A 72,089-nucleotide genomic window follows, 5' to 3' on the forward strand; every position below is an offset into this window, starting at 1 on the left:
GGAGCAGGCATTTGCAGTAGCCTAGAGGGATTCATAACCCCCGATTGATAACCCAAGAGGGTTTCATAACCATAATTGTGAAGTGTTGGTGTAGCAGCATGGTCAATCTACTCTGATGCATGGGGTGAAGACTTCAGGAAGTGCTTGACAACCAGATTCAACACGTGTGCCATGCAGGGCTAATGTTTCACACTTCCTTGTCGCAGCGCGGACACAATGTTCTTCCCATTGTTGGACACCATGGTTCCCATTTCCAGATTTCGTGGAGTAAGCCATACTCGGATTTCTTGATGAATGAATTTTAGCAGTTCCACCACTGTGTGACTCCGTTCGCCAAGGCAAACCATGTGAAAAACAGCGTGACACCGTCGTGGTACTATGAAGGGCCACCGAGAATTGTACGTGCAGTGGAGGCCGAGGACACGGTGGAGGGTGAGGAGGTGGAGTCGCACACTGTCACAGGACCAACTGCCTGAGAGCGAGAGCGTGGAGGAGGAAGCGGTGTGACCTGTCCAAGTTGCTGTTGTGGGTGTGCAGGAACCACATTCACCCAGTGGACCGTAAAAGACATGTATTGTCCCTGCCCGTAGTTACAGCTCCACACTTCGGCGCTGCCATGCACTTTTGAACACACCGACAGGCTCAAGAACTGGCCCACCTTCTCTTGTACAAACTTATGCAGGGCTAGTACTGCCTTATTCGCAAAGAAATGATGGCTTGGGACTCTCCACTTTGGCTCGGCACAAACCATCAATTCTCTGAAAGGTACAGAGTCCACCACTTGAAAAGGGAGGGACTGCAGCACCAGCAACTTAGACAGGAGCACATTCAACTTCTTGGATGAGTGGGCGCATACTGTTGTCTATTGGACATGGCTTCACCGATGGATTGTTGGCGGAATGGCTGACTAAAAGCGGGAGAAGCAGGAGCATCTGGAGCGACAGAAGGAGGGTATGACACACAGCTCCCTTCCGCTGAGGTGGTGGAGCCTTGGCTTGATGAAGGAGAGAGCGGCTGCGTAGCAGAGCAAGCGGTGCATGTCTCTGCCCCTTCTTGGCTGGGCAGTAGCTGCTGACTGTCCTCTATTAGATCTTCCTCAGTGAATAGTGGAGCTGAACCCACAGCATAAGATACTTCTCTAGGAGAGGGAACAGCATAGGACAAAGGCAATGGGAGGACAGGGAGTGCTCCCGGGCCATGACAACTGAGGGTTGAGTCTGAGGAACCACCGACTGTTGACTGGGGGTGTCAGATGTCACTTGTGATGAAGTGGATCAGCGTGTTAACCAATCGACGACGGCAGATGGGTTGCTGGTCGAAACACGACCGCTGGCTGATAACGGGAGCTCAGGCCTCTCGCTGCGACTCCTGCTGCCACTCGCCCCTAGTCTGCTGCCACCTCTGCCTGAAGTATTTAGGCCTCTGCCACTCCTCTGTGCACGTCCTGCACTTCTCTGCCTGACATTCTTAGTGCGTATATGAGAGTATTACAATACATTTCACTACTCTTTAAACAGTATTTGTCTAGAACAGCAGCAGGTGATTACTTTTGGCTGTCCATTCACAGTATGTAGGCGCTTGACAGATTAACAGGTTCAAAATGGTACACTACTTGGATGTACGTATGCGCTATGCACTGATGAGGGTAGAAAAATGCGCTACAATGAGCCTAACAACTATGTAATTTTTGTAAAACACCAGCCGGTGAGTACTATTGTTTGGACTTTCACAGTATGTAGGCCCTTGACAGATTAACAGGTACAAAATGGTACACTACTTGGATGTACGTATGCGCTATGCACTGATGAGGGTAGAAAAATGCGCTACAATGAGCCTAACAACTATGTAATTTTTGTAAAACACCAGCCGGTGAGTACTATTGTTTGGACTTTCACAGTATGTAGGCCCTTGATAGATTAACAGGTACAAAATGGTATACTACTTAGATGTACGTATGTGGTATGCACTGATGAGGGCAGAAAAATGTGCAACAATATGCAGAAAACCTCAGCATTTTTGTAAAACACCAGCAGGTGATTTCTTTTGCCAGGACTTTCCCTGTATCTAGACTTGTTACAGATACAAAATAGTCGACTGCTTTGATGTAGGTATGTGATATGCATGTATGAGGGCAGACAAATGCACTACAGTCCGCTGGAAAAATTTATTTGTGAACAGCAGCAGGACACAACAGTGCAGCACCACATAAAAAAACAGGGGTTAAACGATAAATTGCACTCTGTCAAAGAGTGTTAAGAATGGTGTGCACTGGTTTTTATACAGTCTACACAAAATTCTAAGCAGCAGATGATTTCTGGACCAAAAAAAATAGCAAAGAATTGCGCTGAAAAATAAGGTGATAAGGTGGTTCAGGCAGCTTGTTGAAATGTATGAGGCAACGAAAATCTATCTGCCCCTCTCTGATGAAATGCTCAGTGAGGACACCAAAGCACTGCACTTCTGTCTGTCCCCAATGTTGATGTGACTAGCAGTTGCCAGTGGTACGCTGTGGTATAAGCAATTGACACACAGACGCGCAGCCCGCCTTCGCTCTCTGAGTGCATGGATGAAATGAAGAGAGGCAAGATGGCTGTCGATTATATAGGGCTGTGACATCACAGGGGTCAATGAATGCTGATAGGCTGCATCTCGCATGTGATTCAGGGTCGTCCCGCCTACCTCCCTTCCTGCCCTCCCATAATCCCCTGCCCCATGTACTCACATGTGGATTTGCCATTTTAGGTCTTCTTTAGCCAGGAATGCTGTAAAATGGAATTTAATGAAGCGATTCACGCAATAGAATCGTGGCGATATTCACATTCGTTGCAAATCGAATATTTCATGAAATTCATAACGAATTCGGGTTCGTCAGCTTAGATTCGCTCATCTCTACTCATCACCTCTGGCATAAGCAGGTTTAGAATTCACCAGTATAACAGCAGTGCAAATTTGATAGTGGTTATGTTCGGATGTTAGGTTTGATAGTAGTGTGTGAGCATGTGTGTGGGAGTGAGTATGGGGAAAGTCTGCAAATTAGCATCAAAGCAGTGGTGCTAGCTTTATTAGGACCTTTATGACTGCTGCTTTCATTATTTACACTGCTCTTGATTCCAGGAGATCTCATTAACAGCATTATAACTGTGAAAATATTTTAAAAGCCTCTTAAAAAGTTAGAAATAACATCATACGGGGAATTTCTTTGCCAAGCAAAAATGTCAACTTTCATGTAAACTTTAATAATTTCATGACTTACAGTGATTTACCAAAATGGTATTGATCAGTTTTCAGAAAAATCTTAAGTTAAAGCAAGAGATTAGGTGTCACATTTAATGCAAAGTAACTTTCAATAATATTTTATGCAACAGCATTTATATTCATGTCCTTTGAAAATGTGGTCAACCATTTCTTCATTTAGAAAGCGAGACAAAGTCTATTAACCCCATAACGATGTGGGACATAAATGTACGTCCTGGTGAGCTGGTACTTAATGCACCAGGACGTACATTTATGTCCTATGCATAACCGCGAGCTTCAGAGCGATGCTCGTGACATGCACGTCAGGTAATGTCGGACATCTGCGATCGTGAGGATGTCCGCCATTAACCCCTCAGATACCATGATCAATAAAGATCACGGCATCTGCAGCATTGTGGTCACTAAAATGGATGATCGGATCACCTGCAGCACTGCCGCGGCGATCCAATCATCCAGAACGGCAGATGGAGGTCACCTGCCTCCGCTGCCTTCCACGGGTCTTCTGCTCTGGTCTGCGATCGAGCAGACGATAGCCGATAACACTGATCAGTGCTATGTCCTATGCATAGCACTGAACAGTATTAGCAATTGAATGATTGCTATATAGTAAATAGTCCCCTATGGGGACTATTAAAGTGTAAAAGTAAAAAAAGTTTTTTTTTAAAGTAACAAAAATTAGAAAAAACCCTCCCCCAATAAAAACGTAAATTGTCCCATTTTCCCTATTTACCTGCAAAAAGTGTAAAAAAAATATTTTATATACATAGTTGGTATCGCCGCATACATAAATATCCAAACTATTAAAATAAATTGTTAATGATACTGTACGGTGAACGGTGTGAACGTAAAAAAAAACAAAGACCAAATTAGCTACTTTTTTATAACATTTTATTCCCCAAAAAATATAAAAAATGTAATAAAAGTTTTATAGAAGCCAATATGGTAATATGGTATCAATAAAAAGTACAGATCATGGCGCAAAAAATTAGCCCTGTACTAATTTGGTTAAAAAATTTTTAAGCGCAACAGTAATAGATAAGTATGTAATCATGGGTATCATTTTATTCGTATTGACCCAAAGAATAAACACAACTGTTCGCGCAAAAAACAAGCCCTCATACTAGTCTGTGGATGAAAATATAAAAGAGTTATGATTTTTTGAAGGCGATAAAATTGTCCTTAAGTCCTTAAGGCCCAAATGGGCTGAGTCCTTAAGGAGTTAAACATTGATACACAGAGTATATTGTAAAGGTGTCCATACATATTGAATAACTTTTGGCTGTCTACTTGTTTGGCTGAGCTCCTTCATAGACACAGGGTTGGGCATGCATAATTACTTCTTGTTACGACACTCCCCGACAGGTAGAGTGTCACAGTGTGTCTGCTCGAAGCAACGTATTGCAGCTCCGAGCAGGCACATATAAAGGCAGCATATAGGAGATCCTTCAGCGGCGGATCCGCAGCGAAATCCGCTGCGAAAATCTGCACGTGTGAACGTACCTTAAGACTCGAAGCTTCAACTGCAGTGAATTTTGCATATCCACTATATATTCCTTTAGGAGAGCAACACATATGTAATAAATCAAAGTATTTCCTGTAATAAATTTCATAGCAAAGATTCATATGTACATCATAAGGTAGATAGAAAAGCATGAAATTGATAAACATTAAAAGTAAGCACTGATGCATAAGAGCACCCTTCCAATCCTGGTCTGTACACAGTAGTAGAAATATAAGCATCCTTGATTAATGGAAAATGATCCAGAGGTTAACTAAGTGAATTATGTGAGGGAGTAGCTCATAAATCTTCCAGACATTTAAGTGCACTATTTAAGCACATTGAATTGCTGTTTTCTAAAAACTTGTGGATAAAGGAAGTAGTTTCCAGGATCAGTATAGAGAGAAAATATAAATACACTTAAAAATGTATCCTATTAGGGTCGGACTGGCCATCGGGCACACGCATTGTTTAAAAACTTTTTTTCTTTTTGTTTAAGTTTGCAGCTCCAGCCACTCTTACCCCTCCTCCTGCTGCAGCAGATTGGCTACTGGAAGCAAGCGTGCGCCGCGTAGGCACGATGTGTGCTTGCTCCTGGCACCGAGGAAGAAGTGGAGGCCGGCAAGCAGATGGAAGTCGGTGCTCCTCATCTGCCTGTGACCCCAACATCCGCGGCAACATATTCCTGGCGGTGGTGGTGTAGCGGAGGCCCCCGCAGCCCCTGCAGTGCGGGGGTGGGGTGGGGGAGGAGTGTTCTTTCTATGTAGGGGCCCCCAGCAGTGCCCCCCTCCGAACTAAAACCCATAAAATGCCGGAACCCCCCGCCCAAGGCACCTCCCGCACCCCCTGGACTGTGCTGCTGTAGCATGGGTCTTTGCTTTGGCATACCCATGGCACTAGATGGGTCATGCGCTGGATCCCCGGGACCTGATCACCCTGAACTCACGGTGTATGCAGGTGAGGAGGCCAAGGACTGGGCGGGAAGGAGGTTATGTATCATGTGTATGTATCATGTTGGCATGTATGTGTTATGTGAGGAGTGTGTATGGTTTATGTGTGAGTATATGTATTATGTGTGTCTGTATTATTGCGTTTGTGTATGTATGATGTTTGTAGTGTGTGAGTATGTATGTAATGTATGATGTGTATGTAATGTATGATGTGGGGGCGGCGGCTGGTGTATGTATGATGTGTGTGTATATGTATGATTTGCGTATATATGTATGATATGTGTGTAGAATGTGTATGTATGATGTGCGTGTATATGTATGATGTGAGTAAGATGTGTACACATGTATGATGTGTTTATGTATGAAATGTATGAATATGCATGATGTGTGTATGTATGATGTGCATGTATGTATGTATCATGTGTGTAAGCTAGACAGATGTACGTATGTGTTATGTATGTATGTATGTATTTATGTACGATTTGTGTATGTATTTTATGCATTTTACATGCAGACATTCAGCACAATTAACACCATTTGAACATGACCTCAGGGGTCTGCAGTGGACAGAGAGCTCTGGAGGAGGTGAACGGAGAAAGGCAGAGGAGTAGGGAAAAGGGGGTCTGGAGGAGGAGGACAGAGGGGTCAGGAGGAGGAAAGAGGAGTCTGGAGGACAAAGGAGGGTGGAGGAGTAAAGTGGGGTCTGGTGGAGAAGGATGGAGGAGAACAGAGGGGCCCGCAGGAGGGGATTGAGGAGGACAGATGGATCTGGAGAAGAAGAGAAAACAGAGGTATTGAAGAGGACGCAGGAGGAAACATAGGTCAGGAGAAGGATGGAGTACAGAGACGTCAGGAGGAGTAAAGAGGGGTCTGGAGAAGGAGAATAAAGGTGGACAGAGGGGTCTGGAAGAGGAGGAAAAAGGAGTCTGGAGGAGGAGGGTTGAGGTGGAAAGAGGAGTCTGGAGGAAGAGGACAGAGGGGTCTGGAGGAGGGTGGAGGAGGAAAGAAGAGGATGGAGGAGGAGAGGGTCTGGAGGAGGAGGATTGAGGAGGACAGAGAGGTCTGGAGCAGGAAGGCAGAAGAGGATGAAGGAGGAGGACAGAGGGGTCTGGAGGAGAAGGACTGAGGAGGACAGAGTGTGGAGGAGGAGGATGGAGGAGTAAAGAGGGGTCTGGAGCAGGAGGGCAGAGGAGGATGGAGGAGGAGGATAGAGGGGTCTGGAGCAGGAGGATGGAGGAGGAGGACAGATGGGTCTGGAGCAGGAGGAGGACAGAGGGGTCTGGAGGAGGTGGATGTAGGAGGACAGATGATTCTAAAGGAGGAGAGTGGAGGAGGACAAAGGGGTCTGAGGAAGGAGGATGGAGAAGGACAAAGTGGTCTGGAGGAGAAAAGAAAAGAGAGGTCTGGAGGATGGAGGAGGACAGAGGGCTCTGAAGAAGGAGGATGGAGGAGGAAAGAGGGGTCTGCTGGAGAAGGACGGAGGAGGACACAGGAGCCTGGAGGAAGAGACAGAGGGGTCTGGAGGAGGAAGATGGAGGAGTAAAGAGGGGTCTGAAGGAGAAGAGAAAAAAATCGTATTGAGGAGGAGGAGGACAGAGGGGTCAGAAGGAAGATGGAGGAGTAAAGATGGGTCTGGAGAAGGAGGACAGAGTGGTCTGGAGCAGTAGGATGGAGGAGGACAAAGGGGTCTGGAGGAGGAGAATGAAGGAGGACAGAGGGGTCTGGAGGAGGAGGACAGAGGGGTCTGAAGGAGGGGGATAGAGGAGAACAGTGCAGGGGTGGGATTAAGCCGATCTGAGAAGAAGCAGTGTGTGGCAGTATTAATATACAATGTGTGTCAGGGTTCTTTTCAGGGGGCACAGTGTTTGGCAGTGTTATATTAATTATTTTTTTCATGTAGAGGATAAGAATCTGCTGGCAAAGTGAGGAGGCAACAATGTCTGGACGTCATACTCTGCAGAGAAGATGTAGCTGGATGAAGTCCTGGCGTCTGGACCAACAGAGAAGAAGTCACTTAGGTCACTGATATATTCTATTCTCCTGACTGTCCCATCAGATGTAGTGACTGATATTGTGTATTCTTCTGACTGTCCCATCAGAGCTGTAGTCAATTTTAAGTTCTGCAGGGATGATGGATCAATCTGTGGCTCTCCAGTTGTAGCAAAACTACAACTCCCATAATTCCTGAGGCTCTCCAGACATGATGGGAGTTAAAGTTTTACAACAGCTGGAAAGCCACCTAAACTGAGGTGATCAGTCGGGGGTCTCAGCAATCGGACCGCCACCCAAAAAATGGGCTGCTTATTCTAAAATGCCCAGGCCTATTTTTGGTCCCAGTCCCGCCCTGTATACTATAGATTATTATATAGATTATTATTATTAATTACATTTCAGTATTGATGGTACACGATCAGAAGAATACACAATGATATAAGTGACTCACTTACCTGGTCCAGACCGCCATGATTTCCCTCTGCAGAGTCTGGTGCTCAGACATCATTGGCTTTTCATTTTGTCAGCAGATCCTCATCCTCTATATGAAGACAATAATTAATACACTCTGTCACATACTGTTCCATATCAATAAAGGGCCTACCTAAAGTCTCATGGGCCCCAGGACAAAATGTACCATGTTCCCATTCACCCCCCTAATCAGCATGCCCCAGATCCATCCACACCAGCCCCCCATAAGCATATCTCTTATACATCTACACTAGCCCCCCCATAAGCATGTCTTCCATACATACACACAGTGCCCCCATCAGCATGTCCAAATCCTTACACACCATGTCCCACTCTGCTCAGCATGTCCCAATCCCTACACACAGTGTCCTCGATCCCTCTTCTTCAGGTTAATCATTAACACACGATGAGAACGACTCCCTGGGAAATGCGCAATTTCCCTCTGCTCCCAAAGGTAAGACTGGTAAGACTGGTATGGCCTGGCTACAGAACTGTGAGATAGATAGATAGATAGATAGATAGATAGGAGATATTATGCCCTCTACGATCCCACTATGCCAGTGTTTCTCAACCACGATACCTCCAGCTGCTGCAAAAGTACAACTTCCAGCCAGGGCCGGATCATCATTGGTGCTCATGGAGCGTCTGCTCCGGGGCCCCGTGCCCACAGGGATCCCTCGTCACATTCGGGACATCCCAGTGTCCCGAAAAATCTTTTCAGGACACAAGGATGTCCTTGTTACCTCTCTGCGGCCCTGCGTTAACTTTAAAAACGCAGGGGCTGCCGGGAGGTAGTGCTCGCAGGGACGTCACTGAAGTCCCGTGTGTGCGCCCATAGAAGAGCAGAGTGGAGCGGAGTAGTGAGGAGGACGCGCGCATGGTAAGTCACCACTCACCAGCATGTCATCTTCAGTGTTCCGACCACTGCTCCTCTCCAGTCCCGGGACCTACTGCCATGTCCCATAGGCCATAGCAGTAGATCGTGACCCCGGAGGAGTGGTGGTCAGAAAACTGGGGCAGTAAACAGGCATACAGCCTCCAGCCATACACTGTATATGGCTGAAGGCTGTATGTCTGTGGGGGAACTGTACTGCACCCCTAATGTGGGGGAACTGTACTGCCCCCCTAATGTGGGGGAACTCTACTGCACCCCACATGTGGGCGAACTCTACTGCAGCCCTAATGTAGGGGAACTACAACCTAATCTGGGGGAACTACACTGCACCTAATGTGGGGGAACTGCCGGGGGGGCCCATCATAATGAAGTGCTCCGAATTCCATGCAGCCTTAATCTGGCCCTGCTCTCAGCATGTCCAGACAGACAAAGACTGTGGAATGCTGGAAGTTGAAGTTTTGCAACGTCTGGAAGCACCATTGTTTGGAAACACTGCTCCACTTATGGACTCCATCCTCCGCCTGTCCCCCATTATTTTACACAGTGTTCCCCTATCCCGCAATACAAGGGTGCCTTCAGCTGCTGCAAAACTATAACTCCCAGCATGCCAGACAGCTAAATGTTGTCTGGGCATGCTGGAAGTTGTAGTTTTGCAATATGGGGAAACACCCTGGCTGGGAAACACTGCTCCACTTAGTGACCCCCATCTTCAGCATGTCCCCCATTCTTCCAACAGTGCCCCCATCCCCCTATACCAGTGTTTCCCAACCAGGGTGCCTCAAACTGCTGCAAAACTATAACTCCCAGCATGCCAAATATACATTGCCCCCCTAACCCCCCCCCCCCCCCCCCATCCCTAACATTTTTAAATCTTACCTGGGTAATAGCTTGACTCTTCAGAAGGAGACTGCACAGCAGTCAAAAGACAGGGGTGGAGCCACAGGTGAGCCAAGAATCCCCTGTACACCCTGGGGCCCTCACCCTCCTCCTCCAGCACTTCTCTTCCTTGCGGAGCTGCATCGATGAGTCTGTGTGCCCCAGAGATGCAGCTATGGGCAGCAAGGAGGAGGCACCACAAAGTGTAGTGGCAGGGGGCCCTAGGGGCCCCCCAGGATATGGGGCCTGGTCGCTATTGCGACCCTTGTGACCTCTATAGCTACGCCACTGGCAGAAGAACTATGCTGAGTTCTAAAAAAGTTTTTCCTGGGGAACAGAGCATGTGAAGTATGGAATTATAGAAAATGTATAAGGCATTCTAAGGGCCAAACTGCCCATCTTGCAATTCTGCAAATGCCAGATTGGCCGATCCCTTCATCTCTGTCTTCTCCAGCACTTCAGTCACTATGTAGATAAATACTGAACTTGTTTTATGACCTACTTTTAATTTACTGCCCCTGTTAATTTGCATTGTTTGTTCACTGCACTTCCTGATCTGCTTGCTGGGGTCGGAACACAAGATCCTCAGTAAATGAGTAAACATAGAAAGGGAGATTTAGCAAAACCTGTGCAAAGGAAAAGTTGCCCAGTTGTCCATAGCAACCAATCAGATCGCTTGTTTCATTTTGCAGAGGCCTTGTTAAAAATGAAAGAAGCGATCTGATTGGTTGCTATGGGCAACTGGGCAACTTTTCCTCAGGACAGGTTTTGATAAATCTCCCCCAATATGTTTTGGCAGATAAGAACCATTTGGCCCATCTAGTCTGCCCAATAATCTGATATATCAATAGTCCCTGGCACTATCTTATATGAAGGATAGCCTTATGCTTATCCCATGCATGTTTAAACTTCTTCACTGTATCTGCAGTGACCACTTGTGCAGGAAGGCTATTCTATGCATCCACTACTCTCTCAGTAAAGTAATACTTCCTGATATTACTTTTAAACCTTTGCCCCTCTAATATAAAACAATGTCCTCTTGTGGTAGTTTTTTTCTTTTAAATATGCTCTTTACCGTGTTGATTACCTTTATGTATTTAAAAGTCTCTATCATATCCCCTCTGTCTCTTCTTTCTTCCAAGCTATACATGTTAAGGTGTTTAAACCATTCCTGGTAAGTTTTATCCTGCAATCCATGTGTGGTGATGCCAAAGTTGTGGTGTTACCATGGGGTGTGAATGGTGTAGGTGGATGGGGCAGATGGTATAGCCCAGGGGCAAGGTGTTATCAACCCCTAATGTTCATGATGCCAGGGCGTGGTTTTCCTGGTAACCACCCGAACGGTGGTACTGCTATACCAATGTTAGGCAGGGCAATAATAGTCCAAGACGAGGTAAGGGTTAAAGGTATAACTGAGGTTAGACAGTTGTTAAAGTCTTTAGAGCTAGGCTAGAATCCCAGAGAGTTGACCAGTAACACGGACAAGGCCTTGCAGGGACTTGCAGTACTTTTGGGTTAGACTTCAATACAGCCACTCTGACTATAATTTACTTGACTAGTGACTTGGATGCCATTTCAGAGCTTGCAGTACTGCAGCAGGACTCTGCCTCTGACCGCCAGGGGAGTGTCTGCTCCAGTAAGGAGGGAAGAAGGAGTGCAGGGCAGGCTAGACAGGTACTGGTAGTGGGAGACTCATTTATTAGGGGGACAGACAGGGTGATCTGTCACAAAGACCAGGATCGCCGAACAGTGTGTTGTCTTCCTGGCGCTCGAGTTCGGCACATCGCTGATCGGGTTGACAGGTTGCTGGGTGGGGCTGGAGAGGACCCAGCAGTCATGGTACATATTGGCACCAATGACAAAGTAAGAGGTAGGTGGAGTGTCCTTAAAAATGATTTCAGGGACTTATGCCGCAAGCTTAAGGCAAGGACCTCCAAGGTAATATTTTCAGAAGCTGGTGTAGGAAGGAGGGGTTTGGATTCATGGAGAACTGGGCTGACTTCGCTGTCGGTTACCGGCTCTACCATAGGGACGGGCTGCACCTCAATGGGGAGGGTGCAGCTGTGCTCTGGGAGAAGATGGCTAGAAGGGTGGAGGAGTGCTTAAACTAGGGACTGAGGGGGAGGGAACCTATAACATAGTGGGGGAAGACAGTGTAGATAGAGAGGGGGGACTTAGTAATGTACCTGGGGGTGGAACAGAGGGGGGGGGGTTAGAATAGTTAATACGGATAGGCTTCATAGGAAGAAAAAACATACACCATTGAATTGCATGATAACTAATGCCAGAACTCTGTCCAATAAAACTGATGAACTGGAGTGGTTGATGTCTGAGGAAAATTATGACATAGTGGGTATAACAGAGACTTGGTTGGATGATAACTGTGACTGGGCGGTCAACATACAGGGTAATTTAGGGAGGATCGGACAAAACAGAAAGGGGGAGGAGTTTGTATGTGAAATCAAGTATGAAGGCCCCACTGTGGGAGGATATATGGGAGGGAGACGATAATGTGGCGGCATTATGGGTAGAAATATATGGAGATAAAAATAAAAAAAATCTGATAGGGGTTTGTTATAAGCCACCAAACATAATGGAAGAGGCAGAAGATCAATTACTGAGGCAAATAAACAAGGCAGCAAATCAAAATGATGTGGTAATAATGGGGGACTTTAACTATCCTGATATAAACTGGGAGACTGAGACCCGTGAATCTCATAAAGGAAACAGGTTTCTGACTATAGCTAAAGACAATTATCTGTCCCAAATGGTGCAGGGCCCGACCAGAGGGGGCGCCCTACTAGACTTAATATTAACCAACAGACCTGACAGAATAACTAATGTGCAGGTAAAAGGACACCTGGGAAATAGTGATCATAATATAATACCTTATAACTTATTCTTCAATAAGGGAATCTCTCGAGGGGCCACAAAGTTTGGCAAAGGCAAAGTTTGATCAACTCAGAGAAACCCTTAACAATATAAAATGGGATATTGTCCTCATAAACAGGAATACTGACACTAAATGGGAGACTTTTAAAGATATCTTAAATTATCACTGTAATAAATATATACCTTATGGGAATAAAAGGGTCAGAAATAAAAGAAAACCAATATGGATGAATAAAAACATTAAAGGGGAAATAAAGCACAAAAATAAAGCATTTAAAATACTAAAACAGGACAACAGTGAAGAAGCATTAAAAAGCTATAGAGAAAAATTTTAAATATGTAAAAAAACAAATAAAAGCCGCAAAAATAAATACAGAAAGACTCATTGCCAAAGAGAGTAAAACTAACCCCAAAATGCTCTTTAACCCCTTAAGGACCCAGCCATTTACACCTTAGGACCCGGACATTTTTTGCACATCTGACCACTGTCACTTTAAACATTAATAACTCTGGAATGCTTTTAGTTATCATTCTGATTCCAGGATTGTTTTTTCGTGACATTCTACTTTAACACAGTGGTAAAATTTTGTGATAACTTGCATCCTTTCTTGGTGAAAAATTCCAAAATTCGATGAAAAATGAGAAAATTTTGCATTTTTCTAACTTTTAAGCTCTCTGCTTGTAAGGAAAATGGATATTCCAAATATTTTTTTTAATTCTCATATTCAATATGTCCACTTTATGTTTGCATCATAAAATTGACATGTTTTTACTTTTGGAAGACACCAGAGGGCTTCAAAGTTCAGCAGCAATTTTCCAATTTTTCACAAAATTTTCAAACTCACTATTGTCTTCATCTTAGAAATACCCCACAAATGACCCCATTATAAAAACTGCACCCCCAAAAGTATTCAAAATCAGACACCAGTGCCAGCTCTACAGCTACAGAGGGGTCAGTGATCCCTGTACCAGTCCACCCTGGATCGCAGGCAGTTGGCCTGGATCCACAGAGACTGTTTAACAGCACAGGAGCAAGCTCAGACGGTGCGGCTCCCCAGATGGAGAATTTTACACCGGGAGATGGAGCGGTCAGCTCATCTCCCCAGCGCAAGAGGTTGCAACCAGATGAAGAGGCAGTTGACCTCCCTCTCCACCTACTGAGCACAGCCCCAGCTGAAGCGCCGGCTTCAGGGCAGAGTCCTATTATACTCTGCTCAACAACGAATACTGCAGCTACAGAGGGAACCGTGATCCCAACACTGGTACAGCCGGGATCGCAGGCAGTCGGCCTGGATCCCCAGCGGCTGTTTAACTGTACTGGTGAAAGCACAGTTGGTGCAGCTCCCCTGCTGCAGAATTCCATATTGGGAGATGTAGTGGTCGGTTTACCTCCCCAGCGCCAGACATTGCAAACAGGTGAGAAGGTAGTCGACCTTCCGCTCCACCTAGTGATCACTTCTCTGGCTGAAGTGCCAGCATCAGGGCAGAGTTTTGCTACTATCTGCCTAGCACTAAAGACTGCAGGCAGGTCTGCAGTTACAGATGGGACTGTGGTCCCTGCATCGGTCCAGTCAGGATCCCAGTCGGTTGACCCGGATCCCCAGCGGCTGTGGAACAGTACAGGGGCTGGCACAGTTGGTGCGGCTCCTCAGTGGCAGATATTGTAACCGAGTGAGAAAGCAGTCGGCCCCCTGCCCCTTCAACTGGTGACAGATGGAGTTTTCCTTTGGGAAAGGTTGCTTGGGAGGGGCTCGAAAGCTAGCCTCCTTCCCACAGACTATGGGCCAGGCCAGGCCTTCCCCCTCCCCTGGCCGGGGAAGGGGGGAAAAGCAGAAACATTTTCTGAGGGGAGCCCCAGTAAGCTTCATACTGGGTTTGCTGGTATTGGATTACATTGTTGCCGCACACCCCAACCAAGAGGAGGACCAGGACAACTGCGTCTGGTGGTTGAAGCCCGGACAGCCCCAAGTGGATCCGTTGGGATCGCACCGGGTCTGCCGTTTTATTAGGGGGGAGCACTGTGACGGATCCTAGAGTCACCCTACCTACTTGGATGGACTTTGGGACATCGCTATTTGTACCCCTCAGTTGATGTTGTCCAGTGACATAAAGCTCAGAGTTAAAATACTTGTATTTACTGTTGTCATACACTTTCTGCACATGGTCCACTTTCGGTGCACAATACACCCTTTTGCACATGGTCTACCTTTTGCACACTGTCGACCTTTGTGCACACGGTCCACCTCCTTTACACAATACACCTTTTGCACACGGTCCACATTTTGCACACGGTTCACTTGTTGCACACGGTTCACCTTTTGTACAATGCACTAATTCTACACATGCTTCTCCTTTTTCCACACAGTCCGACTTCTGCACACCTCCAACTTTTGCACTCAAGGCACTGTATAGGGAGAGCTATTTTTATTGGATTATCTCCCAGACTCGCTGTCACCTGTATTGTCTTTACTGACCCTTCCCCATGTGATGTCCTTCCTATAAAAGAAGACACTTGTTCCACAATAAAGAGTTCTGATTTTATACCTGACGACTGGTGTTGCCTGGTTCTTTGGGTACAAGGATTCAATAATCTCTAGTTCTGCCTGGGGATATTGCCTGTGATATGCTGGGGCTTGTCATCCGAAAGGAGAAGTCAATTTGGCGGAGTCAGTCCGTCACAGGGGGAATCTCTGGATGTCGTATATCTGGATTTTTCCAAAGCATTTGATAAGGTGCCACATGAAAGGTTGGTGCATAAAATGAGAAGGATCGGGCTGGGGGACAATGTGTGTAAGTGGGTAAGTAACTGGCTCAGTGATAGGAAACAGAGGGTGGTTATTAATGGTACTTATTCTGATTGGGTGGCTGTTACTAGTGGGGTACCACAGGGGTCCGTCTTGGGTCCTGTTCTGTTTAATATATTTATTAATGACCTTGTAGAGGGTTTGAATAGTAAAGTAGCAATCTTTGCAGATGATACTAAACTCTGTAAAGCGGTAAACACAATAGAGGACAGTGCACTGTTAAAACTGGATCTGGATAGGTTAGAGGTTTTGGCTGGGAAGTGGCAAATGAGGTTCAACACTGATAAATCTAAGGTAATGCACATCGGAAGGAAAAATCCGGGCTTGGATTATGTATTAAATGGGAGAACACTTGGGACGACTGACATAGAAAAGGACTTAGGAGTCTTAGTTAACAGTAAATTTAGCTGTAGTGACCAGTGTCGGGCAGCTGCTGCCAAGGCTAATAAAATCATGGGGTGAATCAATAGGGGCATAGATGCCCACGACAAGGAAATAATTCTACCGCTGTACAAATCACTAGTCAGACCACACATAGAATGCTGTGTACAGTACTGGGCCCCAGTGTACAAGAAAGATATAGTGGAGCTTCAGAGGGTTCAAAGACTGGCAACCAGGGTAATACGGGGAATGGGAGGACTACAGTACACAGAAAGATTATCAGAATTAGGGTTATTTAGTTTAGAAAAAAGAAGGCTTAGGGGCGACCTAATAACTATGTATAAATATATCAGGGGGCCATACAGAGATCTCTCCCATGATCTATTTATACCTAGGACTGTATCAATAACAAGGGGGCATCCTCTACTTTTAGAGGAAAGAAGGTTTCTACACCAGCACAGAGCAGTGAGACTGTGGAATTCTCTGCCTGAGGAGGTGGTCATGGTGAACTCTGTAAAACAATATAAAAGGGGTCTGGATGCATTTCTGGAGAGTAATAACATCGCTGGTTATGTATACTAGATTTATAGGGACAGAACGTTGATCCAGGGATTTATTCTGATGCCATATTTGGAGTCGGGAAGGAATTTTTACCTCTAGTATGAGGGTTTTTTGCCTTCCTCTGGATCAACTCAGTAGGGACTCATTGGGGATACAGGTTGAGCTTGATGGACTCTGGTCTTTTTTCAACCTCATGAACTATGTTACTTTGGTAGAGACAGCAGACATAGATCAGTTGATTAACTGACAATGTGGCTGGCGTGCAGGCTTTATGGCCTCCAGGTGAACTGGACACAGGATCTGTGATGTCTGTGCTTTGCTGTTCCTCAGGATCTAAGAGTGAGATTGCAATGGCTCCCCCTCTTATAAAAGGGGGCTGAGCAAGAAGCTCATAGGTCAAGCTGCAGATCAGGTAGTCAACTGGTGCTCTCTGGGTAACATAACACATCATGGGAACATAACTGGTGATATCTCCAAAGGTCCTTAAAGGTCCTTTATACTTTATATACCTATACATAATATTATGCACTATATTTACAATGCTATACATAACATTATGCACTATATTTACAACACTATACATAGCCTTAGACTTACTACTATGGGGGAGACGCTGCAGGAGAGCCTCTAGGACAATGAGGGACTACACCTGACAGGGCCTAAGTAATGTACAGGAGTATATCCTGTACTGGGACGCAACAAACCCCCCTACTTATCCGAAGTCGCCCTCAACGAATGGTCCTGTAAGGCTTGAGTGTCGAATCGGCCTTGGAACCGAATGCAGTCCTGGAGCATTGTAGTTAACGTCCAGGCTGTAGTTTGGTTTGAGAGACTGACAACACTGTAGACTCTTCATATAATTGCCCATAAATGTCCATACATGCTCTAGTAGATTTGCATTAAACAGAGAATAACAATATACCTATGACTAATACTGACAGTTGACTATGCATGACAATACTTTATACATTACTAGACATTTGGCGGACTTTATTGCCGGAGGCTTTCTGCCCAATGCCTTGGCTGCTGGGGTCCCTTGGCATTACACACTTCTCCCCAGAACACTATTTATAGTTAATGCTAGACATTTTATCTAGCTAGTACAATCCAGTAAACTTCGTGGGTGGCAGGGAACTCTATGGCACTGATCGGAACAGACGCAATCCAGGTGTATAAATTCAGGTAAAATGCTTTTATTCGACCAAGATGCAACGCGTTTCACTGCGCAGGCACAGTTCCTCAGGCTTGACAATCACAGATCCGGACAGGGTTATATATCCAAAATTTAACCCTTTACATACAAACAAAAATGAAATTTACAAAGAACATCAAATCTGTTTAAAATCCATGTTCTATATTACAAAAGAGCAACTAACAAAGATTATAGAACATATGAAAAACAAGGAATGAATAAAAAGGTGTCAAATGGTGTAAAAAAAAACGCTAGTGCGTGTGCATACCAAAGCGATTTACATGCAAGACAACATATTAGTGTATATTGCACTATAGTTTCAAAGAAAAAACTGTGGATAACAGATGATAATCATGCAGCAAAAAACAACATGGTGTAAAATAAGAAAAAAAAATATATATATAATATATATATATATATATATATATATATATTTGTGGTCAGATTATTCACCGTGAGCGTATATTAAATTACAATATAACACACCTTAACATAATGACACATAACTAAAGCCTGATGTGTGCCCTGCCGGCAGTATGGGGTTAACCTAAGGTAAGAAGAGGGCAAAAGACCAGATCGTTTAGTATTGTTTTAATGATGCAAGTATGAATCAAACATCAGCAAGTTTACAGAAAGCTTGAGCCATTTCGACATGAGGATCAGGTATATATCGCTGAAAACATGGCGATTTCCAGCGGCCCAGTCTTTTAATTATATGGGCGGGAACCCCATGTCTAGAGGCCGAGGAGGCTGCCCCCATCCTAAAAGAGTGACCGGTAATGGAAGATGCGTTAAATCCCGCACTACGAGCCAAGATCCTGATATGGCTCACGAAATCTTTGGAGGAGAGCGGCTGCATAGGAAAAGGTAGTAGGGGGGAATCGGGAGCTTTATTGCTTAATAGTCCAAGAAGTTGCTGAAGAACTCTCACCGGGCACCAAGGATTTTGGGTAGGGAAATATTTCACCTGAACCTGTTTGTCCTGCTGAGTTTTGGTGCAATCCAACAAAAGTGTGTAACCATTCTCTGAAGGTATAAGGTGTTTGACCAAAAGGGCCGTGGAATTGTAACTGGTTTTGGTAAATTCCCCGGGTCTCAAGAACCCAAAATAACTTAAATACAGGGCTGCTTTCAACACAATGCTGGCGGAAAACCCAAAAGGGTGGTTGCCTAATGTGCGACTAAATTGTTGAAACATAGCTGCAGATAACGGAGCTCTGGACGGTGATTTAGGCTTCTCTGATTTTTGGATACCCTTCAAAGCCGCCTTGACCGGATGTGCACTTGAAATGGAAGGGAGATCAGGATACCTGAGGGACCAATGACGTTGGATGCCAGAGAGATATAACCTTATGGAACTGTGTGATAACTTTAGTGAAAAGTGGCAAAAGGAAACAAATGCTAAAATGTAGGATATGTCCATAGGTTGAGGTGAGGGGTGAGTATGAAGAAATTGCAAAAAAGTGTCCCAAGCCAGTTTGTACGACCTAGCAGTATTTTTAGCAAGGGACAGGTTGATCAACTTCATGGCTCCGTCATAATGCCTGTCTAATCCAGCCTCCAAGTATTGAATGGGGGTATTGGTGTAGCTTGGCGGAATACCTGGAGATTAAAGCGAGACAGCGCGTCAGCGGCTACGTTCTTCCTCCCTTCTATGTGGACACATTCTACGTGGAAATTCCTTAGTAAGGCAGTATGAGTTAGCCTGCGGAGAAATGCCATTATGTGTAAGGACTTGGACCTCCCCCTACAAATGATGTCGCGAATGGCCATGTTGTCCATGTGAAACACTATAGTCTGCCCTTGCCATAAGTGGCCCCACGTCATGGCCGCTGCTACTATTGGAACAATTTCGAACAAAGCTGACGTGGAAGAGAACCCTGGTAAGGCCAGCAACTCCGAGGGCCATGACCCGGCAAACCAATGCGTCTTGTGTATGGCCGCAAAGCCCGCTGATGCTGCGGCATCGGTGATAACAGTAGGAGAATGCTGGTTGGAACTGGGAATAAACATGGATATTCCGTTCCATGATGTCAAATATTGGTCCCACATAGCCAAATCTGCTCTAGCAGCCTGGTCAAGGACCACTGGAGAATTGGCATCGGGAGCTGTTGGAAGAAGGGCATGTAATCTGGACACGAAAGCTCTGCCCTGAGGAATGATCCTCATTGCAAAATTTAACATACCCAGAAGGCTCTGGAGTTGCTGCCTATTAGACACCAGGGAGCATGCTAAATTGTGGATGACTGTTCGAATCCGATCCAGCTTATCTTGTGGGAGACTGACTTCCATGCCGACTGTATCTAAAGTGACCCCTAAGAAAGTGATGGAAGTTGCCGGGCCTTCTACCTTCCTCTCGGCCACCGGGACATTGAGACAGTGAAAAACGTGGAGAAGCGTTTCCAGATTCCTGGGCACATTGACTGGGCTTTCTAGTAAAAGGAAATCATCTAAATAGTGTAGGACATTGGGACTTGACCATTGATTAACTAAAATCCATTCCAAAGCCGATGCAAAGGAGTCAAACAGCCAAGGGCTGCTTTTGGATCCAAAGGTAAGACGAGTGGCAAAATAATATAGGCCATCCCACTTGATCCCGTGCCACTGCCACAACTCAGGACGTATAGGCAATAATTTGAAGGCATCCGAGATGTCAGCTTTGGATAGCCATGTGCCAGGACCTAGGTTCAATATTTTTTGAATTGCCATGTCAACTGATGTATACTTCAATGACACTTCTTCTGACGGTATTAATGAATTGAGGCTTGGAACGGCGGATGAATGAGGTGCGGACAAGTTGTAAATCAATCTGAATTTATTTGAAAATTTTCCACAGGCTACCCCTATCGGACTGACCCTCCACTGGTTGAAGGGAGCCCTGGGAAAGGGGCCGATCACAAACCCTTTGTGAATCTCCTGCCTCAATAATTCTGATACCACCTCACGATTATTTTCAGCTGACTGAAGGTTTCTACATTCAAAAGTATCATGCGGCAGGCATACTAACCCAGTGTGGAAACCCTGGATGAAACCCTGACACAAAAATTCTACAAAACCCTGGTCTGGATGATCCTGCAAAAAAGACCTGAGAACCTCGGCATTCACCCCGTCTAGTCATGCATCGGCCCCGGATTTTTTCGGGCACTGGCTTTTGGGATGTGCCCTGTGGCAAATGCAACAAATATGTAGCAACCTGCACTGGCTAAAACGGCAGGATGAAAAATTGAAATTATTACAGATTTGTGCATTTCCAAGATAATGCACTGGTCTACCCAGCTTGTCGACAGCGGGGCCTGCCTGTGCTTTAGGTGCTGGTCCCCCTTCCACAGATGATGTGCCCGCGACTGCGTTTGGGCACCAGTTTGTGCCATGTGTGGATGACTGACAGATGCCACATAGGGAAGCTCTGAGACTGGCCAAGTGCCTGCAAAAGAGCTCTGTGTCTAACACTGCCCAATTTGTACCCTGCTGGAATTGCGACAAGGTGGCCGCCGCTTTTGCTGAGAAGGACCTGTGATAATCATAAAATTATGTACCACCGTACTTACACCCCAGGTCCACTAGTTTGTGTAAGTACTGGTCCAACTCAATTCTCCTGTTTGGATTGGCGGCACAGAGAACATCCCTGTACAGACCAAATGCTAAAATGAACTTCCTGCCTATTTAATTTCCTGCCTAGCCTAGGGTCTCTGGCCTTGACCGTCACTGAGACCTCCCCACAAGCGAACGTCTTATGGTCCAGCACGTCCTGTGAGGCCACCAGGAGGGATGCCAAATTAACGTCCTTGCCATCCAAGATGTCCTTCCTGATGACCTCAGGGATGAAGTGTGCCGGGATGAGACTTACGGAGGAACAAGACGTACCTGGAGAAGGACCCCCTGGAAAGACTGAGACCATGGATGCCCCAGCCTCGACCACTCTTGGAGTTGAAGTGGTGGCTGGACCCGAGATGGCAATGGGAGTAGGGATAGAGGTGGATCCTGAAGGGCCAGCAACTACGGCCGAGATCCCTGGCACAGCAGCTGCCTCTGCGGACGAGGAAGAAGCTGGAATGGCCTGACTGGCCCGGGCTTCCAAAGCCCCCAGTCTACCCTGCACCTCCTGCATGGATGATGACAACTTATCCAGAGCTGAAAGAATCTTATCTAACGATCCTGACTCTTGGTCTACCCGATCAGCCGGACCCGGGGTTTCCTGAGAGCTTAAGAGTCTGAATAGCTTGGCTTTTCTAGCGGTTGCCGGAAAGGGGATACCTCGGCGGCGTAACTCTGCAACAATCTTGGGAATAGTCCAAGTCCTGAATGATAGGACACTCCCTTTATTGGTAGATCTGGCAGGCGAAGATCTGGCAATCAAAGATCTGGCCGGCGAAGATCTGGCTGGAGTTGCGGCCCCTTCCATACTTCCCGAAGCCACAGACATCACCTTAAATAATGAAATAGTTCCCCGTCAGAGAAGTGTAATTTAAACTATCCTCCCATAGACAAAAAGAGACAACATGAGGCGCGTGGATTGAAAACAATCTGCCTCTAGAAGTGAAATGACAAGACTGGTGAACTAACTAAGCCAGTTTACAAGGCGCGAGGACTGACGTGGCAATCCACCTCTACTGGCTGAATCCCCCCCTCCCCTATTTAGCAATATCGTGAACCCTGCCCCCCCCCCCCAACATGAGGCATCGAGGACTGACCCGGCAGTCCACCTCTGAACGAGGAAAGCCAGAGTGGCTGAAGTAACCCACGCCCCACTTCCCCTCCCTCCAACCGAAGTATATACCAAATTGTACTTACGCCGTGTGATAGATCCGCAACCTGCAGGAAACAATAAATTAAAACTAAAATCAGCTGACTATCTGTAAGCGCAAACATACCCTTGATAATAAAATCCTATATGGTACCTGAACCTGTAGGGATGGTAAGTAGAGTTGACTGAGTTGATAGGGAAGCAGAGGCTGCCTAAACGAAACAAGTATAAATAACGAAAATCGTAACCCTGAGATACCGTAAAAGACCAGGCAGAACCTTAAGAATGTAAACAATTAAAGTACCTGTAATATAACCCTAAACACAATCAGTGTTTTAGAATTGATGCTGAGAGACAAGCATAGATGAGAGCGTGAGTTTCTGAAACAAGCAAACACAAGGAATCACTCTGGATAACATATTCATAAGACTAATCGACCAGAATATCCATATGGTATGACAACTCGGTGAGGTGCTAAATTAGAAGCAATTCCCATGTTACCAGATGTTTAGTATGAAGTATGGGAAACGTAGCAGAAAGTCAAGACTTGTGTACGGAATTAAGAACAACCTGAACAAGAGATCTGACAGCCAAAAACACAATCTGGCTCGGATGCAGTGCTGATAGTGCTGAAATGATAACTTACCGCGCCTGTGATATGTGCATAATGCCACGTGTACCACAGGGAACCCCCGTGTAACTGTTCGTATTTACGGAGACTATGTGTTACATAGGACTGCAGGTCCCATGATTGTATCAACTGAAAACCGTTCCACAGTTAGTTCTGTTAACTGAAATGTTGTATGGCTGTCGTATTTACCAGATGTGTGATCTGTCCTCAGTGATTTAACCCTATGTTGCCTGTGGTGTTGCCCAGGACTGCGATGCTACATGGGCTACATAGCCCCTCCCTCCCTTCCCCCCCCCAGTCAGCCTAAAAAGTGTGGCCTGACTAACCCCCAGGGTAACCGCGGAAAAAGGATTATGACAGTTGTGAATATATGGTGTGTATGTTGCTAGAACCTATCCTGTATACAGTAAACACAAGCGAATGGAAAGTAAGTGCTCCATGTGCCTCCCACAACTCATACAGTTCACAGGTATCATGGATGCTCATCAATGCATACCCTCCGGTGACACCCATCAATGCATACCCTCCGGTGGCACCCATCAATGCATACCCTCCGGTGGCACCCATCAATGCATACCCTCCGGTGGCACCCATCAATGCATACCCTCCGGTGGCACCCATCAATGCATACCCTCCGGTGGCGCCCTACAATGCATACCCTCCGGTGACACCCATCAATGCATACCCTCCGGTGGCGCTTCCCCCCCCCCCCATGTGCCATGATAAGTATGAAAAATGCCCCAACTATCTTAAATTCATAGTGTTACAACATGACCGCTCCACCCGAGAGCCGCTGTGGCGCAGCTTATGCAGCAGAACCTAATTAGTGCCGACTTGCAGCGGAGCCGTACGCCGGGAGGCCACGATCTTCCTCCCGGCCCCATGCCGACACCCACGTGACACCGTCTCCCCGGCAACCTAAGGAGACAGCGTGGTAATACGAGATGCCAGCGGTGTGGCATGACGGAGCTACCGAGCTCCCCCCCTCTGCAGCGGATCCCCAAAGAGGGTTAACATACGGGCCTGGCTCGGCAGCCTGACCGCCCCAGGAACCCCCGCTGAACAAAACCAAACAAAAAATAAATTTTGAAAACCAAGGCACGGTCCGACCGTGCCCTTACCTGACCCGAGGAAACTGGAAGCCGGAAGTGACGTGGGAGGATCCCACACGCGCAGAAACGAGCTGACTCGTACGCTACCCGGCACCTAGGGACCGAGGTAATTATAGTCCCCATAACTCCTCCCACAATTTAGATTAACCGCCAGAAGTCAATCCCTATATATATATATATATATATATATATATATATATATATATATATGAAAAAATCTTAGTAGTAAAATAAAATAAAAATAAAACAGAATACCGTAAATAAACAGGTAAATAAAATGAAAGAAATAAATAGACACATGCTCCACAGTCTGAAAAAACAACTACTGTGAGTTATTAGCTATTGAAATGTGTGAATGGATTATTTATCAAACGTTTTCAATTATTTCATTAAGCCCTGAGGGGGTTAATGTAGCTAATTTATATATTCAAAGGGATTCTCTGTTTATTAATTGTTGGTATCTATTTGATACATTATTTGGGATATTTTCAATAATTTTCAAACTGAGGGAATCTATTGATTTCTGGTGTGCAATGGCAAAATGTCTTGACAGACTGTGGAGCATGAAGCCATGTTTAATGTTCCACCTGTGCTTATTCATACGGGACCGCACTGTCTGAACAGTGCGGCCCATGTATTGCACACCACAAGTGCATGAAAAAAGATATACTGCATATTTTGTTTCATAATCATTGTTACCCTTGATTTTGTATGTTTTTTTTCGTTTGGGAAGAGATAAATTCATGTGTTAAATTTTTTATCAATGAGCAACATAGGCATCGGCTCCTGTCACGTGGACCACAACCAAAATCACGGGGGTTAGAAGTGCACATAAATTTTTCAGATTTTTTTATTCTACCTGGGGCGACTAAATTATGTAGATTCTTTGAGCGACTAAATATGGCACCTAGATCTTTGAGAATAGGGTCACTGCCAATTTTTCTTTATCATTTTCTTAATATTCAAGGCTTCACAATTATAGTTAGTTATAAAATTGGTTTTAAAGTTATGTTCAGTTTTTGGTTTATCTTTTTTAGTTATAACTTTTTATATGCATTGTACAGTATAGTCTTGGGATAGCCTTTTTCTAAAAATCGGCCCCTAAGGACAGCTGCCTGTGCGTCAAAGTCACTATCTAGAGTGCAGTTCATCCGGACGCACAGGTAGTGTCCGTTTGGTTGGTACTCAATAAGGAATCTTGATCGAAAAAATAACGGATAGCCTCCAATCCAAGATTACTACTAATGTTGGAATAAAGGGAGCACACGTCCAATGTCAAAAATGAAAATGTTGGGGTTAAATAAATATTTTGTAGTTTCTGTATGAGCTGTGTGGAATCACGTAAATATGAGGGGAGTTGAAGTACATATGGTTGTAGAAAAAGATCAACAAAATGTGAAAGGTTAGCAGTGAGGGAAGATGCACCAGAAATAATAGGGCGACCCGGGGGATCCTCTCTTCCACAAAAAATTTTTCTCTCTTCCACATTTTTATTATTTACCCAAATTACACAAGAATTTGCATAATTCCCCGGGTCACCTTATTATTTCTGGTGTATCTTCCATCACTGCCAACCTTTCACATTTTGTTGACCTTTTTCTCCAACCTTATGTACTTCAACTCCCCTCATATTTACGTGATTCCACACAGCTCATACAGGAAATACAAAATATTTCTTTAACCCCAACATTTTCTTTTTTCACATTGGACATGTGCTCCCTTTATTACAACATTAGTAGTAATCTTGGATTGGAGGCTATCCGTTACTTTTTCGATCAAGATTCTTTATTGAGTACAAACGAATCTCATTTTTATTGGATTCCATGTCTTTCATTCTAGAGCATAATATTTTTTCTTTTGATGATGCCATCACCAGGCAGACCAGGGGTTGTGCCATGGGGACTCATTTCGCCCAAAGTTACGCTAATTTGTTCATGGGGCAATTCGAGTCCCTAGTCATGGCGCAGCTCCCGGCTTTTAAAAATTATGTTTCTTTTTTTTCTGCGTTTTATAGATGACTTGTTCATTATATGGTCTGGAACGAAAACACAAGTGGAAGATTTTGTCCGCGAATTAAATCAAAATTCATGGGGGATTGAATTCACTATGCACTTTTCGAATGATTGTATTCAATTTTTGGATTTGGAAATTTACATAGCTTTTTAAATTATAATAGTGCCCACTACCCGAGTTGGCTACAGACAGTACCTGCGCATCCGGAAGAACTGCACTCTAGATAGTGACTTTGACGCACAGGCAGCTGTCCTTAGGGGCCGCTTTTTTTTAAAAAGGCTATCCCAAGACTATACTGTACAACGCATATAAAAAAGTAAAAAATTGTAAACAGTCTGATTTGGTTATAAATAGGATAAACCAAAAACTGAACAAATATTTAAAACCAATTTTATAACTAACTATAATTGTGAAGCCTTGAATATTAAGAAAATTATTAAGAAAAATTGGCATATTGTCAAGAGTGACCCTATTCTCAAAGATCTGGTTCTGTAAAATCCAGGTGTCACATTTAGACGCTCAAAGAATCTACATAATCTAGTCGCCCCAGGTAGAATAAAAAAAATCTGAAGAAATTATGTGCACTTCTAAACCCCGTGATTTTGGTTGTGGTCCATGTGACAGGAGCTCATGCCTATGTTGCTCATTGATAAAAAATGAAACACATGAATTTATCTCTTCCCAAACAAAAAAAACATACAACATCAAGGGTAACAATGATTGTGAAACAAAATATGCAGTGTATCTTTTGTCATGCACTTGTGGTTTGCAACACATGGGCCGCACTGTTCAGACAGTGCGGTCCCCTATGAATAAGCACAGGTGGAACATTAAACCTCGCTTCATGCACCACAGTCTGTCAAGACATTTTGCCATTGCACACCAGAAATCAATAGATCCCCTCAGTTTGAAAATTATTGAAAATATTCCGAATAATGTATCAAATAGATACCAACAATTAATAAACAGAAAATCCTTTTGGATATATAAATTAGCTACATTAACCCCCTCAGGGCTTAATGAAATAATTGAAAATGTTTGATAAATAATCCATTCACACATTTCAATAGCTAATAACTCAAAGTATTTGTTTTTTTTCAGACTGTGAGCATGTGTCTATTTATTTATTTTATTTATTCTGTTTTATTTTATTTCTAATATTTTTTCATATATATGTTTGTTTTTCTATAATCTTTGTTAGTTGCTCTTTTGTAATATAGAACATGGATTTTAAACAGATTTGATGTTCTTTATAAGTTTCATGTTTGCTTGCATGTAAAGGGTTAAATTTTGGATATATAACCCTGTCCGGATCTGTGAAAGCCATGTCTGAGGAAGCATCTTGGTCGAATAAAAGCATTTTACCTGAACTTATACACCTGGTTTGTCTCTGTTCCAATCAGCGCCATAGAGTTCCCTGCCACCCACGAAGTTTACTGGATTGTTCAAGTTTACAAGGGAAGGCTGCAGACGGAAAACCAAGCTTTCACTATCATTCACTACGTGCTGTCCATTGTTGTGTATGTAGTTGCACAACCGGAGTGGGTAAGAGACCATCGTTACCCCCGCCCCTGTCTGGCATTAGCATATGTGATCCTCCACAGGGAGCGCCTCTGCTTTGTATTTTAGATTTTATTTAGCTAGACATTTTTGTAGATAACATTCGAGGTTCTATTACCTTTGACTTTTTACGTGCTTCTGTAAGTAACAGGAATACCTTTTGGCCAGGAAAGCATCCTGAGAATGAGGACACAAGAAATATCACATTTGACATTAGGGACATATGACATTTGTGTGGACTTTGTGGTTGTTAGTGTTACAGTCCTACTGGACATGAAACAGGTGTACATGGATTTTATGTGTACTTTATGTGTACTGATGACTATGTGTAGTACACTGTACATGATGCTTAATCTTTGTATCTGGTGTATCTGGCTGGTATCTGACGTTGCATGGACCGTTGAGACCTATGCAGCACCACCTCTTGGGACTCAGGAACACCTACATCTTCAGGAGCTCTTGACTAAATTGGACTTGCAACAGGCTCTCCCTCTTCGGTGATTGAAGTAGGCAGTAACTCTGAACTAGCAGGACTTGAACTTGTAGACATGGACATGGGTGAAGCAGGTGGTCTGGAGACTGGAGTATAGACTGGCGCCAACGGTGACAGGACTTGAGCTGGTGAGGTGACCAGAGTTGGTTGCACTGGCCCATGAGTTGGCATAATACTGAAGATTGCGGGTTGGTTGGGAGAGAACAGGGGACATCCATGGTTGTAGTCTTGCTGTCACCTTTAGTAACATAGTAACATAGTTCATAAGGTTGAAAAAAGACCAGAGTCCATCAAGTTCAACCTATATGCCTAATGAGTCCCTACTGAGTTGATCCAGAGGAAGGCAAAAAACCCTCATACTAGAGGTAAAAACTCGTTCCCGACTCCAAATATGGTAGTCAGAATAAGTCCCTGGATCAACGTTCGGTCCCTATAAATCTAGTATACATAACCAGCAATGTTGTTATTCTTCAAAAATGCATCCAGCCCCTTTTTGAACTATTTTACAGAGTTCACCATGGCCACCTTCTCAGGCAGAGAATTCCACAGTCTCAGTCTTACAGTAAAGAACCCCCCATCTGTGCTGGTGTAGAAACCTTCTTTCCTCTAGACGTAGAGGAGTCCCCCTTGGTAAAGATACAGTCCTGGGTATAAATAGTTCATGGAAGAGATCTCTGTACAGTCCCCTGATATATATATATATATACATAGTTATTAGGTCTCCCCTAAGCCTTCTTTTTTCTAAACTAAATAACATTAATACTGATAATCTTTCTGGGTACTGTAGTCCTCCCATTCCCCGTATTACCCTGGTTGCCTGTCTTTGAACCCTCTCCAGCTCCACTATATCTTTTTTGTACACTGGTGCCCAGTAATGTACACAGTATTGTATGTGTGGTCTGACTAGTTATTTGTACAGCGGTAGAATTATTTTCTTGTCATGGGCATCTATACCCCCATTGATGCACCCCATGATTTTACTTGCCTTGGCAGCAGCTGCCCGACACTGGTCACTACAGCTAAATCTACTGTTAACTAAGACTCCCAAGTCCTTTTCCACGTCAGTCGTCACAAGTGTTCTACCAATGAACTCATAATCCCAGCCCGGATTTTCTTCCCTATGTGCATGACCTTACATTTATCAGTGTTGAACCTCGTCTGCCACTTCCCAGCCCAAGCTTCCAACCTATCCAGATCTATTTGTAACAGTGCACTGTCCTCTATTGTGTTTACCGCTTTACAGAGTTTAGTATCATCTGTAAAGATTGCTACTTTACTATTCAACCCCTCTACAAGGTCATTAATGAATATGTTAAATAGGACAGGACCCAAGACAGACCCCTGTGATACCCCACTAGTAACAGTAACCCAATCAGAATAAGTACCATTAATAACCACCCTCTGTTTCCTATCACTGAGCCAGTTACTTTCCCACTTACACACATTTTCCCCCAGCCCAATCCTTCTCATTTTATGCACCAACCTTTTATGTGGAACCGTATCAAATGCTTTGGAAAAATCTAAATATACGACATCCGGCGATTAACCCTGGTCCAGTCTGGAGCTCACCTCCTCATAAAAGCTGATCAGGTTAGTTTGACAGGACCAATCCCTTATAAAGCCATGCTGATATGGAGTCATACATTTATTGTTATCAAGAAATTCCAAAATAGCACCTCTTAGAAAACTCTCAAACAATTTACATACAACGGAGGTTAGACTAATCTATAATCCCCAGGGTTACCTTTTGGCCCCTTTTAAAATATTGACACCACATTTGCCATGCACCAATCTTGGGGAACCTTCCCTGTCACTATAGAGTCCCTGAATATTAAAAATAGGGGTCTGTCTATTACATTACTTAATTTCTTTAGAATACGGGGGTGAATGCCATCTGGACCTGGTGATTTGTCTATTTAGATTTTTTGTAGGCGGCGTTGTACTTCTTCCTGGGTTAGACAGGTGATCTGTACTGGGGAGTTTACCTTATCTTGCTATATTTTACCTGGCATTTCATTTTCCTCAGTGAATACAGTGGTGAAGAATTTGTTTACCGCATTTTTCGGACCATAAGGCGCACTGGGTTATAAGGCGCATTAAATGAAACAAAACTCTGATAGCACAGTGGAGGAAGAGGAAGCCAGCATGTTTCTGGCTAGAGGAAAAACTCCCCCACCTGAGCCCTGTATCCAGTCTGAAGGATTGCAATAAACCTACCCTGCTTGGTGAGTGCTGGCCTACTTGTCTTTCTTCTCCGTTGGATTTAAAACTCTGATAGCGTTGAGTTTGAAATCCATTTCGTAAGCATGTCTCTTAACAGGAGCCATTTTTGGGGCAGCGGGTATAGAAAATAAATGAATGCACACACCTCCTGACTATGATGGCCATAATGCCCAATCAAAGCAGTGCAGCTTTGTAGCTTACCAAAGCTACGAAGCTGCACTGCATGGATTGAGCATTACGGCCATCGTAGTCAGGAAGTGTGTGCATTCATTCATTTTCTATACCGGCTGCCGTGAGCGCAGTGTACCACATATCAGTTCTAGGTCAGAAAACACAGCAATACATTAGGCGCACCGCATTATAAGGCACACTGTAGATTTGTGAGAAAATTGAAGGATTTTAAGTGCGCCTTATTGTCCAAAAAATATGGTAATATATTTGCTTTTTCCTGATCCCCGTTAATTTTTTCTTCCTCATAATTTTTTAAAGGGCCTACACTTTCATTTTTAATCTTTTTGCTATTTATATAGTTAAAGAACATTTTGGGGTTAGTTTTACTCTCTTTGATAATGAGTCTTTCCGTCTCTATTTTTGCAGCTTTTATCTGTAGTTTTTTTTTACATATTTAGCATTTTTCTCTATAGCTTTTTAATGCTTCTTCACTGCTGTCAAGCTTTAGTAGTGTAAATGCTTTGTGTCATTTATTGCCCCCTTAACGTTGATATTCATCCATATTGGTTTTCTTTTATTTCTGACCCTTTTCTTCCCATAAGGTATATACATCTTACAGTGAGAATTTAAGATATTTTTTAAAGTACCGGTACGTCATGAGTCCGCTCCCGTTCTATAACGCGTCATAGCGGGTCGGGCCCGGCCTCTAACAACATAGACATGGACATAGACGCTTCTTGCAGCATGTGAATGAAGACTTGATTAAAGCACTCTCAGAGCCCATTCCCTTTAGGGGGATAAGCAGTCATCCGGAGTTACTTGCAGGCCTGGAATTGACACAGCTCCTGGAAGAGTTGGGCCTCAAAGGCCGTTCCTCAGTCCATTAGGACAGATTCCAGACACCCCAGGATTTGCACCCAATAAACATCTGGGCCGTGGTTTTGGCTGTGAGGTCAACAACCCACTTTGAGTAGTGATCCACCATGGTGAGAGCATAAGTGTATCCAGACATCGTAGGGGACAACTTGACATGGTCTAGGGCAACCAACTGGTTAGGCCTTTCACTCTGGATGGAATGGAGAGGTGCTCTGGTGTCCTTGCGCCCATTCTCAGTGATGTTGCAGACGGCACACTCCTTGCACCATTTCTCAATGTCGCTTTGCATCCCAATCCAATAAAATTTTCACCTAATAGTTGCTTCGGTCTTGTGGATTCCAAAGTGTCCCAACTGATCATGGTAGGCATTAAGGACCATCGGGGTACCAGGATCTGATGAAGTCGTTCACCTGAAACTGGATCCAAAGAGTTTCGGTACAACAGTCCCTTGTGTACGAACAGTTGCTTCCTCTATCGCCACAGACGCTTCAACTCGTAGTTGCTCTGGGCCCGGCGTAGACGGTTTGGTACCTTTTTAAACAAAAAGTAGTCCAACAGATCCCCCATGACTAGACTTTCATCCTGCAGTGTCTTCCAGGTATATAGGTCTTCCTGGACCTTCTCGGACCTGGATCCACCTTCTTCAAAGGTGGTCACAGTATTCTGACTTACAAATCTCTGGTAGAAGGGGGGCATCTCCACATCTTCCTACTCGTCTTCGACAGTGGTTCTTCGCTGGGGGCCATTCAGGATAGTACATCTGTGTTGACATTCAACTTGTCGCTTCTGTACTTGATGGAGAAATCATAATTGGCCAATCTGGAAGCCCAAAATTGCTCAATGGCACCCAGATTGGCAGTGTTCAGGTGGGCTAACAAATTATTATCTGTGTAGACAGTGAAGGGTGTATCTCAGTAATTCTCAGTCAAAGTCCAAACGAGGGCGAGGAGTTCAAGCTTGAAGGAGCTGTAATTGGCATCGTTCTTCTCTGCTTCATGCAGATTACGACTGGCATAGGCTATCACCCGCTCTTGCATCTCTTGAACTTGGGACAAGACAGCTCCCATACTTTCAAAGCTGGCATCGAAATATAACCGAAATGGGTGACTGTAATCCGGAAACGCCAGAATGGGTGGTTCGGTCAACAGGTGTTTCAGAGCTTGGAATGTTGTCTCTTGCTCCTTGACAGGTACCACAGGTAGCTTCCCACTATAGTTCTCCTTCGCCGTGCCCCTTAAGAGAGCTGTAAGGGGTTCTGTAACCTGGACGAAGTGAGGGATGAAGCAGCGGTAGTAGCCGGAAAAACCTAGGAAGCTCAGGACATCTTTCTCTGTGTGTGGGGTAGGCCAGTTCTTGACAAACTCCACCTTCTCGGGATTAGGCTGGATTCCCAAGTACACTAATCGGTAGTGTACCTGAAGTTTAAGGCACTTGGACGGCTTGATCTTCAATCCATGTTTGATGAGAACTTGGAAGAAGTCCGCCAAATGACCAAGGTACTCCTGGTAGGACTTGGAGTACACAATGACATCATGGCCCAAGCATCGCTCCATCAGCCGCTGGAAAGTAGCAGGGGCATTGCACGGCCCGAACGACATACTCTTGAACCCCATGGGTGTAACGAAGGCTGTCTTCTCTCGGTCTTCCACAGCCAGAGGCACTTGCCAATACCCACTGGTTAAGTCCAAGGTGGAGAAGTAAACGGTTGATCCAAGGGCGGTGAGTGACTCTTCGATTATTGGAAGGGGATAAGTGTCCTTATGTGTGACATTGTTCAGCTTCCTATAGTCGACACAGAAACGGATGGTCCCATACATAGTAACATAGTAACATAGTTCATAAGGTTGAAAAAAGACCAGAGTCCATCAAGTTCAACCTATAACCCTAATATATCCCTATTGAGTTGATCCAGAGGATCTTTTTGACTAAGACAAGGGGTGCCGCCCAGGAACTCTCACTTTCTTGGATGACATTCGCGTCCTTCATGTTGACTTGCATCTTCTTGACAGTTTGGTACATGCCTGGTGCGACCGTGCGGTGTCTTTCTTTGATAGGTGGGCTGTCACCTGTCAGAATCCGATGCTGTATCATGGACATACGTCCACAGTCTGTAGGATGCTTACTGAAAGCTTCTGGTACCTCTTGGCGACATTGATGACTCCCTTAAATTGATCCCTCGGAGTAATTTCATCTCCCACTTGAAGTTGTGCCCACCAGGGCTCACAGTAGAACCAGTAGTCACTTGGGCTGTCCGTTGCTGAGCAACCTTGCATTTTGATAGGATGTCACTTGACTCTCGAAGATACAACTGGGCGACCGGAGTGTATTTCGGTAAGACGGTAGCCACACTAGACAAATTGACTAGTCAGACAGGCACTCTCCCGTTGGTAACTGTGACCAGACTTCTTGCTTCTCGAACTAGAGGATGATCTTCTAACTGCATAGGCTCTATTAGGGCTTGGTAGTCCTGGTTTCTCACTCCAGGACGTGCACGGCACCAGAGGACTGTCTCTGTGTTGGGTTGCAAGGTTATCAACCTGATGTCTTGAATCTGCACTTTGCAAACTTCACCTTGCCTGTTGGCAAACTTCTGCCCTGCTTGGAGAACCTTTCAGTGGTGCTGCACAGCCCGTTGGCCTGAGGGTCACAGGTAGGGGAGAGAGGCATGCAAGGAATCTACAATGTAAGTGAAACAATGTTTCATGATATTCATCCCCAATATGAATTCTGCAGATCCCTTATCAGACACATCAGTTACAATCACTCCCTGTCCCCTGAGTACATGTTTCCCCAACTGGATGGTGGGCTCCCAATATCCATGTCTGGGTATTGGTTTCACATTACCTTCCACTACCCTGAAATGAACATCGTCAGGTTCACACAACAAATTAGCATTCCAATACTTTTAAAAAAACATCTTTGGTTATAGTGGACATTTGTGACCCTGTATCTATTAATTCCTCCAACTGGATACCTTTTACAATGACTTTTACATGGGGCGACATAAAGTGAGAGTCCCGACTTAGATGTTCTGGGTTCGGACCGGATGTCTGCTTTCCTGAGGCCCGGTCCGCGACCTCAGGGGAAATCCGTTTAAATCCCAACATTGTACTTTCCAATGTCCGGATTTGTTGCAGTAGGTACAAAAGGATCTTTGGGTCCCTGGTGGCCTATTAGGCGCATATGTGGTATCCCAGTACCGCATTTCATACGGTACTTATCTATTTATGGGTCCCCATAGCCAGAGTCCCTAGGACGTAGGGATCCCTGTAATCTAGTCTACCCCTAGTCTCCTCTATCTTAACGTATAATTAGTAATTTATGCATATATAATAGAAATAGTATAGTATAAATGTAAATAAATGGTTAATTCCATGGTGTCGCAGGGCCTTCGGGTCATGTGATGCGTTCCAAGCCTCACTCTGGATGCGTTCCAGGCCTCACTTTGGTATCTCTAGCCTCGTTTTGGTTTCATAATGTATATAGATCCTGTGACGTAAGCAATCCCATCACGCCATGTGAGGTGAATGGCAGACGTTCGGACCAGATTCGCCACACCCCCTTGCCCATATAAGGGAGCGGCGGCCATGTTTCTCTCTCTTACCTCGTGGGCTGTCAAGCAAGCAAGACCTGTACAGCAGTAATCGCAGTGAGTTAGGCCCGAGCCTTGTGGCAACGGCTGAACAAATCTAGATTTTCCTAGCTTGTGACGGAAAATATTAGTTATATGAAGACAGGAGGAGAGTATCTTATGCATTATTCTTTCTTTAATAATGCCCATAGCAGAAAATTTAGTAATCAATTCAATGTAAAAGAAAAAACTTCAAAAACTACAACTCCCAGCAGTCCCAGGGCCACAGTAGCCACTCCCAGCCTGTAGCCCCTATATAAGGGACTGCCTACGATACATCTTCCTCTTTCTTCATACGAAGCAGAGCCACACAGGAAAACCGAACTCCATCCGGACATCTCCCCTGCCATTCAAATCTTCGGGCAGCTGGCCCGTAACCTTAGCTTCCGGAGACAAAATCTGGATAACATGGCCAAGCGAAGGCCCAACTTCGTCCCAACAGGGACTGTAGAGAACCCAAACAGTCTGTAACCAACCGGTCATCCGTATTCAGGAAAACGACAACTGCGGTCAGTATCCTGAAAAGAGAACAAAGAATCGTAATAGGGTGGGTAGGGAGGGAAGATACTCGCCTCCTGTCTTCATATAACTAATATTTTTCATCACAAGCTAGGAAAATCTAGATTTATATATCAGACAGGAGGCTCATATCTTATGCAAGTTCAAAGCTAACAAACAGCAATGACAGCAATAATACAATAGAACCAGACAGAACCTCATAAGACCAACATGGAAACATGGTCCTCCGGCCTGAAATAAAAACTGCGAAAGGTGGACTCCGAAGACCAATCAGCCGCCATTAATAAGTCAGAAAGGGAGCACCCTGCTGTGACTATTTTAGTAGCTATAGCGCCCCTGGATGAATGAGCTCCAAACAGAGAGATGTCTATGCCCACCATTTCCATGGCAGAGCGAACCCAGCGCGCTAGAGTAGCGGAAGTAACCGGATGATGGAGGTCTGATGTAAGAGACAAGAAGTTGAAAAAAATCTGGAAAGCGCAAATCGGCAGTTTGTGATTCGTATGCCTGCTGGCAACAAACAATGCAGAGCCGTGGATGCGCGGGAAAAAACGGATAAAAAACTGAGTGGATACCAGTCTTGGTCCTACGGACCACCAAAAACTTGACTCCCTGAGGCGAGAATTGTCGCCTAGAGATGTCCAAAGCTTTCACGTCCGAGACACTTTTGATGGAAACCAAACCTAAAAGGACAGTCAGTTTATATGACAAGAGTTTTAAGGAAAGTTCGCTATTGTCCTCCCATGCAGCAAACACATCGAGCAACTTGGCGACATCCCAGGTCGCCTGATATCTAGGCCGAGGGGGACGCTTGAATTTAATGCCGCACAAAAGCCTACACACTAGCGGATGTTTGCCCACCAGTAAAGAATCCACTGGGCAATGGTAAGCTGAAATAGCCGACCGGTACACGTTGATGGAACTAAAAGATTTGCCAGATTCAAAAGAATCCGCCAAGTAGTTCACCACTACAGACACAGGCGCCTGTACGGGATCAACCTGTCGTTGATCACACCAACGAACCCAGAGTCTCCAGGCTGATCGATATGCCGATCTAGTCCCGGGGGCCCAGGCCAAGGCGAGGAGATCCCTAGCTGATCTTGAAAGGTCGTTATCCGCGTCCTGCCTTCCACTACCAGAGGGTGGAGACCCCTGATCTGGTTGGTGAGAAGCTGCGGAAAATGGGGTATCAGTCTGGGATAATCCACGGCCATCCCCAGAAGGAGCGGAAACCATGGTTGTGTCGGCCACCAGGGTGTGATCAGCACAACCGTCGCTCTCTGGTTCGCCGTATGTAGGAGAACCCTGGAGATCATCTGGAATGGGGGGAAGGCATAGTGCGTTCCCCTCGGCCAAATGCGGTGGAAAGTGTCTACCGCAGATGCCTCCAGATCCGGCTTCCAGCTGAAAAAGCGTGGCAGTTGATGGTTGAGGCGAGAAGCGAAGAGGTCCACGCTTAACGGACCCCAAAGCTGCCTCAACTGCAGGAAAACAGAACAATCCAGCCGCCAGTCGCTGGAATCGATAAGATAGTGTGAATTCCATTCGGCCACCATGTTGGAGACCCCCGGAATGTACTCCGGAATAATGTTGTGGGCTAGGCAGAAGTGCCAGAAATCCTTCGCAAGATCCGCCAGGATCCTGGACCTGGTGCCCCCCAAGCGGTTGATGTACTGAACCGCCGCCACGTTGTCCATGCGTAACAATACACAACAATTTGATGGCTAGCGTCCGACTCTATGATGACGTCCGGGCTGGAGTTGAAAATGGCTTTGCCGTTCCACTCGACGGCATGACGAAGCCACCAGTGCAACTCCTCGATAGCCGCCTGACAGAGGGGCCCCTCGTCTGCGTATCTGAGGCCCTGGCGCAGATGCATGATCTTGAGCCTCTGAAGGGCTCTGTAATGTAATGGGGCCGGGAAGATAGCTTGGATGGAGGCCGCTAGAAGCCCCACCAAACGCGCCAGTACCCTGATTTCTTTGCGGATCAGGACTAGTTTGGATTTGGGGAGACGGAGAACGGCTCGATTGGTATCTACCAAGAAGCCAAGAAACTCCATCTCTTGAGCCGGAACCAGAACCGACTTTTCTTGGTTGACTATAAATCCCAGACCCTGCAACAATGATATCGTCCACGTCATGTGGAGGGAGGCTAGAGCCTTGGAGCGGGCCATGATTAGGAGGTCATCTAGATAAATGATCAGACGTACCACTCTGCTCCTCAAAGACGCCACCACTGGCTTCATCAGTTTTGTGAAACACCACGGGACGGACGATAGGCCGAACGAAAGGCAAGTAAACTGCCACATTCAACCTTTCCAGAGGAAACAGAGAAATTGTTGTGACTCCGGGTGTATAGGGACGGTGAGATAGGCGTCCTTCAAGTCTACCTTCACCAGCCAGTCTCCCAGTTGTAAAAGATCTCGGAGGAAGTGAATTCCCTCCATCTTGAAATCTCGTTAAGTGACATGTTGGTTTAGGTCCTGAAGGTTTATCACGGGACGATAACCGCCCCCTTTCTTTTTCACTAGCAACAGGTTGCTTACGAATCCTAGGGAAGATGGGTCGGTCTCCAGGATCGCCTGTTTGGACAGGAGATTTCGAACCTCGTTGTCTATGAGGACAACGTTTTGGTCTGAAAACCGAAAAGGGGGTGGTATCACGCCCAGAACCGGCAAGGATTGGAGCTCTATGCGAAACCCCGCTATTGTCTGAAGAATCCACACGTCTGCCGTAATCGCAGACCAAGCGTGGGTAAAATATATCAAGCGCCCCCCCCCCCCACAGGTATGTGAGAGTGTGGGATGCAAGGTATACTCACCGGTAGGAGGACGCGAACGGGGGTAGCAACATCCACCACGTCCGCGCCAGGGTCTGCCTCGAGGTGGAAAGAAAGGCGCTGGCTGCGCCACTGGGACAGTGTAGGAAGGAGGAGCCTGAGGGTATTGGTATTGGGCAGAGGGTCTGCCCTGTGGCCTATAAGATGAAGTGCGGCCGTCAGATCGGCCTCTAACTCTGCCGGCCCGGGGAAACATTTTACTGGTCCCCGATTTTTTTTTGCGAAGTCTGGGCTTTATCCAAGCCTGTAAAAAGGCCGACAAACCTGTTAATGTCTTTCATTAAATTGTCCCCAAATAGCATCCCTACTGCCGAAGGACCAGGCTCGGTCTCGGCCAGGTGGGACAGTTGCGGGTCGAGTCGCATAAGGATCGAACGGCGCCTCTCAATGGAGCAGGGGGTATTGGCAGTACCTGCTAGACATATAGCCCTCTGGGCCCACCCGCGGAGCTGACGGAGATCCACGGGTTGATCCGTCGCAGCCGCTTGCTCAGATAGGTTTAGTATTTTGTGAGAGGGCCCATCAAATCTAGAATACGCTCCTGAATGGTCCTAAAAGAGCGTTCAATCCCTTTTTTAAGGCATTTACCCGATTTCATTAAGTATTTTGTTAAAACAGGGTCCACCTCGGGGGTAGCCACCACCTTATTGGGTATAAAGGGTCTAGGACACTCAGCCCTCAGCTTGTTACGGCTGGTCCTATCTAAGGACTTACGCGCCCTAAGCTCCACATATTGGGCTACCTGAGGGAGCGGGGACCAATCGTCTAATCTCGGATGAGAGATCGCATCAGGATGAAAGAAAGGTTCACCCAGGGAGTCTAATATCACATCGCCAGCGTAGCAAGGTTGGCGTCGGTGTTGAACGCCGTATCCCCAGCATCCTCATTAATAGATTCGGACTCATAGCTGTCAGACTCATTGGATTGACCCGACGAATCCTCATCAGGGGAATCTATGAATGAGTCGGGTTTGGCTCGTCTAGCGGACCTATGCCTCTTCTGGTGTAACTCCCTGAGGCCCAGGGGTCGAGTGGAGTCTGATGGATGCTGGGGTTGGCAGACCGGGGTAGGATCTGCCTGGAGCACACTATTATCTTCCCCTGCCGGGGAGTCGGATGCCGCTAAGGTATGCTTCCTCTTATGGGAAGCCTTACCTTTTTTGATTGGCGGTTCACCGCCTTGAAGTGGCGGGACTGACATACTGGACATCGCTTACTGCGATCCGGAAGGCAAAATGGCCGAGGCCAGAGCCGCCTGAACTGATTTATTAATTAGGTCCTGGATTTGATTAGCGGTCATAAATTGAGCGGAATCCAGAGAGGACCCTTCCCCTCTAAGGGGTGCAGATGCAGGTTCCTCGGCCATAATGATTGAAAGGCTAATAATTAGTTCAGAATATTAGTGGGCAAGGGGAACCACCTACAGGGGTTAGTGAACCCAGAACCTAACACACACCATATCAGATACTAAGAGCAGGTATCCCCAAAGGACGGAATAAATTCCGCCTCACAACTATTAACGGATAATAGATTTGTTTCACCTCTGCACTACAGGCTCCGTCCTCCACACCGCTAGCACTGAACTGGCACTGCGGTGGGAGGAGAGCCCGAGAGTCCCTGCGCCTAGCGGACGAAGTCTCGCGAGACTATGTCCCTCTGGGTCCTGATTGGAGGTCGCAGGAGCGCCCCCTGATGATGGGGACAAGCCCCGCCTCTCCCCCGAGCGTAGGCCGCACAAGAGGAAGCGGCCGACATGTCGGAGGCTCCGCCCCCTGCCCCCACGCTCCGGTGCCAGGAGACAGAGGAAAATGGAAAATGGAATAGTATATCAGATAACCAAAATGGAAAGAGGGGGGGGGGGAACCCCCCCCGTGAATTACTCTCCACCTGGAGAAATTCACCACACAGAGACACCTATAGATATGGATAACAGTGTATGAGCACAAAAGAGTATAGAAAGTACTTATCTTGCAATGCTCTGCTATGAGCAGAAAGAAAGAGGAAGATGTATCGTAGGCAGTCCCTTATATAGGGGCTACAGGTTGGGAGTGGCTACTGTGGCCCTGGGACTGCTGGGAGTTGTAGTTTTTGAAGTTTTTTCTTTTACATTGAATTGATTACTGAATTTTCTGCTATGGGCATTATTAAAGAAAAAATAATGCATAAGATATGAGCCTCCTGTCTGATATATAATTATAACTATAGAGTTTATCACCTCCCAAACACTCCGGACCTATCTCCGGACCTAATACCTCCCCTGAATCTGGACGGATCTGCAAATCTCTTCCTAAATTACAAGAATTATTGTCTAGCTCAAGGTCCGCAACTACCGCCAGTCGCTAAGTAACCAAAGGACTGTTTGTATGAGACTGTGACTGTGTCGTGAATATTGCAAGCACTTCAGTAAACGTTGTTCAAGTTCAAGTTCAAATCTCCTTGTGGACCTTCAGTTATTTTATGCACCTATCGTTACTGGGAAGGGCGGCGATAGGCCGGAACACTGATTCAGCATACCAGCCCTCAGCCTGGCGTCACGAACTCTTCTAGGGTTAACATTAACCCCTTATATACCTATACCATACCACCACTACCATACACCCCCCAAGGGCTACCACACATAATTACTGTGGTTACCATGATGGGGGGGGGGGGCGGGGCACAAGTGGCTACAGTTCTCCTAGGTTGGGACAGCTCACGATTGGCCGGAACGGCTCTACTGGCAAGCTTCTTCACAGCATGAGCTAATTGTTCAATGTCCTGTTTAACACTCTGAAACGCTGAGGCTGTGGAGGCTGGTAGGGTATTGGACACTGGGGCGGAAGCCGGTGATGGTGGCACCGGACCGGCTGCCGCACCCAGGCGCTCAGGCATAGGGACACAACTTTCTTCAGACTCATTTCCGGGCTCTATGACATGAATATCCAGTCTCTTAAAAGCAGGGTTGCATTTTTCCAATTTTTTCCCTTTCTTTCTTATATTTATTCTTTCTATGTCCAGTATGTTTGCAACATCTGTTCCCCATTTTCCATCCCCTTTTCTCCCTATAGTACACCACTATAAAAGACTGGGCATTCAGGCTATATGCATGCATCTTTCTTTATACGGCTACTGAAGAAAAGGCCTGTGGCCTTGAAACGCGTCTAGCCCTTTTCAGCCATCAGACCCCTACCCACATCCCCAATGTGAACTATTCTCTCTCCTTATATCAAACCTACCATGAGGACCCTACTAAAATCCATTTTCTGCTGAAATACGTCCACCACTCAATATCTAGAACACATCTGTTCCATACGATACAAGCTAAGCAACCCTCGCTCCAGGGATTCTTCACTGCTCATGTGGCTACATAAGAAGTCTGCCAGCTGCGCTGCCAGTGCAACTTCCCGGTGATCATCTCTCACTTTAAACTAAGCTCTGAAACCGCTCACATGGTTACTGCGCTGTGGGCACACATCATCATCGATCCGGTGAGCGGTGCTGTGCACCACAGTGCTATTCATATGACTATTATTCATATTGACTGTATTTCTTTCTTTATACAGCTACTGAAGAAAGGGCCTGTGGCCTTGAAATGAGTCTAGCCCTTTTCAGCCATCAGACCCCTACCCACATCCACAATGTGAACGATTCTCTATCTTTATATCAAGCCTACCTTGAGGACCCTACTACGATCCATTTTCTGCTGAACCATGTCCACCACTCAATATCTAGAACACATCTGTTCTATACGATACAAGCTAAGCAACCCTCGCTCCAGGGATTCTTCAATGCTCATGTGGCTACATAAGAAGTCTGCCAGCTGCACTGCCGATGTAAGTTCCCAGAGATCATCTCTCACTTTAAACTAAGCTCTGAAACTGCTCACACGGTTACTGCGCTGTGGGCGCACATCATCCTTGATCTGGTGAGTGGCGGTGTGCACCACAGTGCTATTCATATGACTATTATTCCTATTGACTGTGTTATTTATTTCTATTGACTGTGTTATTTGGCCATTTAATGCTTTTGAAAGTGATTTACAGCATATGGACACTTTATTATAATGGCATATGGACACTTTACTCTGATATTACCATTGGGGAAACAGTATTGAGGCAGTCACATTCCATTTTATTTCATTTTATTTTTATTTGTACTATTGATTTTTTTTTTTTTAGTCTGCCACAAGAGGCCCTGCCACAGTTCTCATATTACATATCTATATATAAAATGTATTCTGATTATTCATATTGGACTACTCGTTTTATCTAAATTTTTTCACCCTATATTCTCACATCTCATATACCTTTGAGGCACTGGTTTGAATGATATATTTTTTTTATAATTTCATCTCTTAGTTTATTGTAGACTTATTGGTATTGTAGGTAACACCAGCTACCTTGGGTATATCTTTCATCACAGTCTGCTACACTATTCCTTTTATCTATTTCTATTTAAACATATGTTTAGCATAAAAAATGCTGAGGGTTCTGGTTGCTGTCTGCTGTCATTAACCCTTTAGACACCACAATCAAAGTTGATTGCAGTCTAAAATGGGAAAAACCTAATCCCGACTAGCTCAGTTTGCTGATTGGGAATACTGCAACAAAATCAAGGCATCCTGATCAGCTGAGAGGACGGCGGGAGGTCCCTTACCTGGCTCCCCACCGCCTGATCGATGCCCCAATGCTCCGGTCAGCCATGGCACGCTTTAAATAGCGTATGCAATCTAATAATATGCAATCTAGTAATAGTCCCCTATGGGGACAAAAAAGTGTAAAAAAAAGTTCATAAATGAATTATTCCCTTCCTTAAAGGGGTACTATTTTAAAATCAACTCGTGCAAGAAAGTCAAACAGATTTTTAAATTACTTATATTAAAAAATCTTAATCCTTCCAGTACTAATCAGCTGCACTCTTTTCTTTTTACATTTTTTTTCTGTCTGACCACAGTGCTCTCTGCTGACACTGTCAGGAACTGTCCAGAGTATGAGCAAATTCCCATAGAAAACCCCTCCTGCTCTGGACAGTTCCTGACATGAACAGTGGTGTCAGCAGAGAGCACTGTGGTCAGACATAAAAGAAATTCAAAAAGAAAAGAACTTCCTGTGGAGCATACAGCAGCTGATAAGTACTGGAAAGATTAAGATTTTTAAATAGAAATAATTTACAAATCTGTTAAACTTTCTGACTCCAGTTGATTTAAAAAAATAGTTTTCCACTATTAACCCCTTTTTTTCCGTTTTTGCACTTTTGTTTTTTCCTCCTTACCTTTAAAAAAAATCATAACTCTTTCACCTAAAAATCCATATGATGGCTTAGTTTTTGCACCACCAATTCTACTTTGTAATGACATCATTCATTTTTCCCAAAAATCTACAGCAAAACGGGGAAAAAAATAATTGTGAGACAAAATTTAAAAAAAAAAAAAAAAACCATTTTGTAACTTTTGGGGGCTTCTGTTTCTATGCCGTACAATTTTTGGTAAAAATGACACCTTCTCTTTCTTCTGTAGGTCCATAATATTAAAATGATACCCTACTTTTATAGGTTTGATTTTGTTGTACTTCTGAAAAAAATCATAACTACATGCAGGAAAATGTATACGTTTAAAATTGTCATCTTCTGACCCCTATAACTTTTTTATTTTTCCACGTATGGGGTGGTATGGGCTCATTTTTTGTGCCGTTATCTGAAGTTTTTAGCGGTACCATTTTTGTATTGATCGGACTTTTTTTGTATTGATCATTTTTTCATGATATAAAAAGTGACCAAAAATACGCTGTCTTGGACTTTGGAATAATTTTTTTGCGTACGCCATTGACCGTGCAGTTTAATTAATGATATATTCTTATAATTCTGACATTTCCGCATGCGGCGATACCACATATGTTTATTTTTATTTAGACTGGGTTTTTTTTATGGAAAAAGGGGGGTGATTCAAACTTTTATTAGGGAAGGGGTTAAATGATCTTTATTCCTTTTTTTTTGCAGTGTTATAGCTCCCATAGGGGGCTATAACACTGCACACACTGATCTTTTACATTGTTCAACGGTTTCTCATAGGAAACCATTGATCATTGATTCTGCCGCTTGACTGCTCATGCCTGGATCTCAGGCACTGAGCAGTCATTCGGCGATCGGACACCAGGAGGCAAGGTAAGGGACACTCCTGCTGTGTCTCAACTGTTCGGGATGCCGCGCTCTATTAGCCTCGGGTCCCAGACGTTGTTAGAAGCCGTGGCCCTGCGTTATAAAATGGGAGAGGACTCAGGACGTACCGGTACGTCCTTGGTCCTTAAGAGGTAAATAAAAGTTGGAATCATCACCCTTTAAAGGAGTAGTCTACTGCAGACTATTCACACTCCGTTGTGCCCGGGATGAAAAATTTTTTAAAACAAACTTTAACTCACCTTCCTGTGTTCCCCCGGATGATGGATGAAGACAGGACCTGGGGACCAACCAGCTGTAGCGGCGCTCCAGGGGAATGCAGGAAGGTGAGTGGAAGTTTTTTTTTTTTCAGCCTTGGCACAGCAGAGTAGAAATAGTCTGCAGTAGACTACTCCTTTAACCCCTAGCATATTCCTGACATTAATTAGTTAAAATGGCATCCCCCTCATACCTCATGCCGCTGGCTCATCAATGTGGTAATTGAGTCTGGCCAAGCCAGACTCTATTAGCAGAATGCCAGTGCCACTGATCAGTGCCATGCTATGCAAGCACTGTATACAGATAAAAAATGGAGCAATTTTAAACACACTTCATTTGTTCGGCTTTTTTAAGTAGTACAACAATATAAAGGCATTGTAACATGTGTTGTTGTTTTTTCACTTTCCCCCAACAGATAATATTTGGGGGAAATATTTTTCAATGGTAAATTGAAGCGTTTCATTGCAACGTACAACATACAAAAACCAAGCCCCCTGGCTCTTTGAATGGAAAAATAAAAAAAAGTTATGTTTCTTAAAAGGTCAGGAGGGAAAAAAATGCAAAAATGATTCTCAAGGCCAACATATTCTGTGTCCAAAAGAGGTTCAGAAGAGTTCACCCAGAGATAAGAAATCATTATTAATAAGAGTTGCTCCTTTTATGTCATGCATATTCAGTTACTCAGACTCATCTTTGATATACTTGAAGGACATAAAGGGTTACGAACAATCTTTATAAGATAAACTCTCCTGTTTGTACATGAGAAAAAAAAAAAACACTTTTACTGACCACAATATAATAATATGTAAATTGTAAATATAGTACATTCCACATTTGCCATTTTATTTATTTTTTGCTCTGCAGGCTCCATCTTTAATTTATTAGTTGTCCCAGAACTAGTGATTGGAGAATACCTGCCATGATGCAATGCAGACTCAGAAAAGGGAATCCTGCTCTCCTATATAAACTGCTACTGCATTTGAATACCCGCAGAAGCAGCAGCATGGAGGACATTATAGCAGTACTGAGTAGTGTAAAATGTGAATAAAGTGCTGGGGTGAGATATAACACTTACTAGAGGTTTCAGAAGCTTTTGTGTTTTTCTCTCTACTCTCTCATAGAACGCCTGCTCCACTCTCCATAAATTTTTATGGGCAGCCTGTTGTTATAACCCTTTAAATGATATTTTTGTGGTCCTTTAAAATACATTTTTTAAGAAGTTTGTCAGTGTGAACAATGTGTGTGTGTGTGTGGGGGGGGGGGGGGGGGGTCTCTGTAGGTTGAGAGTATTTTCTTCTGGTATAAGATACATTACACCATGCCAACAACCATATCATCGTGCATGGCTCGGTATTTTGGTCGGTATTTTGATTAGCATCTGTATCCAAAACCAGGAGTGGGCCCAAAACACATAAGAGGATGACACAGTATTTCTCTCTGTCAGTTCCACTCCTGCTTTCATCTAAAAATACTGACCAAAATACAATGTGTGAACCCAGCCTAGAAGGTAAGCTGAAAGTCTCTTGTATAGAAGGGATCCTAAAATGAATATATTGATATTATTATTTACATTTTAGTATTAGTCTGATCTTTTTTAACATCAGTTGTGTTACCAAATTAATATTACCATATTGCTTCCTGCCCAAGAAAATTATACATTGCAAGCGATGTGCACTAGCTGCAGCTAAAATATATAACGGTAAAATAGTTGTCATAGGGCTGGGTGGTATGACCAAATCTGCGTATCACAGTATTTTTGTAACTTTCGGCGATTCCACGGTATATAATGGTATTTCTTCCCCCCCCCAAAAATTTATTATCAGCCCAGTGCTGCATTATCCTGCCTCCCCCCCCCAACAAAAATGAATTATCAGCCCAGCCCTGCGTTATTCTGCCCCCCCAACAAAAATTAATTATCAGCCCAGCGCTGCCCCCATCTGGGTAAATACTCACATGTCACCCGCTGCCCTCCTCGTGCTGTTTGTTGCCGCCACCGGTGCAGACACAAGGTAAACAAAATAAACTCATGCATGTTCCGACGTCAGCCTTACGCTAGGGACGGGAATGTCGGACAGCCGTCAGCCTATCAGCGGCCGCAGCGATGTTCCGCCTCGGCCGCTGATAGGCTGAGCCCACTGTCATGTAAGAAGCTCTGGGCGGCTTCTTATATGACAGTGGGCTCAGCCTATCAGCGGCCGAGGCGGAACATCGCTGCGGCCGGTGATAGGCTGACGGCTCTCCGACGTTCCATTCACTAGGAAGCAGATGAGGCCGGTACCGGACCAACGGGAGGTGAGTTAAAGTTTATTTTGTTTATTTTTTGCAGCCCGGACATAGGGATACCACACAGTATAGAGCCTTGGTCTTCAACCTGCCGACCTCCAGATGTTGCAAAACTACAACTCCCAGCATGCCCGAACAGCCAACTGCTGTCTGGGCATGCTGAGAGTTGTAGTTTTGCAACATCTGGAGGTCGGCAGGTTGAAGACCACTGGTATAGAGTGTCAGCACCGGCGGCCCCAACAAACATGAGGATGAGGAGTGCAGCGCATGCGGGTGACATCAGTATTTACCCCGATGGGGACAGCGCTGGGCTGATAATTAATTGGGTGGGGGCAGAACAGCGCTCGTGGGTGACTTGTGATTAGTTCCCCGATGTGGGGACAGCGCAGCGCTGGGCTCATTCATTCATTCCCGAGGGGGAGGGGCCCAACCGGTATTGCGGCATGGGTTAAAATTCATATTGTGCAGCACAAAAATGTTGGTATTCGGTATGAACCGGTATACCGCCCAGCCCTAAGTTGTCATCTAAAAAACTTTGTGATATGAAGGAACAAACTTAGTTTACTTGACATTTTTATTGAAAATAATCTTAAAAGTGTTTTGGCTTAGGCTGGGTTCACACTACGTTTTCTCCCATACGGGAGCGCATACGGCAGGGGGGAGCTAAAAGCTCGCGCTCCCGTATGTCACCGTATGCGCTCCCGTATGTCATTCATTTCAATGAGCCGACCGGAGTGAAACGTTCGGTCCGGTCGGCTCATTTTTGCGCCGTATGCGCTTTTACAACCGGACCTAAAACTGTGGAACGTTTCACTCCGGTCGGCTCATTGAAATGAATGACATACGGGAGCGCATACGGTGACATACGGGAGCGCGAGCTTTTAGCTCCCCCCTGCCGTATGCGCTCCCGTATGGGAGAAAACGTAGTGTGAACCCAGCCTTAGTCATATTTATTTATTATCTCAGGGCTCCAGCTATTTACATGAAACTTATATTTAGATGCATTCAGTTTTCATGCAGTGAAATCTTAATCCTTGAATAATCATGGTTGCAAAAATACATATCGCCTGGTGAACTGAACTTAAACACGCACTATTGCTAGCCATGTATCCCTTGAAATCCAGGGATTAGGTTTTATTCCAGTGTGACTTTTGATGTGCATAACCCTGCATCACTAACACATGTAAACAGTACTAGGATCTACGTTTTTACAGTAGAGAACTTCTTGTTTAACACTTTCCTTTTGCGGAATTAATTTGTTTCAAACAATCATTGCAAACATAGAGAAAAAAATCTATTTTTTTTTTTTATCAGGCAGCTGAGGCAGCTTTTAGGCTTCATGGACCATTGATCTTATAATTAGATCTTACTCATTTTATTTATCTTGCTGCCCATCTTTGTTTTGCCTCCGTGCACCAAAAATCTTCCCCTGCTTATCAAAAGAAATGCGTTTCCTGGATCCCAGTACTCCACTACATTTTCCAGTCCTCTCCGAAGTATAACATCATGTATAATATCAGAATAAATACCTGATTCAGTGTTCTATTCCTATAAATCTAGTACACATAACTTGTAATATTATTATTCTCCATAAATGCATCCCCTTTGAACTCTTTTATTGTGTTCACCATTAGAGCGGTGTATGACCAAATATGTGTATCACGGTATTTTTGTAACTTATGGCGGTTCCACGGTATATAACGGTATTTCTTTCACCCCCCTCCACCCCAAATCATGTGACCCGCGAGCGCTCTTCTGCTCCCCACCCCCCCCAAATCATGTTACCTGCCAGCGCTGTTCTGCTCCCACCCCAATTAATTATCAGCCCAGCGGGGTACTACTCGCATATGTCACCCACAAGCACTGCCCTCCTCCTCTTTGTTGGGGGCCACCGGCGCTGGAACTCACTGTACTCCAGTGGTCTCCAACCTGCGGACCCCCAGATGTTGCAAAACTACAACTCCCAGCATGCCGGGACAGCCAGCAGCTGTCCAGGCATGCTGGGAGTTGTAGTTTTGCAACAGCTGGAGGTCCTCAGGTTGGAGACCACTGCTGTACGCTGTATCCCTATGCCCGGGCTGAAAAAGATAAAGAAAATAAACTTTAACTTACCTACGTCGGCCTTACGCTGGGGACTGGAACGTTGGACAGCCGTCAGCATATCACCGGCCGAAGCGATGTCCCGCCCCGGCCAGGGATAGGCTGAGCCCACTGTCATGTTAGAAGCCGGCTTCTTGTCATGTCAGAAGCCCGGGCATAGGGATACAGTGTACAGCAGTGGTCTCCAACCTGCGGACCTCCAGCTGTTACAAAACTACAACTCCCAGCATGCCCGGACAGCCGTTGGCTGACCAGGCATGCTGGGAGTTGTAGTTTTGCAACATCTGGGGGTCCGCAGGTTGGAGACCACTGGCGTACAATGAGTTCCAGCGCTGGCGGCCCCCAACAAAGAGGAGGGCAGTGATTGCGTGGGACATATGTGAGTAGTACCCCGCTGGGCTGATAATTAATTGGCGTGGGAGCAGAACAGCGCTGGCGGGTCACATGATTTGTTGGGGGGAGTAGAACAGTGCTTGCGGGTCACATGATTTGGTGGGGGGGGGGGGGAGCAGAACAGCGCTGGCGGGTCATGCATGATTAGTTCCCTGATGTGGGGACAGCGCTGCGCTGGGATGATAATTAATTCCCAAGGGGGAGGGACCAAACCGGTATTGCAGTATGGAAAAAATTCATATCGTGCAGCCCAAAAATCTCGGTATTCGGTATGAACCGGTATACGGCCCAGCCCTATTCACCATTAACCCCTTCCTCTGGCAGAGAGCTATTTAGTCTCACTGCTCTTACAGTAAAGAACCCCAATCTGGGCTGGTGTAGAAACTTTCTATGTTTAATGTATTATCCCTCCAGTTGTTATCGTGGGTCAGCACAAATAAGGCAATAATAAGTATATCCAATTTTACACCTCAGTGTTGATCATCACTTTGACTTGTCTGTATATCACTTTGACTATTTTGTATGCGTCCAGGTTTTTGGGTTTCACATCTGGTATAGGACATTTCCATGCATTTTGGGTCTCACATCTGGTACATGACATTGGCAGTAGGAAGATTTACTATAGATGGGACAGTTTTTCTACTTGAAATTTACCAGCACAACAATTATGCGTGGGAGCCGGAGGCCGAGTGGCTTTAGTCTCTGCCTCCCAGCTCCCACTCCTGCAGCGGCGCATAATTCTCCATGCGGCCAGCCTTTCGGCAGTCAGGGCAGATGGCCTTTAGGGGCCAAGATGCCTAGCCTTGTGGCCAGCCATGCAGCAGTGAGGCGAAGGGCAAGGAGTCTCCTTAGTGTCGGCCGCCCTTGCAGCTGTCAGGACGATCGGCCTACCAGGAAATTTCCCAGTATCCCGGTAGGCCAGTCCCTGAGCACAGGTTTTCTTAACCCCTTAAGGACCAATACAAATAAACCTGTACGCCCCTTAAAGACCAGGCCTGTTTTTTCAAATCGGGGATGTCTGTCTTTATTAGAGAATAACTCTGGTAACGTTTTGCCAATCACGATAATTCTGACATTGTTTTTTGTCACAAGTTGTCCTTCATGTACATAGTAAAAGTAAGCCGATATCATTTGTAGTTTTTTTTATAATGCAAAAAATCATGAAATTTTTACAAAAAATTATGATTTTTTGCTATTTTAACACTAATAGGGTGCATATATTTATACATACTGACCAAATAGTTTATGAAACATACTTTCAGATGTCTACTTTATTTTGACGTAATTTTTTTTGTTTTTAATTAACATTTTAAATTAGTTAGAAGCCTAACAATTTAACTTGAAATTTTGAAAATTTTGAAAATTTGAAAAGTACATCTTTTTTTGTGTGCTATGCAAGGTTTGAAGAAATTAAAAGGTAGTAGAACATAGGAACACCCCCCCCCCCCAAATGATCCCATTTTAAAAACTAGACCCCTCAAGGTATTCGCTAGGGGGTACAGTGAGTATTTTAACACCATAGCTTTTTGGCAGGAATTATTACAAAGTCAGTGTTAAAAATTCGAAATTTTCAATTTTTCACAAATGCATCATTTGGGGGGCATATTTTTTGTATATCACTTCTGATATTTAAAGAAATGCACCCTATATTTTATTTAGCTGCTTGTCCCATGTTCGGAAATACCCCCGCTTTAACCATATATGGTTCCTTGGCCGCGTGGTAGGACTCAGAGGGAGAGGAGCACCATTTGGCTTTCAGGGCAGAACAGTACCCCCACCCCCACAAGTGACCCCATTTATATACCGCACTCCTATAAGTTATTGGCTGCACCAGGGACCACTCTGATTAGTCCTTGGTCGGCTGGCAGTATAACGCATCTGTCTGTGACAGTGATGGATATATCCGCCATGTTGTGGGAATAAGCACCCGCTCATGGTGAATATATCCATCACTGCTGCGGCTGGGTAGCTCAGTGTGTCCGCTCATGACTGCTGGCGGGAAATCCGCCGCTATAAGTGGACACACAAAGCTACCCAGCCGCAGCAGGGAGCTCATTACCGTGAATGCTGCATAGGATCACATGGTGGACATCCGCAACATATTACATGCTGCGGATGTCCGCCAATGCGATCCTACACGTTATGCATTTTTTTTAATTAGATTAATTTAATAAATGTATTTTTAATATATATATATATATATATATATATATATATATATATATATTTATTTATTTATTTTTTATATTTTTTTTTACACTTTTATTCCATTTTTATTTATTTTTACACTTTTTAATGCTTTGGAATACTTAGTATTCCAAAGCATTGCAGTTATATGCTGCCTGCCAGTTTTCACTAGCAGGCAGCATATTAGGACGTGCCTCTGGCACGTCCTTTCAGGCAAAACCCAGGGCAGACCTGGGGGTCTTTGTAGGACCCCCGGCTGCCCAGGTATGCAGCAGCACCCCACGATCGCGCTGCGGGGTGCTGCAGAGAAGACAGAGGGAGCCCCCTCCCTCTGTCAGAACTCCTTACAGCGCGCGGTCACTTCTGACCGCGGCTGTAAGGGTTAAACTGCCGGGAGTGAAGTGAACTTCACTCCCAGCAGTGCGGCAGGTCCGGCCAGCCACGGACACACACAGCACCCCGCGATCGCGATGCGGGGTGCTGCAGGAGTGACAGAGGGAGCTCCCTCCCTCTGTCATAACACTTACAGTCCGCGGTCACTTCCGACCGCGGCTGTAAGGGTTAAAACTGCCGGGACCGAAGTTTACTTCGGTCCTGGCAGTGCAGCAGGGTCCCAGCTGTGTGATACAGCCTAGTCCCTGCCGCGATCTCGTGGGTGCACTGGGCAGCACCCACGAGAAGAATGGACGAGTATAGACGTCCAGGTGCAGGAACGCCCGCCAACCTGGACGTCTATACTCGTCCGTGGTCGTTATCGGGTTAAGACAAAGTTGTATTATACTTGTATCTGTATTAGAAATATTAATATTTCTAATAAATAATCAGTTTCCATGGCTTTCTAAGCCTCTATGGCTTCAGATTTGTTCTACTTGAGTCTTCCCCAATTGTCTTGTATGCCGTTGGCAAGATTTCTATCCATCTCCCTGCTGTATACATTTAAAGAGTCAAAGAACAAGAAACTCCTCTTGATCTTTCGCTGCCTTGATATCTAAAATGAAACGTTACCTCTTCCGATCTGTGCTTTTCAGTCATCTTACCTGCATGTCTTGAAATTTTGCTCGGAACACATCTCCATCCCCCACGCACAGCTCCATCCCCCTCCCCCTGCTCTGTCTCCACAGGACCTAATCAACCACGGAGAGGCTGCAAGTTTGCATGGGGAAAACACAGTGCAGGGGGCTGGGGAGAGAGGAGAGGATGCACTGCACGGGGCTGGGGAGGATTTGTCCCTGGGGCAGGGTCTGTCCCTGCTAGCCCGATACAGGGCTAAATCTATGAACAATTCATCTGCCCGGCGCCCAAAACTACTTGTCCCGGGTGTCGGGCGATAGGATTTCCACATCCCTGGGGTCCCAACTGCTATCAGCAGCCAGGACCCAGGGTTAATGCCCGGCAATAACCCTTTAGATGCCACGATCAATGTTGTTCATGGCTTCTAAAACAACAGAAAAATTATCCCGGCAGATTGACGGAGCTAATTGTGACCATTGCGGTAAAATCGCGATGTCCTGATCAGCTGTGAGAATGGCGTGAGGGCCCTTATCTGCTTCCTCACCATCCTATCGGTCCAGGCTCTGTAGGCTGGAGCAGCAGAGCTCCGATAACACTGATCAATGCTATGCTATGGCATAGCATTGAAACAGCATATGCAATCAAAATATTGCATGGTATAGCCCCCTATGGGGACTAAAAACAGAACAAAAAAAGTGTTAAAAAAAGTTCTTAAAAGGGAATTAACCCCTTCCTAATAAAAGTTTGAATCTCCCTTCTCCCATTTTTTAAATAAAATAATGTAATAAAAAATAAATATAATTAAATGTGGTACTGCCACATGTATAAATGTCTGAGCTTTTAAAATATAAGGTTAGCTAAACTGCATGGTCGATGGCGTACACGTAAAAAAGTACTAAAGTCCAAAATTGTGGATTTTTGATCACTTCATATACCTTATAAAAACTAATAAAAAGCGATCAAAGAGTCCCATCAAAACAAAAATGGTACCGATGAAAACTAGAGACCACAGCGCAAAAACAATGAGCCCGTATGCGAAAAATAAAAGTTATAGGGGTCAGAAGATGAACATTTTAAATATACTAATTTTGGTGCATGGAGCTATTATTTTAAGTAGTAAAATAAAACCTACCGTATATGCCGGCGTTTAAGACGACTGGGCGTATAAGACGACCCCCAACTTTTACAGTTAAAATATAGAGTTTGGGATACACTCGCCGTATAAGACTACCCCTTCTACTGCAATGTACAGTACCTTGTAGTTCCCCCCACATCAGGTAGGCAGTATAGTTCCCCCCACATTAGGTAGGCAGCATGTTCCCCCACATTAGGTTGGCAGTTCCCCCACATTAGGTTGGCAGTTCCCCCACAATAGTAGGCAGCTCCCCCACATTAGGTCAGGAGTTCCCCCACAATAGTAGGCAGCTCCCCCACATTAGGTCAGCAGTTCCCCCACAATAGTAGGCAGCTCCCCCCACATTAGGTCAGCAGTTCCCCCCCACATTAGGTCAGCAGTTCCCCCACAATAGTAGGCAGCTCCCCCCACATTAGGTCAGCAGTTCCCCCACATTAGGTCGACAGTTCCCCCACAATAGTAGGCAGCTTCCCTCACATTAGGTCGGGAGTTACCCCACATTATGTCGGGAGTTACCCCACATTAGTAGGCAGCTCCCCCACATTAGTAGACAGCCCCCCCCTCACAAACATACAGCCTCCAGCCATATACAATGTATGACTGAAGGCTGTATGTCTGTACTGCCCCCACAGTGTTCCGATTACCGCTCCTCCGGCCCGGAGTCACCATCTACTGCTATGGACCATAGCAGCAGTCCCGGGCCTGTAGGAGCGGTGACCGGATCACTGAAGAAGATGACGCACCGCCGGTCACTCACCAGGCCCCGGCCGGCATGCATCCTCCTGCGATGGTCCTGCGGTCCTCCTGGTCCTCCTGCGTCTCAATGGTCGCAGGAGAACGTCACTGACGTCCCATGCGTACAACCACAGAGGCGGAGAAGCAGAGGAGGATCGCAGGAGGACGCACGCCGGTCGGGGAATGGTGAGTGACCGGCAGACCGGTCGGGGAATGGTGAGTGACCGGCAGCTGGAGACACCCTGGTTTTTAGTATCAGTAATAAGTTTTTATCTGCTCTGTCATAAGTTTTCCTATCCCGGACCCCAATATCCGGCGTATAAGACGACCCCCGACTTTTCCGAAAAAAGTACATAAATTGGGTATCCTTGTAACCATATGGACCAACAGACTAAATATAAGGTGTCATTTTAACGAAAGCCCACATTTCACCCCACAATTATTTCACCCCACAAAAATTTATTTTTTTTGTTTTGCTGCAGATTATGTTATAAAATAAGTGATGTCATTACATCATCTGATACCTCGAAGAAACCCTCCCTTTATCTTAATTTATACCTGTAAAGAGAACACATATCACAAACTTTCATGACGTAGCCATGCATGCGCAGCATGTATGTAACAAAGCCCCTGCAACCAGGAAGCGTGCCAACATATAATTAACCCTTACTTGTAATGTGCAGAGCGGAACAACCAGAAAACGCGCTGGCATATGATTAACCCCTTAGTTTAATGTGCAGAGCGGAGCAGCCAGAGTCGTGCCGGCATGATTAACCCCTACTTGTCATGTGCCGAGCGGAACGGTCAGAGAGCGTGCTGGCATATACCTAACCCCTACTGTAATATGCGGAGCGGAGCAGTCAGAGAGCGTGCTGGCATATAATTAACCCCTACTGTAATATGCAGAGTGGAGCGGCAGGAGAGCGTGCCGGTACACAATTAACCGCTACTGTAACATGCAGAGCGGAGCGGTCGGAGCGTGCTGGCGTATAATTAACCTCTACTGTAATGTGCAGGGTAGTCAAAGTGTGCTGGCATATAATTGACCCCTTACTGTAATGTGCAGAGTGGAGCAGTCAGAGAGCATGCTGGCATGTAATTAACCCCTTACTGTAATGTGCAGAGCGGAGCAGTCAGAGAGCGAGCTGGCATATAATTAACCATCACTGTAATGTGCAGAGCAGTCAGCGAGCGTGCTGGCGTATAATTAACCCCTTACTGTAATGCGCAGAGCAGTCAGCGAGCGTGCTGGCATATAATTAACCCCTACTGTAATGTGCAGAGTGGAGCAGTCAGAGCGTACCGACATATGATTAACCCCTAACTGAAATGTGCAGAGCAGAGCAGTCAGAGAGCGTGTTGGCATATAATTACCACTACTGTAATGTGCAGTGCGGAGCAGAGTATGAATAATATGGGTGCATGTACGGTACTAGCATAACATTGTAGCGTGGCCAGAGCTGGCCCATATGTAAATCGCCTAGCCCTAGCTGGCCATATCCAGCCCCAGGCCCTATGATATGCCACTTTTTTTTTTTCTTTCTTTTTTTTAACTAGCATGAAGCACGGCAAGCAAGAAGGGAGGAGCGTATGAACAGAGCCTCACATATACTAAGACGTGCAATACTGGTGGCCACATACAGTTCACTACAGTTTTATATTGCCACACATATAGCCTGGGCCATACCACTCACCGCTCCCCGGTATAAACATACATAGCTGCGTGGCCCGTATGAACAGCACGTTAACTCGTTATCGCGCGTGACCCCCGTTACCCCCGATATAAATACAGTACGCTGTAGTGGTGTACTTTTTTGTGATCATGCCACATGTCACTAGACCCATGTGAGTCAGCCTCACCTGCACAACACTCTTGAAACATGGCAATCAGCACAGAGGCAAGTACTGACCGGGTACCTCTACCCTCCCTGGCACATGGCCCATAAACAGCCAGTCCGAGGGCAGGAATCCCGAAGCGACAGTACCGGTGCACGTGATTACCCTGTTGACCCGCGCTGCCGCTGCCCGGGACGCCGCTGCTCCAAGTCACCATGGCAACCAAGCAGCCGATCGCAGACTAGTGACCCCCCCATGTGCCAATAGCAAATGACTCAAGTCAGATTCCAGTCTGCAGGGTGGGTTGAGTGGGCAAACTGTGGGGGAAATTAGAGCGTGGCCCGAGACGATTCCCTGCTCATACCCCCGTAAAAACATGACAAAGCCGGGCCGGGCTGATCGAGGGATTCCCCTGATCTCCAGCTTACCTCCGGAGCAGGGGAATAAGTTATACGCGCCTCCCTCGATCAGCCCCGGCCACTTACCCCTACGACACCGGCTTGCATCTAGTTCCGGTCAGCTGACTCGACTGGTCAGCTAATGATGGTCACGTGACGAACCCGCGGCGTCAAGCACAGGTACTGCCGCGGGTTCTTATAGCGAAATCCCTCCCCTCCCGCAAATACAGGCTTAATAAATTAGCCTTAACACTTATCCCGTATGGGGAACGGCGTAAACGTAAAAACAAAAAAAATTTGCAAAATTGCTTTTTAACCCCTTAAGGACCCTTGACGTACGCGTACGTCATGACACCCTGGTACTTAAGGACCCACGCGTAAGTCATGGAGAATTCCGGCCCCCGCCGCGCACTGGGCGTGGATCGGACCGGGATGCCTGCTGAAATCATTCAGCAGGCATGCCGTGCAAAGGCCCACGGGGGTCATCAGACCCCCCATTTCAGCGATCGCGGCAAATCACAAGTGAATTCACACGTGCGATTTGCCCGATTCCGGGTCATTACGGGTCTATGGTGACCCGGTGACCCGGTATAGAAGGGGGATCGCGGGTGTCCATGACACCCACAATCCCCCTGAAAAGAGAGGAGTGAGGTGGCAGGGGTGCCACCCCTCCTATCCCTGCTATTGGTGGTCTAGACGCGACCACCAATAGCAGATCGGGGGCGGGGGGTTAACATTCGTTTTCCCCTTCCCGCCCACCCACAATAGGCGGGGCAGGATGGGGAAACCCGACAGGGACCGGCGCCGAAGATCCACTTACCGATCCGGAGGCTGCGGTAGACCGAGATCGGCGGCGGCGACGTCGTGCGGCTGGATCCTACGGAAGACGGTGAGTTGCCTAGCGACATCTGGAGGGTACAGTCTGAGACCACCAGATTGTGGTCTCTAACTGTAGCCCTCCAGATGTTGCAAAACTACAACTCCCAGCATGCCCAGACAGCTGTTTGGGCATGCTGGAATATGTCGTTTTGCAACAGCCGGAGGGTTGCAGTTTGAGACCACTATCTAGTGGTCTCTAAACTGTATCCCTCCAGATCTTGCAAAACTACAACTCCTAGCATGCCTAAACAGCTGATTGCTGTCCGGGCATGCTGGGATTTGTAGTTTTGCAACATCTGGAGGGTCACAGTTTGGAGATCACTTTGCAGTATTTTCTAAAACTGTAGCCCTACAGATGTTGCAAAACTGCAAATCCCAGCATGCCCAAACAGCTGTCTCGGCATGCTGGGAGTTGTAGTTGCGTACCTCCAGCTGTTGCATAACTACATCTCCCAGCATGCCCTTTGGTGATCAGTACATGCTGGGAGTTGTAGTTTTGCAACAGCTGGAGGCACACTGGTTAGAAAATACTGAGTTAGATAACAGAACCTAACTGAAGGTTTTCCAACCAGTGTGCCTCCAGCTGTTGCAAAACTACAACTCCCAGCATGCACGGTCTGTCAGTACATGCTGGGAGTTGTAGTTTTGAAACAGCTGGAGGTTTGCTCCCCCCCCCCATGTGAACGTACAGGGTACATTCACACGGGCAGGTTTACAGTAAGTTTCTTGCTTCAAATTTGGGCTGCGGCAAATTTTTTGCCGCAGCGCAAACTCCTAGCGGGAAACTCACCGTAATACACCAGTGCGAACGTACCCTAAAAACACTACACTAACACAAAATAATGGTTAAAACACTACATATACACCTTTTACACTGTCCCCACCCAATAAAAATTAAAAACGTATTGTATGGCAGTTTCCAAAATGGAGCCTCCAGCTGTTGCAAAACAACAACTCCCAGCATTTCCGGACAGCCAATGACTGTCCAGGCATGCTGGGAGTTTAGCAACAGCTGGAGGCACCCTGTTTGGGAATCACTGGCATAGAATACCCCTATGTCCACCCCTTATGTAATTCCTAATTTAGTCCTCAAATGCGCATGGCGCTCTCTCACTTCGTAGCCCTGTCGTATTTCAAGGAAACAGTTTAGGGCCACATATGGGCTATCTCCGCACTCGGGAGAAATTGCACTACAAATTTTGGGGGGCATTTTCTCATTTTAGTGGAAAAAAAAGAATCATTTTCACATCCAACTTTAACAAAAAGTGGGGTGTTAAGGCTCACTGGACCCCTTGTTACGTGCCTTGAGGGGTGTAGTTTCCAAAATAGTATGCCATGTGTTTTGTTTTTTTTTTGCTGTTCTGGCACGATAGGGGCTTCCTAAATGTGACATGCCCCCCAAAAACCATTTCAGAAAAACTCACTCTCCAAAATCCCACTGTCACACCTTCCCTTCTGAGCCCTCTACTGCGCCCGCCGAACACTTGACATACACATGAGGTATTTTCTTACTCGAGAGAAATTGGGTTACACATTTTAGGAAGATGTCTCTCCTTTTACCCCTTGTAAAAATTCAATAACTGGGTCTACAAGAACATGCCAGTGTAAAAAATGAAGATTTTGAATTTTCTCCTTCAATTTGCTGCTATTCCTGTGAAACACCTAAAGGGTTAACAAACCTTTTGAATGTCATTTTGAATACTTTGAGGGGTTCAGTTTTTATAATGGTGTCATTTGTGGGGTATTTCTAATAAGAAGGCCCTTCAAATCCACTTCAAAACAGAACTGGTCCCTGAAAAATTTCGATTTTGAAAATTTTGCGGAAAATTGTTGCTATAATTTGAAGCCCTCTGATGTCTTCCAAAAGTAAAAACATGTCAACTTTATGATGGAAACATAAAGTAGACATATTGTATATGTGAATTAATATATTATTTATTTGAAATGTCTGTTTTCCCTATAAGCAGAGAGCTTCAAAGTAAAAAAAAAATACATTTTCAATTTTTTCATCAAATTTTGGAATTTTTCCACCAAGAAATTGTGCAAGTATCGACAAAATTTGACCACTAACATAAAGTAGAATATGTCACGAAAAAACAATCTCTGAATCAGAACGAAAGGTAAAAGCATCCCAGAGTTATTAATGTTTAAAGTGACAGTGGTCAGATGTGCAAAAAATGGCCGTGTCCTACAGTGAAAATTGGCTGGGTCCTTAAGGGGTTAATCACATAGTAATATAGTTAATAAGGTTGAAAAAAGACCAGAGTTTATCAAGTTTATGCTATTTCCCTAATGAGTCCCTACTGAGTTGATCCAAAGGGAGGCAAAAAAAACCTCATACTAGAGGTAAAAATTCCTTCCCGACTCCAAATATGGCAGTCAGAATAAATCCCTGGATCAACGTTCTACCCCTATAAATCTAGTATACATAACCAGCAGTGTTATTACTCTACAAAAATGCATCCAGACCCCTTTTGAATTATTTTACAGAATTCACCATGACCACCTCCTCAGGCAGAGAATTCCACAGTCTCACTGCTCTTACAGTAAAGAACCCCCATCTGTGCTGGTGTAGAAACCTTCTTTCCTCTAAACGTGGAGGATGCCCCCTTTGTTATAGATACAGTCCTTGGTATAAATAGATCATGGGAGAGATCTCTGTATGGCCCCCTGATATATTTATACATAGTTATTAGGTCTCCCCTAAGCCTTCTTTTTCTAAACTAAATAACTCCAATTCTGATAATCTTTCTGGGTACTGTAGTCCTCCCATTCCCCTGTATTACCCTGGTTGCTCGTCTTTGAACCCTCCCCAGCTCCACTATATCTATGTATCCAGTATTCTATGTGTGGTCTGGCTAGTGATTTCTGTAAAAATGACACCTTATCTTTATTCTTTAGGTCCATACAATTAAAATTATACCCTACTTATATAGGTTTGATTTGGTTTACTTCTGGTAAAAAATTATAACCAGTACTGTGCACAATGAACCAAGAGAGGTCTCTATACAGCAGCATGAGCATTTTCCTCTTTCTACTGCTAATACCTCTCTCTATACACCCAAGCATTCTGCTAGCATTTCCCGCTGCTCTATGACATTTTCTGCCTATCTTTAAAGGGGTATTCTGGGCAAAGACATTTTATGCCCTATCCAATGCTGAGACCCCCTGTGATCTCCCTGCAGCACCCGCATAGAATGCTGGTGCTGAATCTCCAGTTTCGGAAACCACCAAGTTTCTGGGACTGTGGACGTAACGTGACGTCACGCCACGCCCCCTCCATTCATGTCTTCCCATAGACATGAATGGAGGGGGCGTGATGTGATGTCACGTCCCCAGTCCCGGAAACCCGGAGGTTTCCAAAACTGGAGATTCAGTACCCGCATAGAATGCGGGTGCTGCAGGGAGATCGCGAGGGTTCTCAGCAGTGGGCCCCCCAACGATCAGACTTCTTATCCCCTATCCTTTGGATAGGGGATAAAATGTTTTTTGCCCGTAATACCCCTCTAAGTCTTCTGAAATAACAACCCCCTAAATCCCTTTACTCATATACACTAAATATATTTTCTTTGAGTTATCTAATTTGATATGATATTGAAATCCAGACACTCATTCTGAGAATTCACAATGACAAAGCCTTAGCCACAGATTATTATCTAGTCTGCGTACACACAGTCCATGTTTGACCATTGTTAGGGCCTGATATGATACAAAAGGTTTGGGAATTGTATTGCTTTAACAGTGAGAGCTAAGCGGCTGGTTTTTACTGCTATAGTGTGACCTCTCACACTGACCATTTGGAAGCGGGTGATCTGTTGTGCTTTAATGTAAACATATGGAATGTTATCTTCTTGTTTTATGATGATGTACTCCTTCAGATATTTTAGATAACTTTGTGGGAAATTTATAGCCACATTTCTTTCTGTCTGTAACAAATACCATTAGAACACAATGACTTTCATTTACCACTGATATGAGTTACACATGTCAGCAGTCTTAACACTTGAATGCTCTTAAGATGATCAAACATCTATTGTACATACAGAAATACTGCAGACATAAATAACAGCCAGTGGCAACATTAACAAGATGTGAATCTTCCACTTTGTTGTTACCTCTTTGGTCAAGCATTCCCAGAAATCCAGGACAATACTAGTACCAGAGGGCTAGACTATAAGAAACAAAGTAAGCATGCTGTACATAGATGATTAATTCAAAAAGTTATCGGTCAGTGCTGAAAGTTAATCAGTGTTCAGTAGAAAATATGGCATAGCCAACAAATATATTTTTGTAACCCCTTAGCTAGATATTTTTTGTTTGTTAAAAAAAGAAGCCATGACAGGGATCACACTACGATTGTTGCCACTGTGACATGTATACATTGATAACTGGTCAACATGGGATGCTGATATATATTGGTGAATAGATAGGCACTGGCCCCACTGACTTTTATGATCTGAATGTAGCCAACTAGTGATTATGCTTGAGTTATTTTGTGAACACCCTCTCTTTATGGTGCTTTGTGCTATCATTTTAGGATATTTTTCTATATTCACTAGCCACATTTGTTGCACTTGGTTTTGATTATGATCATTTTTCCATTGATTTATTAAAGGTTATTAAAGGTTTATCCTTGTACGCCATATACCCCAGTTTCTCTGAATTATAATTTGTGTGGTGATAATATTCCTCCTCGTGTACTAGTATTATTAGTAATATTGACCTCAGTATACAAATAAATATATATGTGTTAATTAACTAATACATTTTCCCCATTATGTACCACCCAACTATGATTGACAATTGCCCCCACACCCTGTGGCTCTGCCTTCACAGTCACACCCATTACCAAAATGGGCGTCTTAGTAAAAAAAAAATGCCCAGGCCCGTTTTCAGTCCCTGTCCCAGTCTGGCCCTGGTGGCTCTCCAGCTGATGGAAACTCCTAGCATGTGTTGACAGCTACAGTCTGTCATAATATGCTGTACTGTAGTTTTGCAACAGCTAAAGAGTCACGGATGGGGACCACTGACCTAAAATAATCATGTCTCAGGAGCTGACTATAAGCTTTACACTTTTAAATGAGAACATAGCATCACCCCAAAAGGTGACATTGCTATTACCACAGCAGCAAATAAGAACGTCAGCAGTGCCAGCATCTCTTATGTAGTGGTTTCTTCATTTGCACATACTGTAGGCTCTCCACCTTTCTATATGAATCTCTCATAGCAATCTCTGTTTTACCCTCTTCAGTACTGAAGGCTCTTCCATCTCCTTGTATAGTTTGGCTAGGCAGTCTATAGATGAAGAACACTAATAGTATTCATATTACTGAACAGTACCTGCAATCTAATGATTGCATATAGTACTGTAATCCCCAATGGGACATTAAAAAGTGTAAAATAAGTAATAAGTTCTTAAAAATATATAAAAGCCCCATCCCAAATAAAATTTTAACCTCTTCAGGACATAGGGCGTAAGGATACGCCCTGCATTCCGAGTCCTTAAGGACCGAGGGCGTATCCATACGCCCGTGGGAATTCCGGTCCCCACCGCTAGCCGGTTGGGGACCGGAGCCGGATGCCTGCTGAAATCGTTCAGCAGGCATCCCGGCATATCGCCCAGGGGGGTCATTATGCCCCCCCATGTCGGCGATGGCCGCAGATCGCTGGCTGGACAATTCAGTCCAGCGATCTGCAGCGATTCCGGGTCAATCGGGTCTCCAGTGACCCGGTATTACTGGCTGATCGGGGCCGTCAGAGACAGCCATAGCCTGCAGGGGTGAGGTGGCAATCAGGGCGGCCAACCAATCAGGGCGCCTGGTGCGGGTGTCACTCCCGCAACCCGCTCCGACCCTCTTCCGGAGGACGTGAGCGGGTGCGGGACGTGCACCGCGGGTGCTGGGGACCCCGATCCCCGCCGTCAATGTTGGGATCGGGGCCCCAGGAGCAGCGGCGGCGGCGACGAGGGACTGACCTGTGTGCCAGCAGCAGCTGGAGGTGAGTAACAGCCTCCTGCTGTTGCTTAGCAACAGCTCCCAGCATGCAAAAAGGGCATACTGGGAGCTGTAGTTATGCAACAGCAGGAGGCAGACCACCACAACTCCCAGCATTCCCTTATGGGCAGGCTGGGACTAATGGTTTTGCAACAGCTGGAGGCACATTTTTTCTATGGAAAAGTGTACCTTCAGCTGTTGTATAACTACAATTCCCAGCTTGCACAAACAGCTAAAGTGCATGCTGGGAGTTTTAGTGGTGCATCTGCTGGTTGCATAACTACAACTCCCAGCATGCCCGTTGGCTGTCGGTGACTGCTGAGAGTTGTAGTTTTGCAACAGCTGAAGGCACACTGGAGTTTTTTTTTACCTAACTCAGTGTTTCACGACCGGTGTGCCTCCAGCTGTTGCAAACTCCAACTCTCAGCAGTCAATGTACACCATGCACCGTACATGCTGGGAGTTGTAGTTTTGCAACAGCTGGAGGCACACTGGTTGTGAAACACTGAGTTAGGTCACAAACTCAGTGATACATAACCAGTGTGCCTACAGCTGTTGGAAAACTAAAACTCTCAGCATGTACAGTCTGTCAGCGCATGCTGGGAGTTGTAGTTTTGCAACAGCTGGATGTGCCCCCCCCCCCCCCCCCACACAATGTGAATGTACAGGATACACTCACATGGGCAGAGGTTTACAGCAAGTATCTGGCTGCAAGTTTGAGCTGCGGCAAATTTTCTGCCGCAGCTCAAACTACCATCGAGAAACTACTGTGAACCCCCGCCCGTGCGACTGTACCCTAAAAACACTACACTACATTACACTAACACAAAATAAAATAAAAAAGTAAAAAACACTACATATACACATACCCCTACACAGCCCCCCTCCCCAATACAAATGAAAGCGTCTGGTATGCCACTGTTTCCAAAACGGAGCCTCCAGCTGTTGCAAAACAACAACTCCCAGTATTGTCGGACAGCTGTTGACTGTCCAGGCATGCTGGGAGTTTTGCAACAGCTGGAGGCACCCTGTTTGGGAATCACTGGCGTAGAATTTCCCTATGTCCACCCCTATGCAAGTCCCTAATTTAGGCCTCAAATGCGCATGGCGCTCTCACTTTGGAGCCCTGTCGTATTTCAAGGCAACAGTTTAGGGTCACATATGGGGTATCGCCGTACTCGGGAGAAATTGTGTTACAAATTTTGGGGGGTATTTTCTGCTTTTACTCTTTTTAAAATGTAAAATTTTTGGGAAAACAAGCATTTTAGGTAAAAAAAATAATAATTTTTTTTAAATATGCAAAAGCCGTGAAGCACCTGTGGGGTATAAAGGTTAACTTAACCCCTTGTTACATTCCCCGAGGGGTCTAGTTTCCAAAATGGTATGCCATGTGGGGGTTTTATTGCTGTCCTGGCACCATAGGGGCTTTCTAAATGCGGAATGCCCCAGAGCAAAATTAGCTTTCAAAAAGCCAAATGTGACTCCTCCTCTTCTTAGACCTGTAGTGCGCCAGCAGAGCACTTTTCACCCCCATATGGCATGTTTTCTGAAACGGGTGAAATTGGTCTTCAAATTTTTAGGGGTATTTTCTGCTATTACCCTTTTTAAAAATGGAAAATTTTGGGGAAAACAAGCATTTTAGGTAAAAATTTTTATTTTTTTTCTACATTTGCAAAAGTCGCGAAACACCTGTGGGGTATAAAGGTTCACTTTATCCCATGTTACATTCCCCGAAGGGTCTAGTTTCCAAAATGGTATGCCATGTGGGGTTTTTTGTTGTTCTGGCACCATAAGGGCTTCCTAAATGCAACATGCCCCCCAAAAACCATTTCAGAAAAATGTACTCTCCAAAATCCCCTTGTCGCTCCTTCCATTCTGAGCCCTCTACTGCGCCCGCCGAACACTTTACATAGACAATTGAGGTATGTGCTTACTCGAGAGAAATTGGGCTACAAATAGAAGTAAACATTTTCTCCTTTTACCCCTTGTAAAAATTCAAAAATTGGGTCTACAAGAACATGTGAGTGTAAAAAATGAAGATTGTGAATTTTCTCCTTCACTTTGCTGCTAGTCCTGTGAAACACCTAAAGGGTTAAAACGCTGACTGGATATCATTTTGAATACTTTGGAGGGTGCAGTTTTTATAATGGGGTCATTTATGGGGTATTTCTAATATGAAGACCCTTCAAATCCCCTTCAAACCTGAACTGGTCCCTGAAAAATATCGAGTTTGAAAATTTTGTGAAAAATTGCTGCTGAACTTTGAAGCCCTCTGATGTCTTCTAAAAGTAAAAACTCATCAATTTTATGATGCAAACATAAAGTAGACATATTGTATATGTGAACCAAAAAAAATGTATTCGTAATATCCATTTTCCTTACAAGTAGAAAGCTTCAAAGTTAGAAAAATGCTAAATTTTCAAATTTTTCATCAAATTTACGGATTTTTCACCAAGAAAGGTATGGAAAAGGTATGCAAGTATGGAAAAAAATTTACCACTATGTTAAAGTAGAATAGGTCACGAAAAAACTATCTCGGAATCAGAATGATAACTAAAAGCATCCAAGAGTTATTTATGTTTAAAGTGACAGTGGTCAGATGTGCAAAAAACGCTCCGGTCCTTAAGGCCAAAATGGGCTTGGTCCTGAAGGGGTTAATCACCCCGTTATCTTTTTACAAATAAAAACAACAAACAAAACAAAACATATTTGTTACCACTGCGAGTGGAAATTAAATTTTAAAATATAATGGGGGAAATTTATCAAAACATTTATCGATGATTAGTTGTCTATAGCAACCAATAAGAGGTAATCTGAAGAATCAAGCCTCTGAAGAAGGAAAGATACAATCTGATTGGTTGCTATGGGAAACTGCACCACTCCTTCTCTACACAGGTTTTTTTTTTTATCCCATACAGTAAAAAGGCTTAGATGTTTAAAAAAAACAAAAAAAAAACAACCAAAGCCTAACGCCAGAATTGTAGATTTTTGGTCACTTCATATACAGTAACCCCCCCGACATGTGATGGCCCCGACATATGATCAAATCGACATACGATGACCTCTCAGAGGCCATCGCATGTCGATGTCAGCATCGACATACGCTGCTTTTATATGTCGGGGCCATCGCATTAACTGCTATCCGACAGCGTAAAATGCTTAAGCTGCTGTCGGATAGCAGTTTAAGCATCCCGGACAGGTTCACTTACCTATCCCCGCTGCTCCGGGTCCACTTTGCGTCTTTATTACGTCGCTGCACACGCCGTCCCGGCGCCGCAACGTAATAACGTCACCAGAAAGCGAGGCCCGGACACCGGAGAAGATGCAGAAAAAGCCGGAGGATCCCGAAGAAGACGCCGGAGCAGCGGGACAGCATCGGGAGCCCATGGGACAGCATTGGGAGCGGTGAGGACGCGGTCCGGAGCGGCGGGGACAGGGGAATATAACTTCCTATACTTTACATTGCACAAATCCCTCAACATACGATGGATTAGACAAACGATGGGTCGTTTGGAACGAATTACCGTCGTTTGTTGAGGGACCACTGCATTAGAAAAAAATGCATAAAAGTAGGTAAAAAAGACCTATCTAAACAAAAAATTTTACCGATAAAAACTACAGATCGAGGCACAAAAATTATCCCTTATACCGCACCGGATATGGGAAAAAAAATTATAGGAGTAAGGACATTTTTAAGCATACTGATTTTGTAAAAAAAATTAAAAAAAAATTAAAAGTTTTACTTTTTCCAAAAGTAGTACAATAATGGAAAAACATGGGTTTTGTTTTTATCATATTGATCTACAGAATAAGAATAACATGTCAGTTTTACTGTTAGAATGCTTTCACACTATAAAATGTATCCGTTTTAAAGGTCCGTTCAATGTTCCGTAATAAAAAACCTGAAGATCGTCCGTTAAACGGCCGTTACAAAATCCCATAGGGCCGTTAGAAAATCCCATTATAGTCTATGGGATTTTTACATTTTCCGTTTTAACCCGTTATAGCCTGTTATTCCTTTTCAATATTTCTTTATTGAAAAAATTTATCATTTACATTTTAATAAATAACATTTTATACATTGAATTTCATGATTTTATCTTTTTTCCCACCCCCTTCCCCTACCCTCACCTTTCTCCCCCATGACATATCTCCCATTACTGGGTGGACGGTAGGCAGAGGGCCAACACCTTCCCATTCTATTACTATTTCCATTATACTATATCAATTAATTTTCTTTTCTCTTTCCTTTCCCTTCCCTTTCTCTCTCTCTCTTTTCTTTTCTTTTTTTCCCATTTTAGATCTTTGGTATCTTCCCAATTATTTCTACCCGCCTTTATTCTTATGTCCACCTGATTCCCGTCCCCCTCACATAATAATGAAATAATAAAAAAATAAAAAAAAACTCTAATTTCTTTCTTTTGACCAAATAACCTTCCTATCACCTCCCTCCACTCCCATACCTCTGGTTTAGTTGGGGCCAGCCATCTCCTGATTAATAATCTAGCATAAGAGAGCATCATCAATAGTAGTGTTGAGCGGCATAGGCCATGTTCGAATTCGCGAATATATGGACGAATATTCGTCATAAATTCGCTAAATTCGCATATTCGTAATATTCGCGTTTTATTTTCGCATATGCGAAAAATTCGCGTATGTGAAAATTTACATTTACAAAAATTAGCATAAGCGAAAATTCGCATGTGTTAAAATTCGCAAATGCGAAAATTAACATATACAAATTTCTCACACAGTAGTATTAGAGCCTTCATTACACCACACAAGCTGGAAGCAGAGAGGGATGATCACTGTGATGTGTACTGTGATTAAAAAAACAAAAAACGAATATTCGTAATTACGAATATATAGTGCTATATTCGCGAATATTCACGAATATGCGATATTCGCGAATAAAATTTGCATTGCGAATATTCGAGAGCAACACTAGTCAATAGTTCCTTTCTTTCTTTTGTTGTTTTATTTACTTTTCTATCATCACCCAAGATAATCAAAGCTATATCATCTTTTATCTCATATATTCTTGTATTTTTGTATTTTTTCACATGCCCATATAATATGCAGGAATCCCGCGTTTTCCATTTTACATCTTGGACAGTTGCCATTTTCCCTCCTACCAATCCTGAAGAGGAATTTTCGTGTATAATAAATACATACACTATATACTATGTTCCATTGTATCAGTTGAAGGTCTAAACTTAAGGAAATTTTTTTTATATTACTGATTACATTCATCCAACCGCATTTGTTTCTCTCACCTAACTCTTCGTCCCATTGCTGGAAGAATTTATGTTTTAAGTTATTTTCTTTATTTTTCATTATTTCGGTGTAAATTACTGCCATAACTTTCTTTACTATTTTTCCCTCCTCCATTTTTCTTATAGTTTCAGTTACTTCCACTATACGATTACCACTGTCTTTTAGTGACCCGCATATGGCACTTTTTAAACCCTGAAATTCAAACCACATACCTTTTCCTAATTTAAATTCTTCCTGCACCTCTCTCCACTTTCTTAACTCTCCTTTTCTCCACACGTCTCTCAAAATGTTACATCCCCTAGTTTCCAGCTTAGCTACCTCTTTAAAGTTTACATTATGCCAAATTGGCGCTGTCTCTAATATTCCCGTTATTTTTATTTCTTTTTTAAAGTTTTCCCAGGTTTTACAAATCCCTACTATTATAGCATTTTCCTTCCACCTTCCTTCTTTTAACTGTCCTGACTCAAGAACCTGATAAATATTTTCGTATTTCCCTTTTGTTTTTTCAATGATATTTTTATAGATTCCAAATCTCCTCCTCTCAACCACATAGTACATCTTGCTAAAAAGAAAATCCCTGTATATCAGGAAGTTTCAGTCCTCCCTTCTCTCTTCCTTTACTTAAGTATTCTATTTTTATCCTCGTTCTTTTCCTTCCCCATATTAGGGCGTTTAGCATAGCTATTATCCTTCTAAAAATTCCTCTCTCGCACCAGACAGGGGCAGCTCCAAAGATGTATAATAGTTTTGGTAGAATTACTGTTTTAATTAAGACTATCCTCTCTGATCTCATAAGATTCAGTTTATTTCATGTTCTTACCTTGTTTTCCAATTTTTTTTTATCAATGGGTATGTGTTTATTTTGTGATATTCTCCTATTTTCCCAAATATCTGTACGCCTAAATAAGAAAAACTTTCTCCTTTATCCAGGATTCTAAGCTCCTTAATTATTCCCAGTTCTACTTTACCTAATGGAAGTAATTTCTCCCAGTTTATAACAAACCTGCATAGTTCCCATATTCCCCAATCACTTCCATAACCTTCTCTATGGAGTTTTCTGGCTTTTCCAAATATAATAAATATGTTGTCTGCGTATAGTGATATTTTATCCCCATCCCCCTCCACTCCAAATCTTTTTATTTGCTGATCTTCTCTGACTTTAACTGCCAGGGGTTCGACCACTAGCGCAAAAAGTAGAGGAGATAAGGGGCATCCCTGCCTTGTACCCCGGGTCACAAAAAAACTCTGATCTTTTCCCTTCTATATTTATTCTAGCTTCTGCTCCATTATATAGCATCTTGATCATTTCTATATAGTCCTTCTGAAACCCATATTTTTCCAGTACTCCCCATAGGAACTCCCACTCCACCCTGTCAAACGCTTTACTTGCGTCAAGTGACAGGATGGAGTGGGTTCCCTCTCTTCCCTCCACCGACTGTACTCCGGTAAGGGTCCTATAGATATTATGCTTGGTCACCCTACCTGCGATAAATCCACATTGATCTTTATGCACCAGTTCCCCTACCTTTTTTTCCAAACGCAATGCCAGAGTCTTTGCCAGGATCTTTACGTCCGTGTTCAATAATGATATTGGACGATATGATTCCGTTTCTTTCTTATCTTTATTCGGTTTCAACAGTAATCTTATTTCTGGTTCTTTCATTGTTTCGGGTAAGGTTCCTGTTTTTAAAGAACTATTTATAGTTCTAAGCAGAACTGGGATAAGGATTCTCCCCGCCGGGACTCGTGTTCCCTTTGATCTTATTTAACCCCTTCATGACCCAGCCCATTTTCACCTTCATGACCTGGGCATTTTTTGAAAATCTGACCACTGTCACTTTAAACATTAATATCTCTGGAATGCTTTTACTTATCATTCTGGTTCCGAGATTGTTTTTTCGTGACATATTCTACTTTATGGTATCGGTAAAATTTCACTGATATTTGTATCCTTTCTTGGTAAAAAATCTAAAAATTTCATGAAAATTTTGAAAATTTAGCATTTTTCTAACTTTGAAAGTCTCTGCTTGAAAGGAAAATGGATATTCCAAATAAATTACATATTGATTCACATATACAATATGTCTACTTTGTGTTTGCATTAAAAAATTGACAAGTTTTTACTTTTGGAAGACACCAGAGGGCTTCAAAGTTCCGCAGCAATTTTCCAATTTTTCTCAAGATTTTCAAAATCGTAATTTTTCAGGGCCCAGTTCAGGTTGGAAGTGGATTTTAAGGATATTCATATTAGAAATACCCCATAAATGACCCCATTATAAAAACTGCACCCCCCAAAGTATTCAAAATGACATTCAGTAAGTGTTTTAACCCTTTAGGTGTTTCACAGGAATAGCAGCAAAGTGAAGGAGAAAATTCTAAATCTTCATTTTTTACACTCGCATTTTCTTGTAGACCCTATTTTTGTATTTTTACAAGGGGTAAAAGGAGAGAAATCACCCTAAAATTGGTAACCCAATTTCTCTTGAGTAAGGAAATACCTCATATGCGTATGTAAAGTGTTCGGCGGGCGCAGTAGAGGGCTCAGAAGGGAAGGAGCGACAATGGGATTTTGGAGAGTGAGTTTTTCTGAAAGGGTTCTTGGGGGGCATGTCCCATTTAGGAAGCCCCTATGGTGCCAGAACAGTGGACCCCCCCCACATGTGACCCCATTTTGGAAACTATACCCCTCATGGAATTTACTAAGGGGTGCAGTGAGCATTTACACCCCACTCACGTTTGACAGATATTTGAAACAGTGGACTGTGCAAATCAAAAATTTTATTTTTCATTTTCACAGACCACTGTTCCAAAAATCTGTCATACACCAGTGGGGTGTAAATGCTCACTGCACCCCTTATTACATTCCGTGAGGGG

This window comes from Hyla sarda, chromosome 4 (assembly GCF_029499605.1).
Source record: "Hyla sarda isolate aHylSar1 chromosome 4, aHylSar1.hap1, whole genome shotgun sequence".
Taxonomy (NCBI): domain Eukaryota; kingdom Metazoa; phylum Chordata; class Amphibia; order Anura; family Hylidae; genus Hyla; species Hyla sarda.